At 54.5% G+C, this 67661-nt stretch overlaps 3 protein-coding genes and 1 long non-coding RNA gene across 8 annotated transcripts; 2 read left to right on the top strand and 2 right to left on the bottom strand.

The window, feature by feature from the left end:
* Positions 1–10474: 10474 nt before the first annotated feature.
* Positions 10475–19559, top strand: Sgca (sarcoglycan alpha). Of its 4 annotated transcripts, none has more exons than XM_021240175.2 (10): positions 10491–10587; positions 11517–11636; positions 11727–11881; positions 12050–12122; positions 12674–12872; positions 13162–13324; positions 14202–14317; positions 14584–14610; positions 19042–19234; positions 19430–19559. In XM_021240175.2, the coding sequence occupies exons 1-9, from the start codon at positions 10551–10553 to the stop codon at positions 19220–19222; spliced, it is 1071 nt and encodes a 356-aa protein (XP_021095834.2). In that variant the 5' UTR covers positions 10491–10550; the 3' UTR covers positions 19223–19234; positions 19430–19559. The 4 variants fall into 4 exon arrangements, with proteins under 4 accessions (XP_087058289.1, XP_021095834.2, XP_004859738.2 ...); XM_004859681.3 differs by having other exon boundaries at positions 14109–14317; XM_087202163.1 differs by having other exon boundaries at positions 10475–10587; positions 11517–11881; positions 14109–14317.
* Positions 15328–16023, bottom strand: LOC101702472 (histone H1.9-like). Its single transcript, XM_004859680.4, has one exon. The coding sequence runs from the start codon at positions 16021–16023 to the stop codon at positions 15481–15483; it is 543 nt and encodes a 180-aa protein (XP_004859737.1). The 3' UTR covers positions 15328–15480.
* A 6139-nt stretch (positions 19560–25698) lies between the features above and the next one.
* On the bottom strand, positions 25699–41390 carry Col1a1 (collagen type I alpha 1 chain). The gene is made up of 51 exons (XM_004859682.4): positions 41161–41390; positions 39612–39806; positions 39483–39517; positions 39349–39384; positions 39158–39259; positions 38422–38490; positions 38162–38206; positions 37948–38001; positions 37763–37816; positions 37237–37290; positions 37068–37121; positions 36726–36779; positions 36596–36640; positions 36434–36487; positions 36299–36343; positions 36123–36176; positions 35798–35896; positions 35673–35717; positions 35476–35574; positions 35287–35340; positions 35052–35159; positions 34898–34951; positions 34571–34669; positions 34405–34458; positions 34222–34320; positions 33650–33703; positions 33494–33547; positions 33363–33416; positions 33209–33262; positions 32743–32787; positions 32558–32656; positions 32248–32355; positions 31737–31844; positions 31508–31561; positions 31309–31362; positions 31078–31185; positions 30936–30989; positions 30767–30820; positions 30488–30649; positions 30297–30404; positions 30039–30146; positions 29887–29940; positions 29675–29782; positions 29342–29395; positions 29121–29228; positions 28706–28759; positions 28418–28525; positions 28043–28322; positions 27735–27925; positions 27248–27490; positions 25699–27138 (listed from the first exon to the last, which is right to left on the bottom strand). The coding sequence occupies exons 1-51, from the start codon at positions 41255–41257 to the stop codon at positions 26992–26994; spliced, it is 4383 nt and encodes a 1460-aa protein (XP_004859739.1). The 5' UTR covers positions 41258–41390; the 3' UTR covers positions 25699–26991.
* A 6228-nt stretch (positions 41391–47618) lies between these two features.
* Positions 47619–50590, top strand: LOC110344852 (uncharacterized). 2 transcript variants are annotated; one of them, XR_015447708.1, is made up of 3 exons: positions 47619–48758; positions 49910–50068; positions 50221–50590. It is a non-coding gene; the product is annotated as an uncharacterized LOC110344852 (long non-coding RNA). The 2 variants fall into 2 exon arrangements; XR_015447707.1 differs by lacking the exon at positions 47619–48758 and having other exon boundaries at positions 48765–50068.
* The last annotated feature ends 17071 nt before the right edge of the window (positions 50591–67661 follow it).

The raw sequence follows: 67661 nt of genomic DNA, 5'->3' as shown, positions 1-67661 counted from the left end.
CCATTGTGTGACGTTCTGGAGTACAAGCACTTCTGCCTGCCTGCACTTCCTTGGATCTTTTGGGATTATTTTTTCTTTTGTGGTCCTGGGGATGAAACCCAGGATGATACACACCCCATGCTAGACAAGCGCACAAAGCCATCCCCAGCCCTGGAGCCATTCTTGAAGTGAAGGTCACCTCCTTCTCTACTTCCAAAGGACTTTCACTCCCGCCCTGCGGTGAGTTGGGACCACTGTACCTGCGGGGAGAGGGGCCCTGAGGTGCTCTCACAGAGGGGAGACCGCCTGCTCCCCGTTCTTGCTGGTTTGTCCCCTTCCTTCCATCAGTCTCCCCACTGCACTCCAGGGCTCTGGGAAAGTTTGGATGCACCTTGGAGACCAGGCGGGTGACTGAGAGGGAGTCGGGGCCCGTGAACATGTGTGCATTCGTGCGTGCGTGCGTGTGTGTGTGTGTGTGTGTGTGCGCGCGCGCATGAGTGCGTGTGTGTTGGGGGTTGGGGGAAAGGGTGGGAGAGAGAAGAAATTTCTTCAAATCATCAGTTGCTGTAGAGGAAAGCCTATATTTAGCCGGGCTTAGAAGGCCTGTAAATATGTATTTTGCAGTGCAGACAGCCGTAGCCATGGGAGCTCCGGAGACGTGCAGGGAGGTCAAGGGAAAAGGAAAAAAGAACTGCAAAGATTAGGCAATGTGTTCTGCCATCAGCAAATTCAACGAACTCTTTCTACTGCCTGCTCCAACTGCTAATAATACACTTTTCAGTGTTTTGATAGTTTCTATTTTCATCTGCTCTCTGGATCTTATGTATTGGGTGCCCAAGAGGGGCTGGCTCCCAGTCATCTTTTTGTTTTTTGGATTTTGGCCTTTGCTTCTCTTTTCTTTTCTTTTCTTTTTTTTTTTTTTTTTTGATACAAGTAGTTCTTTTTTTTGAGACTGGCCTTGAATTCATCATGATCTTCCTATCTCAGCCTCCCAAGTGCTGGGATTTCAGGAGTGCACCACCACACCTGGCCTGTTGCCTTCTCCTATTCCACCCTCTCCCATTCTTCTTTCTTTCTTTCTTTCTTTCTTCCTTTCTTTCTTTCTTTCTTCTCTCTCTCTTTCTCTCTTCCTTTTTGTACTGCGGATTGAACCCAGCGCCTTAACACTGAGCTATATCCTCAGCCCTTTTTCCTTTTTAAAAAATCTCTTCTTCTTTCTTCTTCCTTTTTTTTTTCTTTTGGTACTAGGGTTTGAACCCAGAACCCTGCACACGGTAGGCAAATGCTCCACCACTGAGCTACATCCCTAGCCCTTTTTATTTTGGAGTAGGGTCTCCATAAATTGCCCAGGCTGGCCTCAAACTTGCAATCCTCCTGCCTCAGCCTCCCTCCCCAGTAGCTGGGATGACAGGCGTATGCCAACACAGGCGAGTCAGAGTCAGCATCTTCTGCCAGCCCTTGCCCATCTGACCTGTGTCATCAGAAGAGGATCCTGCCCGCTGTCTCCCATCCCAACTGGCTGCACCAGGCTCTGCTCCTCTACCCCAGTGTCCGCCACACGTGCAGCCTCCAGGCCATCTGCTCTTGGTTCTGCCATACTTGTCCTTTGCACTTCGGGTGACCTTGAGGGTGAAGAGTGGGATGAGAAATCCGACACTTCCAGGCAGTTTTTCTTCAGACCCATCTTCTTTCTAATAAAAAAAAGAAAAAGAATTAGTCCATAGGGCCGGGGATTTAGCTCAGTGGTTTCGCTGCCTGCTGCACAAGTGCAAGGACCTCAGTTCCATCCCCGGTACCAAAAAAAAAAAGAGAGAATTAGTCCATATTTTTACTTTTAGCTTGAAAGGCTTCTTGGGAAATAAGGACAGTTCAGAGAATCGCATCACCAGCAACCTTCACCCGTGGGACCATGGGTCATTCTTGCTCCAGCTGTTTCCTTATTCAAAAAAGTGAACGTTCAAGTTGGTGAAGCCCCCCCTCCCCATTCTGCTTCCGGTCCCCTCCATTCTCACAAGTTTACAATACATCCTTAGAAGCCCATCATTCTGTATTATTATTATTTTTTAAACTGTAGTAAACTATACAACAACTCTCCACATTAACCACATGTACATACGCAGGTGACATTCAGAGCATTCACACTGCTGTTCAGCCATCGACATCACCCACCTCCAACACTTTCTTCCCAAATTACAACCCCACGCGCCTCTAACAGTACCTCCGGCCCCTCTCCCTGCTGCCCCACGACCTCCTGTGCTTGTCGGGCTCCCTGTGCGTGACCATGGCAGGCGTCACATGTGAGTGCAGTCACACAGTTTGCTCTTCAGGAACTGGCTTACCTTGCTTCACATGATGTCTTCACAGTTCAGGTATGCAGTGGCATGTGTCCGGATGTTCCTCTTTTTAAAGTAGAGCCCATAATTTCTTATTTTTCCTGTACATTTAAATATTCATAAAGCAGCAGTGCTTTCTATATTTTTAGTTTATGTAACAAGCATCATACTATATGTACCATTCTGTACCTTTTCCCACTCTATTTTTATTTTGTTTTGTTTTGTTTTTTGGTGTTGCTATGTAGCCCAGGTTGGCCTCAAACTCAGGGCAATCCTTTTGCCTCAGCCTCCTGAGTGTTGATATGTTTTTTACAAGGGAGCCACGGTGACACTTATGGCTTTGGCTTGACCATTTTAATTTACTATTTTAGCATGTGAATCAGCCACAGTTTATGTATCAGTTCCTCTGCTGATGGGTGTTTAGGTTGTTCCTGTTTTGCTGTTTGCTATCGTGAGCAGAGCTGCATTGAGCACCCTCAGCCTGAGCTCTAGACTCATCTTTAGGGTGTCTGCCCAGGAGCAGAAATCTGGGGTAGCAGGGTAGGGTTCCTCCCTGCCTAGTACTGCCAAACTACTCACTTCAGCACTGAACCCATTTATCTTCCCACCACCACCATTTGAACAAGATTGCTTTGTTTAGAGGTGGGTATGGTGACGCACACCTATAATTCCAGCATGCAAGAGGCTGAGGCAGGAAGATCATGAGTTCAAGGCTAGTCTGGACTACATTGCAAGACCTGGTCTAAAAAAAAAAAAGAGGGAGGAGGGAGAGGGAGGGAAAGGGAGAAGGGGACAGAGAGGTCTGCTCTGGCCACACCGTTGCCAACACTTGCTCTTGCTAGACTTATTTTCACCAGCCCGATGCATGTGAAGCAGACTCATTGGAATCTGCCTCCCTACCTGTGATGTCAAGTGTCTTGACCTGCTCTCTGGTCACCCGGGCTTCCTCTGGATTCTCACTGATGTCCATACCCTTTGTTAGCCTGTGGTCACTTTAAGTAGAAGCTACAGAAAGCCCAAGTACAGTGGTACCTCGGTTCATGAACTTAATTCTTTCCACAATTCTGGTCATAAACCAAATAAGACAAGAAGCAAATCCAACTTTCCTGTAAGGTCAACATTGAACCTAACCATTGAATTCGATTCTGTTCTTGTCCAATTCAGTTTGTGACCAGAATCGTGGAAAGAATTAAATTTGTGAACCGAGGTGCCACTATAGAGGTGGTTTAAGCAAAATAGAGTACCTTACATGTCAGGAAGTCCTTGAGTTGCTCAATTCAGAGACTCAACTGTGATATCAAGAAGTGGATTCTCCCTCCTTTCTTTTCCATGTTCCTTTCATGAGGGTACTACCACCTTCATTGTGTTGGCTTGCTTCTTACAGTGGCCTCCACATGGCCCCAAGACGACTGTCATGTGCAGGTACAGGTGACCACAATCAGAGGCCACAGTCAAAGTGCCTTTCCCACTGGTACCAGAGAGTCTATCTCCCTTCCTGTCTTGGTGACTAGAATTGAATACATGTCTACACCTGGACCAATCATTGACCAGAGGAACAAACTGACTGCTATATTTAGACCAATCACAGTTCGATGATGGGGCTAAGGAAGACCCACCCTCCCTCAAAGCCCAAGCCCTTGAATTAGATCAGAAGCCTGGGATGGAGGAAGAAGGGGAGGGTTGCCATTCCGAATGGCACTCAAAAGGCCTGTCCTTTCCTTACTGATTTCCAACAGTTTCATAGATTCCAGATACCAATCCTTATGGCTGTCTCATGGATCTCAACACCACCATCCAGGTTGCTATGTGTCTTTTCGAGTTATTCCTAAGGCTGTTCTCATAGCTGAGAGATTTGGGGGGAAGTAATGTAATAAGATCACTCAATCTTGCCGAGTTAGGTCTCTTGTATAAGAACTGCTTTCCAACCCTGGATCTCCTACATTTTCTCTTAAAATTTTGTTTTTCACTTTCACATCTTTAGTCCATTTGGGATTAATATTAATGGATATGAAGTCTTTATATGAAAAGCCAAATGTCTCAACACTGTTTATTGAATAGTCTGTTCTCTCCCTTGGACTTGCAATGCCACCACCATCATAAATCAAATTCCCACACATGCTTGGAACCGTTTCTCTATTCTATTGATCTCTTTGTCTAGCCCGGCACCAATACCACATTGTTTTAATTACTATCGCTTTCAAAAGAGTCATGGTATCAGTTAGAATCATCAAAACCTTGCTTAGGCCGTCGCTTTTCCATATGAATTTTAGAACTAGTTTGCCAAGCTCTGTAAAATACCGTTAGGATATTTATGGAACATGCATCGCACTGACAGCGTAATGTGGACAGAACCGTCTTTGAGAATGACATCGAGGCTTTTCACCCCTAAATTGAACCCTTCTCTATACTGATTTATTCCTTTCATAGACTATAACCATATTTTTCTTCATACATTTTTTTTTTTGGTACCGAGGGTTGAACTCAGGACCTTGCACTTGCGAGGCAGGCATGGTGCCACTGAGCTAAATCCCCGCTTCTCTTTATACGTATTTTGAAATGACTTGTTCATTTTTTGAATTTCTTTTACAATTTTAATTGTATTGATTTATGATTTTTTAAATTTTTTGGTACCGAGGATCGAAGTTGGGACCTTGTGCTTGCTAGCCAGGCGGCGGAAGCACTGAGCTAAATCCCCAGCCCCCTATGATTTATGTATTTTATTTTTTTATTTTTTGGTACTGGGGATCGAACTCAGGTCCTTGGGCTTGCGCAGCAGGCAGCGAAACCACTGAGCTAAATCCCTGGCCCTATGATTTATTTTTTTAAAGTTTTTTTTAGTAAATTGTTGCTAGTGTATAGAAACACTGGAATTTTGTATTTTATTTATATCTGCGTGTTGATCTTTGTCCAGCCCCTGGCTGAGCTCTGTCACTAACAATATACCCGTAGAATCTTTTGCATTTTCTATATAAATAATCACCTACGAAAGATGTCAGAGATGTTGTCTTTTTCATGTTCCAAATTGAATCCTTTTATCGCTGAGTACTGACTTCTAAATCTGACCTCTCCCAGCCATCAGGCCTTGCGAGTGGGCTGTCCTCCGCAGCTCTTGCCTTCTACTATTGGTTATAAATAAATAAAAGGCCCTTTCCTTTCTTCGAGCTTTATGGTTTACAAAGCACTTCGTCTCCATTTTCGCCTTGATCCCTTTTACCCCCACTGTGGGGAGGGAGGGTCCCAGTGGAAATGGCTCTGCCACCCAGGACAGTCCCTCCCGGGCTCTGCTTCTCCCCTAAGCTACAAAGTCAGGCCAGGAAGCATCTCCGGCATCCTCCAGCTCGGGTTGTATGGCTCTGAGCCACAGGTTCAAGAAACCCCTTGAAGGCTAGAAGTCCGCTGATAAAAAGGAGAGGAAGATTCTGGGTAGACTTAGCTCTTTAGGCTGGCGCCCCAAAATGTCTGCGGGGTGAGGGAACACGGCGATGTCCTTGGAAGTCGGAGGACTGACACAGCGGATGGTGGGCGAGGGAGGGGACGAGCTCATTAGGTCCAATCCCTGTCTCCCTGCGGATCCCCTCCCCTAGGGAAGAGGACACTGGGGGCTTGAGGCCTCAGGTCCTCTTCCGTGTGCACCGCATCACGAACCCCCCAGCCCGGGAGTCCCAGCTCCGCTCCCCTCTCTGGGTTTGCAGCTACTGGTTCCGGGTTCCTTCCAGGTGGCCGGCTCCGCCCCAACATTGCGCAGGCGCAGGGCCGAGCTGGAACCAGCCAGCGCGCCCCCTCGTGGCGGACTAACCGAGTCGCACCCTTTGTTGTTGCGCAGGGGGCGGCGAAGAAGATCCGGGAGAAAGATGTGGGTGGAGTCTGGGAAACAGACGCGAGAATCAGATGACAAGGACGGGGAAGGTTTTTCTTTGTCCCGGACGACTACGCGTAACCCTCCGTTTTAGATCCAGATAAAGAAAATATGGCCCTGAGAGGTCAAGAGACTTAGGGAGACAGGTTCACAGAGAGAGGAGTGGATGAGGCAGAGCTGGGAGGTCATTCATTCATTCATTCAGCAAACCGTCCCTGGGATGGGCAGAGAAAGGGCAGAAAGCTGGGGAGATCGATGCAGATGACAGAGAAGAGAGGACAGAGAGCCAGCTGGGCTGAGGGCAGGGCTGGGGTCACAGGCGTGAGCCAGGCGAAGGGCGAGCCTGCACCTGGAAGGCTGAGACAGGCAGAGACACAGAGACCTGACCCCCAGTTCTCTCCACTGCTGTCCGAGAGGGGAGCACTAAACTGAGAGCTAAGGATGGGACCTCGTGAAGGCTGGCGGATGCTAGCTGTCGGCAATGGAATGAAGCGATCCATGTGTTCAAACCACAAATTCATAGTTAGCCTACTAGTGTGTGTGTGTTGGGGAGCTAATTGGTCAGTTTGGAGGACGCTGGGAAATCAACCAGTATTTTGTAGCTGGTAAATATAGGAAAAGGATCAAGCCTTTACTCTGGCTTTCTGTTGTGAACTGTGCCACTCCGTAGCCAAATCATGAAGTGTTCCAAGTGATTGAATTTGAATGTCACCAGCTTGCAGAACAGCAACACAACAGCTAAAAAAGCTGATGGCACACGATGTGCCTCCAGACGAAGAACACCGCCAACATGCAGGGGTCTCGCTGGAGACAACCCGACCCAAATCTGATCAGGGCTTCAGATCCAACTATGACCTTCAGGACTTCACCGTGTACATTTGCAGAAAGTGCAGGGGGCAGGAGAACGTGTTAGAGAAAACCGGAGAGACCCAGTCAGCAAAATCCAGGCTGTGGACAACTGCAGGACAATAGCCCAGGCTCAACAAGGAAAGAGAGAGAGCCAGAGAAAGGAAGGGAAAGAGGGAAGGAAGGTGGGAAGAGAAAAAGATGACTGAGGAACCCAGAGATGTGGGGATCCATCACTGTAATATGTCCATCTTATCCAGGCATGGGGACACATTCCTCTGATCTCAGTACTCTGGGAGGCTGAGGCAGAAGCACAAATGCCAGCCCAGCCTGAGCAACTTAGCAAGACCTTGATTCAAAAATTAAAAAGATCTGGGATCCACAGTACTACAGTCACCACCATCATCAACATATGTTCATCTTTTTTTTTTTTTTGGTACCAGGGATTGAACTTGGGTCCTTGCGCTTGCGCAGCAGGTGGCAAAACCACTGAACTAAATCCCCGGCCCCACCAATACTTGTTTTTAAAAAATGAAATTAGGAATTTTTTTTTTTTTTTTTTTTGGTACTGGGGATCGAACCTGGGTCCTTGCGCTTGTGAGGCAGGCAGCGGAACCACTGAGCTGAATCCCCGGCCCAAAAAAATGAAATTAGCTGAGTACTGAGGCTAATACCAGTATTCCCAGCTATTCAGGAGGCTGAGGCCGGAGGATTACTTGAACCCAGGATTTCAAGGCCACCAGTGAGACCTGATCTCCTATATTTATCAGCTGAGTGTGGTGCAGCACTTGAGAGGCAAGAACATCATGAGTCTGAGGCCAACTTGGGTTACATAACAAGTTCAAGGCCAGCCTAGACTGTATAGTGAGACTGTCTCAAAAAACCAACCAAGCAAACCAACAAGGACTTGAGATGTAGCTCAGTGGCAGAGCATCCGCCTAGCATACCCGAGGCCCTGTGTTCAATCCCCAGTAGTACCAAACACATAAACACGAGAAAAACAAACACCCTCCCCCAGGAAAGTGGTAAGAAATTAAGAATTTGAACACTAGAAGTTTGTAATAAGGAATTACTGAGCATGTTAATAATTGAATGTTTTGTGATGAGGTTAAAGTCATTAGCTTTTATTTTATTGGGTTTTTACTGTCTTCAGCTCTTAAAGATATACCCCGACATCCTGACAGGTGAAGTTAAGTGGGAGAGGGAAATCGGGAGGGGTATGAACGACTCCAGATTGGCCATGAGTTGGTAATTGTTGAAGCTGGGTAATCAATACATAGGAGCTCATTGTATTATTCTGTGTAAGTTTTGTTTTTGTTTGTCTGAGACAGGATCTTGCTATGCAGTTCAGGCTGGCCTCAAACTCAGGCAATCCTCCTGCTCCAGCCTCCTAAATGCTGGGATTACAGGCATGCACCACTATGCCCAGCTATTCTGTGTCCTTTAAAAATTTTTCTAAAATAATAAGTTGAAGGACCCCAGGAGCCCCCCTTCTAACCCTAGGCCCCCACAGACAGAAGAGGCTGTGTGTTCAGCAGCAGGTTCCCATCTGGTCAGCTGTGGTCATCTGGGACTCAGGTTCCAGCTGGCCCAGGGGACAGTCCCTGGGTCTTTGGGGCAGGATCAGAGGGGAAGTGACTGAAGCTCTTCTAAGGATGGCTGGCCTCCATGGACCTGGTGACTCCAGGGCGCAGGCACTACTCCCTGCGACAGCTGAGGATATGAGTAGGTGGCTCCAGAAATAGCAGGGAGGCGGCAGGGGGTGGCACGGAGTCACATGCGGGGTGCAGGGCTGGGCCGGGCAGCTGTGGGCTCTGCTCCGCCGTCCATGTCCTCTGTCCGACTCGCTCTGCCCTAAGTCTCTCTTCCTCTCTCCCTCCATCTCCGAGAAGGCAGAGAGATGCAAGGTGATTTGGGGACAAACCCCTGCCTGGGAGCCAGAGTGGATGCTGATTCCAGCATTGAGTGGCTCTCTGGGGACAAGTGGGGTGGTCAGGTGGACAGAAAGGAAGGGACAAGGACAAAGCCACTTCCCAGCCAGCCACCCGAGCTGCAGGGCCACACCCTTGGATTCTCAGGCCTGACCGGCAGGTCCCAGATGTCCTTGCCCCGATGTTTGGCTGAGGGGAGAAGGGGGCACCTTCATCTTGATGCCCCAAGGACTGGGATGCTGGGGGCTGTGGCAGCTGGGGAGGGCACCTTCTGCCTGTCCTGAGCAGGAGGCCCGGCGGTCAGGGGCGCCCCACCCTTCACACGCAGACCCAGGTCTTGTGTCTGATGCAGGGAGACAGGGGAGGTGGTGGCCACTGTCGCTGTCACGGGTGGAGTCAGGCACTGAGCTATGCGCTTTACGGGCATTCACCTCATCAGCAGCCTGGCTTCTGGGCCTCAGTGCCCCATGCCTCAGTGTTACCATCTATACAATGGGGACAGGAGTGGAGTCTGCTCATGCAGCCACTGTGGGTATGGAATAAGGGTGGATACTCCTACTCCATGAGAGCCCTTGGGCACCGGGGTGGACAGCCAGCCGTCCTCACCCGAGTGTGCAGGCCGCACGTGGGCAGTGTGGGCATCTCTACTTCTTTGTGTTCGGTACCTGCAGGTGCTGCGATCCCCAGAATTGTGATGCTGCACAATGACGCTGAGAGGCGGGAGCTATTCACGGAGCACAGAATTGTGGAAATCAAGGCCGAGAGAGGGCAAGTGACTGTTTCAAGTCACTTGGCCAGGGAATGGCAAGGAGGAACTCGTGCCCAGGTGCCACATGCTTGGGCCTCAGGGCCCTCTGTTCCGCTCCCCGGCCGTCTCTTCCTAGACTTAGGCCCTGAGGGTGCTTGGCCAGGCTGAGGCCAGGACAGCACACACCCTACTTGTTGAGAAGGCAGCAGTCACCCAGGCCCCTATACCTGCACTTTGCTGGGCCCTGTGCCAGTCATAGGAAGGTAATGGGGTTCTGGTCTCCAAGGACCCCTGTCACCTTTACCACCCTCAGGGCTGGAGTGTGTGTGTGTGTGTGTGTGCATGCAAGCGTGGTGTTGATGACCTTATGAGAAGGTCCTAGACAGGATGGCCCAGGACAAGAGGGGCCTGAAAGCTATCAACTAAGGATGGGCAGGGAGCTCAAGGACAATAAAGCCACCAGGGTTTGTTTCGTCGTTGTTTGGTTTTTTGAGACAGTCTTGCTATGTATTCCAGGCTGGCCTCGAATTCACTAGGTAGCCCAGGCTGGCCTCAGACTTGCATCGATCCTCCTGCCTCAGCCTCCACAGTGCTGGGATGACAGGCATGTGCCACTCCACCCCGTCCCACTCAGGTTTTACGGGAGGACCTGGGTAGTCAGGTAGACACATGCTGGGTCCATGGGGAGAGACGGCTGTGTGTATGTGAGGACGCAGAGCACCCTGGAAGGAATGGTCAGGGAGGGGAGGTTCCACCGGGCGAGGCTGGGCCCCAGCTGCTTCTCCCTCCCTCCCTCCCTCCTCTTCTCCTGCCCCTGCCTCTGTCACTCACAGGGGCTGGGCCAGGCCGGGGCAGCCATGGCAGCCGTGATCCTCTGGATTCCTCTCCTTGTGGGCAAGTTGGGGCTTTCCTGGGGTGGGGGGAGAGGCCAGCACCAGGGCCAGGATTCAGGAGCGAGGAGCTGGAGGACAGGGATCATCAGGGGGAGGCCTGGGGGTGGGGGGGCCTGCGGGGTCATGGGCCTTGAGTGCCCAGACAGGATGAGCTCGGGCTGCGAGCCCCGAGGCTGGGGGTGGCCTAGGCCTGGGCTGGGCCCCACAGCGAGGGCACAGAGGGTCGAGGGCCCTTTAATGGGTCGGCTGATTGCTGCTTTGGTCAGGCCCAGGCTAAATTTGGCCCAGGAGAGAGGGAGGGTGTCTGGGGCAGGTCCCCTTGGCCAGGCTCCTTGGGCCTGCTCCTCTGCCAATAGCAGGAGAGGAGGGTCAGATTCAGGTCCCACAGGGGCCACCCTTCGTGGGAGTGCTCTACCCCTCCCCACCCCTCTAGCCTCCCAGACATTTAGTGTGGGGCTCTTTCCCAAGTTTGCACATGCGCGCGCGCGCACACACACACACCCCGGACGGTCCCACACACCCCTACCAGCCAACACCAGCTTCTTTCCATCTGGAGGGGGCCCTCCCACAAATCCAAACCAAAGGAAAGTCTGGGCCTCATCACCTATTTAAATGGTAGCCCACAGCTGGGTGTGGTAGCACACACCTGTCATCCCAGCACTCAGGAGGCTGAGGCAGAAAGATCTCTGAGAGTTCAAAGCCAGCCTGGGCTACATAGTGAGTTGAAGGACAGCCTGAACTACATAGTGAGACCCTGGTTCCAACCCCCCCGAAAAGCACATCAGGGCCTACCCCCACCCCTCCTTTCCTGGAGCCTGCGAAGGGGCCCTTAGCTGTCATCTGTAGGAGCTGGGGGACCTGGTGGGGAAGAGTTCACCCCCTGCCCGGGCTGAGGCTGCCTCTGTGTGTGGGACTTGTGGGCTCCCACAGGTCTCTCGGTAGGGCTGGGGGGCACCCAGGCCCAGCAGAACCCCCTCCACCCACTTGTGGGCCGTGTCTTTGTGCACACCTTGGACCACGCGACCTTCTTGCGGCTCCCCGAGGACACTGGTGAGAGGGGCCTGGTGGGCACGGGGTGGGCGGGGTGTCCTTCCAGGCTGCTCCTGTCTGTCGGGCCTCCAATCCCGTCTCTTCCCTCAGCTGTCCAGCCCTCTACACGCATCACCTACCACGCCCACCTCCAGGGACACCCGGACCTGCCCCGGTGGCTCCGATACACCCAGCGCAGCCCCACCCAGCCTGGCTTCCTCTATGGCACGGCCACCTCGGAAGATCGCGGGCGCCAGGTCATCGAGGTGCCAGAGGGACCCTCAGAACCTCCCAGGGATGGGTCACTGTCCCTTCCCACCCGCTTGTGTACAATTTGCATACCATTTGCATATCATTTGCATACATTTGCATGTCCCTACTTGGTGGGGTACCAGTCGCCCCCCACCCACTGAGCTGTCCCTCCTTCCCCCCAGGTCACAGCCTACAATCGGGACACCTTCGCCACCACTCAGAAGAGGCTGGTGCTGTTGATTGGGGACCCTGAAGGTACTCCAGCTCCGCCCCACCTCTCCCCACCAAAGCCAGGCTGGGGGGTCTGGGGGGGAGGCTTGAAGAATAACAGGGGTGCTGGGGATGTAGCTCAGTGGTGCCCCGCCTGCCTCGCAAGCACAAGGACCCAAGTTCGATCCCCAGTACCAAAAAAAAGAATAGTGGGGAGCAGGGCACCCTAGAAACTGGGGAGTCAGGGAGGATGCGAAATTGGTAGCTGGGCCTGTTGGCGCATGTCTGTAATGCCAGGCAGCACTCTGGAGGCTGAGGCAAGAGGATTGCAGCCAGTTTGCTGGGCTGCATAGTGAGTTCAAGGTCAACTCGAACTGCAAAAATACCTCAAAAACACCAAAAAAAGAAGGAAAGATAGAAATTGATAGCTTTGGGGGTCAGGCGCTGGACTGGGGTCCTAGTCTGGGGCCGCTCTGAGGACAGACTTCGGACCTGGGTGCTGGGAAGGGCATTTGGGACCCATGATGTGCCGGGGAGGGGATTGGGAGGTACAGAGCTGGGGGCTGCGAGCAGCCTGACCTTCCCTGGCTTCCCAGGCCCCCGGCTGCCGTACCAAGCCGAGTTCCTGGTGCGAAGCCACGACGTGGAGGAGGTGCTGCCCTCCACGCCCACTAGCCGCTTCCTCACGGGCCTGGGGGGCCTCTGGGAGCCCGGGGAGCTTCAGGTGCTCAACGTCACTTCCGCCTTGGACTGTGGTGGCCGTGTCCCTCTTCCCATCGAGGGCCGCAAGGAAGGGTAGGTGTGCAGCCTGGGAGACGGAGAAGGCAGCTCGCTTTTTGTTTTGGGGGGTGGGTGGGCGTAAAGCAGAGGTCTCCCCAATTTCCAGGTGGGGCTTTACCACTGCACACCTGCTCTGCCTGTCTCTTCCTCCCAGCTTCACACCACTGTCCACTCCCTCCAGCCACACCATCGTCTTCTTCTTGAGCCTAAACCCTAGCGACCCGAGTTCTGCACTTCCCGGCGGATAAGGTTCCCAGTCCCCAGCCCCTGCTGACTTGGCCTCCCTTCCGTCTGCACCCACCAGGGTATACATCAAAGTGGGCTCTGCCACGCCCTTTTCCACCTGCCTGAAGATGGTGGCGTCCCCTGACAGCCACGCCCGCTGTGCCCAGGGCCAGCCCCCGCTCCTGTCCTGCTACGACACCTTGGCACCCCACTTCCGCGTTGACTGGTGCAACGTGTCCCTGGTGAGGAGGGATGCTGAACCCAGAGCTGGGTGGGGAGGCATCCCCAAGTCCCCTCCCTCCCTCTCCCTGCCTTCCCATTCCAGCCGGTGCTTTCTCCAGTCCGGTTTCTTCCTGATGGTGTCAGTCTCACCCCAGCCTTAGTCTGTGGTCTCAGTTTTGGACACACACACACACACACACACACACACACACACACACACGCGCACTGAAGTTCTACCTTCTCGCACAAGGGGGCGGCAGAGTCTACAACCCAGGCAAGGGGTTTCCAGATGCTAGTGCCCCAGACTTGCCCAGCCCACTGCTAAAATAGGGCAGACCCCAAACCCTTTCCCCACCCTGAGCTGCTGTGTGATATCTGTCTGCTTCCCACTGAGGCGTCGTCTAGCAAACCCACCTTCAGTGAGGAGCAGTCAGTTTCTGAGTTATACACCACATCATATCACTCCAGGAGGCAGGTACACAAGGATCACTAACTTTACAGCTGAGGAAACTGAGGCACGCAGAGGCAAACCATCCCAGGGAAGCACCCGGCTGAACCAGGAGTCAAACCCAGGCAGCAGGATGTGAGAGCCAGCGCTAACTATTGTGCAGTCTGAGCTCTGCTAGAATTGGCTCCTCCCCACAGTGCTTGTCCTGTTGAGTCACAGGAGCTGGGGCGCAGGGGCAGGAAACCCTCTCTGCACACAGGGATGTACCTCAAAGTGGGCTGGCCCCCACCCTCTTCCCTGTCCCTGGGCTCTGTGTCTGGCCAGCTGTTCCTGGGTCAGCCCTGGGCTCTGTGCAGGTGGATAAGTCAGTGCCGGCACCTGCAGACGAGGTGCCTACCATTGGGGATGGCATCCTGGAGTATGATCCATTCTTCTGCCCTCCGACCGAGGCCACAGCCCGAGACTTCCTCGAAGACGCCCTGGTCACCCTCCTGGTGCCTCTGCTGGTGGCTCTGCTGCTTACCCTGCTGCTGGCCTATGTCATGTGCTGTCGGCGAGAGGGACGGTGAGTGGGGACGGTGAGTGGGGACGAGCATCAGCTGGGGCTCCCATCACAGGACCCCCATGGCACTGGGCTGTGTGGTGGGGCATGGGGATCACAGCCAGAGGAGAGCAGAGTTCTGTCTAGGCAACTGGAGCCTCGGGTCCTGCCCAGATGGCACCGGGAGGAGGTTGTGATAAGAGCTCACCAAGTGCCACACACCAGAGCCCTGGGGACGCCTTGAGACAAAGCCCAGAGTGGAACTAACCTTCTCCTTCACTTTCCCTCAGGCTGAAGAGAGATCTGGCCACCTCTGAGTGAGTAAACACTGCAATGGGAGCCCCCCAGACTGGTAGCCTGGTTCCTCCCACCTTGGCAGCAGCAGGGACAAACATGACTTGGGTAACGGGGGCCATCTGACCTCAGAGCTCTGACCCTGAGCTGGCTGTTTGCTAGGCCTCTATCCTGACCTCATCTGATGGTCATAGAAGGGCCTACTGTGGCACAGGAGGAGGGACCTCCCTGGGGATAGGGCGTGTACACACACACACACGCACACATCACTCTGAGCCAGACCCCCAGGTCCTAGATTGGGCTCCACCCCCCTTTCTGGCCTCGGATTCTCCACATGCAACAGTGTGGTCAAGCCAGGTATGGTGGCGCCTGCCTGTAGTCCCAGCACTTGGGAGGCTGAAGCAGGAGATTCTCTGAGAGTTCAAGGCCAGCCTGAACTACATAGCAAGACCTTGTCTCAAAAAAAAAAAAAAAAGGGGCAGGGGATTTAGCTCAGTGGTTCCCCTGCCTGCCTTGCAAGTACAAGGTCCTAAGTTTGATCCCCAGTACCAAAAAAAATTAGATGTGGTTGGACCAGCTGAGGGCCATGGATGCTGTCCATTCTGCCCCTCCCTTCCCAAATCCATCTCCCTCTCATTTTGCCCCAGGCGCCCCCTCCCTAGGGCCTTAATCCCCCTCTTCTCCCCCAGCCCTCTTCCTCTCCCACTTCCCAAACCCCTAAAGATCCCAGGAGGCGAGTGTGCAGGAAGTCAGGCTCCTTTTATTCCCGCAGCACTGAGCCTGTGGCGGGCCTGGACCCCCTGCCAGCCAACCTGGCCGCCTTGTTACTTGCGGCGCTCCTTGGCCACTCTGCAAGGCCCCTTGAGAAGCCGCTTGTGGCCCTGTCTAGAGCCCTATAGTGATCGGTGCTGCCCAGGCCGACACTGCCCACCCCTGCGCTGTGCACGTCTCCGCTGTGACTGGCTTGGACTCTTGGCCTTGAGCTTGGGCTTGGAGGCCTGCTTCTTGCCTAGGCGGAAGGAGCCCAGGGCCCCCCTGCCAGTCACCTGCTGGAGCATGCCTTGGTCCACCAGCTTCTTAAGCGCACGCTTGAAGCGCCAGGCGTTACGGCTCACGTCGTAGCCCACGGTGGCCACAGCGCTCTTCAGGGCTGCTAGGGACACCAGGTGGCGCGGGCCCTTGTCTGCTGCGGCTCTCAGGATCACCTTGGATATGCTGGGCTTCGGGGACACTTTGGGGCAGGTGGCGCGTCCAGTCTCGTTCTTGCTGGTGGCGCCTGAGGCGATTGCTTGCCAGCCTCCACCCTCGGCGGCGCTGGCAGTGGTGTGCTCAGGTGGTGGCAGCAGTGCAGAGTCACTCTGTATTTCTTCCTGGAGGGCAAGGCAAGGGCAGCTGGGTGTGAGGACCTCCAGGGTGGTGGCTGGGTGGCTCTCCATGGAGGGTAAGCTGTGTCCTGCTCCTTCCCCTTAGTGACTTCCTGGAGGGAGGTCCAGGGACAGTCACCCACGGCTGGCCGCAGCGGACTTGTGCCGCAGGCCCAGCGGGTGGTGAAGTTATCTCTGCACTGACCTCAGGGGGACACTGTGAGGTCACCAGAATCCTGCTCAGGTCACAGTGGCCCCATTGTTCTTCCCTGGGAGGGCAGGCAGGGGGAGCCAGGGATGTGACTGTGTGAGCCTGTGTGTATGCCAAGGCCCATTTCAGGGTCTGAGCTCTCAGATTACTTCTTTGGTGGTACCAGGGATTGAACTCAGGACCTTCATACTGAGCTACACCTTTGGCCCCTTTTTATTTTTTAATTTTTTTTCTTTTTTTTTTCTGGTGCCGGGGATCAAACTCTGGTCCTTGGGCTTGCGCAGCAGGAGGCGAAATCACTGAGCTAAATCCCTGGCCAAATTTTTTTTTTTTGATACCGGGGATTGAACTTGGGACCTTGCACTTGCGAGGCAGGTGGGGGCACCACTGAGCTGAATCCGCAGTCCCCCTTTTTATTTTTTTACCTTGAGACTCAGTAAGCCATCGTGTTGCCCAGACTAGGCTGGAACTTGAGATCCTCCTGCCTCAGCCTCCCAGAGTGCTCGGGGCCCCCTCGCCTGGCTCCTTGAGAAAATTTGTATAGAAAGTAGTTAAAAGCTGTTGCTTTTATTTTTTTGATTTTTATTTTACAGATCACTGATTTTCCACATTAATTTCAGAGGATTTTATTCCTTGGGTCTGAGGGGCTGTACCAGGCTTGACCTATTGGTGCTTTTTCCCTGTGGCTGGTGTTCTCATCGCTTCCAACTTTCTAGGTCAATTCTGTAGGTCCGATGTTGGTCAGAAAAATCTGCTTCCTATGTCAGTTTGGAATCAATAGCCAGTTTTGGCAGGTGCCATATTAGCCTTTGTTGGTTTGGGCTTTGTGTTGATGTATTTCAACAAAATTCAGATTTCTCGTTGTGTTCAACGTTCGCCACTTTTCAAGCTGTCTTTCTATAGCCCATCTGCTCACAGAGCCCTTCTGGGCCTAAGGACCACTGACCTGCGGTCTGTGCCCGGAGGCAGAGCGTGCAGGGCTGGCGCCCATGCTGCAGTGGGTGTGGGTGAGGCGTGGCCATGCGGGTTTGTAAGAAGGCCTGGTTTGCTCGGGCCTACCCTGGCGCTGATGTGGAAGGCCTGTGCGGTGAAGCCCCCTGGGATCTGGTGTCTGCTCTCACTCTAGAAAAACAGCCCCAGGATATTTCTCCACCTGTGTGCCCGGAGCTGAGCCTGAGATAGGCTGTGGGCTTGGGGCGGAGGCGGAGGCAGAGGCGGGTCCTGACGGAGGGCCTCCTCCCAGTGGGGGAGCACCTGCAGGGCTGCCTCCGCCTCTGCGTCCACCCATCCTCTCCTTGCCAAGGAATGGAAAATTGATTTGGGAAACTGAGTTTGTGAATTCCAGGCTCCAGAGCTCATCCCGACCCTCCCCGGCCCCTGGATGGGCAGCACTGGGTTCTAATCTGAGAGAGAATGTGAGGCAGGCACATCGCTCTGTGCTCTAAGCCCTTAGGCTCTAACTGGGACCCAAGGCATTGACTGAGTCTCGGACCCCTTCCCCTCTGTGTCTGATCGGTGAACCCATGGCAAGTGGGGTCGCCCCTAAGAAAACCAATTCTTACTGCTCTAGCGAGAGGCCCCTGCTCTGTCTGACCTGGCCACCAGGTAAAAGTCATCAGGCTGGGTGGGTTCCTACCAGAGAGGCGAGCAAACACCTTCCCTGGAGGCCAAGTTTCAGCAGCTCATTCTAGTAAAATATCGTCCATGATGCCGTAGCAACCTGAAGCTTCCCATGAAAATAGCTGCCACTGCTGCCAGCTGGACCAAGAGATGTTCAAATGCTTTTCCTAGATTAATTCGCTCCATTCACAACTGCATTACAAATGAGGAAATCAAGGCACAGAGAGGTTAAGTAATGTGCCCAATGTGGCAGAGCAGTAAGCAGCAGACCCAGATTCTAATGCCCAGTGGGTCCTCAGCTTGAGCTCTGTATATGCTGCTTCTCAGGATGGGCTAAAGCTCGCCCCTACACAGGAAGTAGTCCGGGAGGATAAGGAGGACTGGACTGGGCTTCCAAAGGACTTGGAGCTAGGGCTCAGGAAGGACTCGCCACTGGGAATGGTGCTCAGTGCTGCTGGGATTTCCAGCTCATTCGGAATAGGGCCTCAAGAGCCTTGGTGTGAAACAGAGACAGCAGGCAGGAGAGTGCTGGGAGCCGGTCAGCACTGGTACAGGCTGGAGAGGGCTGGGGGCTCGGGTGCAGGAGGGAGCGAAGGACGGGCCCCACAGTGGGTGGAATTTGTATTTTCTTTTTTTGAGACAAGGTCTCTCTATGTAGTCCAGGGTGGCCTTGAACTCACTATATAGCCCAGGCTGGCCTCGAACTCTCGGCAGTTCTCCTCAGCCTCCCGAGTGCTGAGATGATGTGCACCATTATGCCTGGCTTGGAATTTGTATTGAAGGAGGGTGTAAACTTAGTGGGACTCTGTCTCAAAGTAAAAAATAAAAAATGGGCTGGGGATGGAGCTCAGTGCAAAGGCCCTAGGTTCAATCTCCAAAACCCACACACGGATACAGAGATTATTAACCTGGCAGACTCCGGCCTCTGCAAATATACATCCACAAATCTATCAGTGTCTTAGTGTCTAATGAGCACTTGCCCCGTGCTGGCTACTCTGCTAAACACCAAGCCGCATTTTTTCGTGTAATTGTCCCAACAATCTAGGAGGTAGGGAAAACTGAGACACAACATTGCTAACAGTGGCCAGGAACATACAGCTTTGAAGCCCGGCTGTCTGGACCCAAAGCTTGTGCCTCCATGGTGAGGTACAGCAGGCACCATAAAACTTCCTGTTTGCTCCCTGTTCCCACTTCCTGTGTGGGCATCCGGCCCCCTCCGGCCAGGCTGGACCTGGGGCTGACTCCCACCCTTCCCCCAGCATCCAGATGGTCCACCACAGCACCATTCTCCAGAACACGGAGGAGCTGCGGCAGATGGCGGCCACCCGCGAGGTGCCCCGGCCTCTCTCCACCCTGCCCATGTTCAATGTGCGCACAGGCGAGGGGCTGCCACCCCGTGTGGACAGCGCCCAGGTGCCCCTCATCCTGGACCAGCACTGAGGGCCCCGCGAGGTGGGTCTGGCTGGGCAGTGCCAGGATCATTTCTGGAAGCAAGGCTGGGGCAGTGGTGGGTTGGGAGAGGTCAGGGGAAGGGGCCCATAGACCTGCCTGTGCCTGCAGGGAAGCTGCAGGGTACCAGCATGGCTCCCAGGCCGTTCCTCTTCCAGTTTCAGCCCTGACCTCCTCCCCCCTTCTCTCTCCACTCAGAGAGCTGCTGATCCTTGGCAAGGGCTGATTCTAGCTCCTGGCCCTGTTGGACCCCACGCTCAGAGGAAGCAGAGTGTTGGGAGGTGTTTGGAGTCTGGATTCCCGGAATAAATGCCTGCTGCTTACTGTCTACTGCCGCCAGAGCCTTCCTCTCTGCAGCCTCCCGAGGTCCTCACTGCCCGCATTGCTCTTTCTGCCTTCTGGGGTCCCCCGGGGCTGCCAGCCTGCCCTTTGGACTCTTGGCATTTGCTGTCTTTTCAAATCCCCCGGAAGAGGGAAGGCTCTTCTATGTGCAGCTGTCACACAAACTGGACAACGACAGATGAGTGGATCATCATCCCCATTTTATAGATAGGGAAACTGAGGCCTAGGGAGAGTGACAGACCCAAGCTCACAGAACAAGCTGGTGTCAGAGCTTGGTTTAGAACCTGGCCTGTCTGCTCACACACTGCCTTCTGGAGGGTCGGCAAAGGAGGAGGTCCAGGCCCCTACCTGGAGCTTTAGTTGGGTTCTTGCTGCGCTGAGTGTCACCAGCGTGGTGTCCGCACAGTCCTGGAGAGCTCAGCTGGCCATGCAGAGACCCGAGGCTGCTTTCCCAGGTGGCCACTCTGCCCTCCCACTGTCATCAGCGCTGTCTCCGGGGCAATGTGTTATAGCTTCCTCCTGAGGACAGCCTGAGAGAGGAGCAGCTAAATGACAGCAGAGGAGCAGGGAACATGCCAGGCCTTCTCCAGGTGGCAGGTGCAAGAGGGTCCACACAAGGCCCGGCAGCCACCTCCTATCCCTTCCCTTCTCCGCGGCTGGGAGCCCCCAGTCCACACAACTCCCACCCAGGGCCTCCTTCCTAGCACCCCCAGCTCTGTGAGAGGAGAGGCTGTCGGGGCTCACTGTTTCCATCTGCTTCCTGCACTAGAACGCCGTCTTTGGCCACCGGCTCCGAGGGCCCCACGTGCACACTTGAAGGGCTGGGGGAGCCGCAGGAAGGGACTAAACCCTGAGCGGGGGGGGGGGGGCACTGTGGTCTGGGTTTGCACTCAGTTCTTTTTCTGTTTTGTTTTGTTTTTTCATTTTTAATTTTATTGGTAGAATTTAGATTCACATGATGATTATATTCATCATAGGGAATTTATACCTTTACATGATGTATCTTGATTCCTTTTCTCGTGCTCAGTTCTCTTTGTTTGCTTTGTTATTTTTGTTTTTTGAGACAGGATCTCACTGTGTAGTCCAGGGTGGCCTTGAACTGGCAGCAGAGCCTTCCGCCTCAGCCTCCTGAGTGCTGGGATTGCAGGCATGTTCTATGGCCCCTGGCTGCTCACAGTTCTGGGCGAAGGGCTGAGCAAGGCCATTGCTGAAGCCTCTACAGCTCTCTGCCCCACCTTCGCTGGGCACCGGTGCCCATTAACTGTTAATGGGTACACGGAGTCCCTAAGGGGTACTGAGGCCTTGTTGAAGGGGTAGCTCTGGGCACCCAGCCCCAAACCAAACAGGCTCTTGGACTGCGACTTCCCCTCCGCCATTTCCTCCTCCCTCCTGGGCCAGTATCCGACGGAAAGCACATGCATCGCATCACAGGCATCACACAGAATCTGCTGGGGTGGAGGAGCGGGCTACCCGCCTGCTGTCTGGCTGGCTCCTCCTGTGCCCCCGCCCAGTCCGTCCGGGCCAACCTGAGGCCGGTGAGGGAGTGAAGTGTGCAAAGCCAGCTCCTCCCTCCCTCTCCTCCGGGCCTGGCCTCGGGTCTTGGCTGCCACTCCTTCCCTGCTGGGCTCCCAGGCGCGCTCGCTCACGGGAGCCTGGCTGCCGGCCAGCCGGAGAGGAAATGGCTCAGACAAATAGCTGGGAAGGTGTGGGGAGTGGAGGACAAGGATCAGCGGCTGGGCACACACAGCCACCCAGGTGCCAGTAGCGGGGGGGGGGGCACAGGCACATTCAGTGCCCCTCTTCTCACTGGGGAGTGACCAAACTGCCATCATTCCCTGCACAGGGAGTGGAGGTGCCCCGCCTCTCTCTGCCCTGCCCACGTTCAATGTGTGCACAGGTGAGCGCCTGCCACACCCCAGCCCAACCTGGTGACTTCCATGCACACACCCAGGAGGGGCCATGGGGACACAGCCTCCGCCAGCACCAGGGACAAGGGTAAGATTCCACCCAGCAGTCACCCCCGTAGTCACTGACCAGGATCCCCCCAGCCCCTCAAGACTCAGCCCTGTACTCTCCCACACCCCACCTCCTCCAGTCCCACCGAGGGCCCTGCCCATGGCGTCCCGTGTGTGGTGTGTGAACTTCCAAGGGGGTGGTCACGCCTGCCTTGGCCGCTGTGGGAGCTCTTCCCAAGGACCAGCACGCTGGGAGCTCCAGGAAAGGAACGTTATTGCGTGCAAGCCAGAGGTCCTGGGGAGTCTCCTCACCCCTAGGATCCAGACTAAAGGGGCTCCAGTTCCACGTGTGCCTGGTGGAAAGTTCCATTTCTCCCTGCGAGTTTAGGGTGCAGGCCTTTGATGGGCTGCCCTGTGGCCACCAAAGACTTGCGGTGCAACCGGGCTAAACTGTGGCGTGTCAGAAATGGAGGGAGGGTGCTGTGGTATCTGGGGATGTGTCAGGTTAAGTAAAAGGCATTATTAAATGAGTTTTACTTGTTTCTTTTTACACTTGACCTGAGCCAAAAGGCCGAGAAGCGATCTTGTCTCTTTTTTTAAACATGGCTGCTAGAAAATGAAGTTGCACATGGCACCCGTTCTATTTCTGTGCTGATTTCATGGCTGTCTTTGTCTGTACTCCGAGTTGTCTCAGCACCAGACTCCGGCCTCTCCTTGCTTTCTGCAGAACACCTGCTCATCCGGGCTTCTGCATGCATCCGCCGAGCTCTGGACCGCACAGCCAGACTCCCCCAGGTTTTGGCCTGTGGCCTCCTTGCTCCATGTACTCCTGGGTCCCCACTTCGGCTCTCCGCAGCCTTCCTTCCTCACCCTCCCGGAGAACCCCACTTTGCCCACACCTCGAGTCCCTCCGATACCTCCCTCCCGGCCTGGCCTAGCCCAGCCTGCACGGGTCTCACCTCCTGAGCCATCAACATGTGCCCAGCCCAATCTGTTGCCTTCCATGCACACACCCAGGAGGGGACCAGGGAACACAGCTTCTCACCAGCACCGGGGACTTTGGTGGCAGTGCTTTCCCACACCCACCCTTTGCTGATCTTCCCACACCCCTCGATGCCTGCTCCTATCCACCCGAGTTCACACAGACAGAAACACATTTGTCCCAAATGCTGTCACCCATGCCTTCTCCGACTCACATGGCGTCTCCTCTACCGCCTCCCCTTGAGGATCCTGCCCTCACTGTGTGCAGATCTGGCTACTGCTTCCCTCCTTTGCCATCTCTGGCCTCTCCTCATGGAGGCCCCACATCTCCACCTGCACCCCCAGCTCACACAGGCACCTCCTCCACCTCCCCCCTCTACTTCGCCCAGCTCTGCCTATGAAGGGAGATCTTGGAGGTGCCAGGGAAGCAAGGGTTAAGAAGCTGAAAGAAAAGGAAGGAAAACCCACCATATTCTGGTCATAGAAAATTCTGCCAGGAGATGGTCTAGTCCAGCTCCCCGAAGGGACCCAGGATTCCAAGGAAGCAGCAAGAGTGAAAAATCCAGATGAAGCTGGGCCGGGGATTTAGCTCAGTGGCACCGTGCCTGCATCACAAGTGCAAGACCATGAGTTTGATCCCTGGTGCCAAAATAAAAACAAAAAAACCCCAAAAAACAAAAAACAAAAAATCCAAATGAAGCTTCTTTTCTTTCTAGAATTTTCCATCTGGATTTGACTGAAAATTATCCACAGGAACTTAGTCTTCTCCCTATAGAGGAGACAAAGGTAAGTCCGAATGCAGAGCAGCCCTGGGAGCCGCAGGCACTGTGCCTCTGCACGGGGACAGCGAGGGTCCCGGGGATGAGGCCTGGCAGCTATATTTAGGGCAGCTGTGATGTCAGCAGAAAGGAGGGTTTGAGTTGGGAGCCTGGTACAATGGTCCCTTTGTCCCCTTCTCCTCCTATCCCGCACTGCACTCAAACCGTATTCTGGCCCTCACCAGGTGACACGGACACGGAACCACACGAGACCTGCCACCTCCACACCCCTGACATGGAGTGCAAAAGCCCACATACATGCACATGTGTGTACACACCACACCCGCGGACCCACGTGTGTAGTGAGAGGCTCTTTTGCTCCTCCGCCACAAAGCCATGCTATGCTGGACCCAAATTCATCGAAATTAGTGAAAGTAAGAATTTTGTCCCTCGGCGCTAGCCACATTTGAAGTGCTCAGAACTGAAGGCTGGCTTTCACTTACTGCCCTTCATGTGGGCCTCACCGGTGCACAGGTGAGCCTAAGGGACACCTACCTCTCCAGCTCACATGCCTGCCTGCTTGCTCCTCTCTCCCGTGTCTACACCAACTCCATGCTCCGCCCTGCATGGCATCATCTGGCCTCTGGCTGGAGAGAAGATCAGATGGGAGCAGAATAATAGGCCTGCAGTGACAGTGTCCAGTCTCTGGGGTGGATGGCAGAGAGCTCTGGGAACTCGGAGGGCCCAGCTGAGCCTGGGCTGGGCAGGAGAAGGGATGTCCTGACCCACGGGAGCCTGGCCTAGAGGCCGGGTCTCAAGCAGGCAGAGAGAAGGGACATCACGTCCAGGGTGGGAAGAGGCATAATGTGGGAAGTGGGTGTGTGTTGGAAACTGCAGTCACCCTCTTTGACTGGTGTGACAGGTGTGGGCCATGGAGGGGCAGCGGCCCTGGACAGGTAGAGTCTTGGAATCTCAGCTCAGGATGCCTCTAGCTCTGTAAGGGGCCAGAGTCCCAAGGGCCAGAGGTTCAGGTAGATGGTGATTACCAGGGCCGAGTGGCAGGCAGGCAGGTGTCACCAAGAAATCAATGCGCCAATCCATTGTTCACACAACTTCGGATAATCTGCATTCGACTAAGTCTTTGCTTTCTGTACCATAATTTCTAGACTAATTCCCACTTTACACTGTCCTAACATGGTACAGGCTCTAATGATGAATTATTAAAGACCCAAATTAATAACCACAAGTACTCGATGACAGCCACAACAGTGGCACTAAGCATGCATTTAAGGATGAATGGCTGCACAGACTCATCCTGCTCTCTGCAGACCCAGGGAGGGACATAGGACACAGGCTTCCCCTTCCCCTGCAGTTTGGGCCTTGAGGCCCTGGGTGAGAGGGAGAGACAGCTGTCATCTCTGTCTCCCTGTCCACTCCAGGTTCCCAACAATCTGGGTTCTCTGTCCCCCACTGACCACACACACCACTGTCCCTGTTCCCTGAGATGGGGACCCAACCAGTCCCCTCCCCTCTGGGGCCCTCAGGTTCTCAGCTAGGCAAGGAGAGCCAAGCAGAAGAGGAGGGAAAAGAAGGAGGAAGGGGAAGCAAGAATTTGGGGAAAGAAAAGAACAGGAAAGAAGCAAGCAGGAAGTAGCTGCTGGGCAGAATGGCTCGAGCGAGGGGACCCTTGCATTCTCTGCTGGCTGAGCAAGGGCCCTGTCCTTCCAGGGAGCTCCCTACAGGTGCTTTCTCGAAGCTCCTCGAGGCCTCAAGGAGATGCTCCCAGGGGCTGGGCCACCTCCTCCCTCCCATGAGCAAACAGGAGCTTTCCTTGTTCCTGGCCTCCTCCTAGGCACTCCCCCACCCCAGCGGGCCCAGGAGGCCCCCTCTCTTGCTGGACTGCTTGCTCCCCAGGGTAAAGGCCAGGTGCCCACCATGTTTGTCTGGGGAAGAGGATGGGGTCCGTCCGAGGTCCTCCTTACCAATAGCACGTCTCCCCTCCTCCCAGGACCCTGGGCAACACTTCCCTTAGACCCCAACCCTGCAGGGTGCCCACAGCCTGGAAAGTTGCTGGCACTGTTGGGAGAGAGGGCAAGAGGTTTGCCAAGCTGAGATCCGAAGGGAAATGTGCGTGTGCATGCATGTGTGTATGCACGTGTATTGCCATGTAGTAGGGGCTGCCTGAGTGGCACTACAGGGTACAAGAGGGCTTGGAAAAACACAAGGAGAATTGCAAGAGAAAGAGAAATGAAAGAGAGAAAAAGGTTTAAGGTACAAGAAAGGCAAGAGGAAGTGGGGGGATCCAGTCTAGAAGGGGTACAGGGAAAGGGCAGCAGATGGAAGATGAACCCACCCACCCCAACCCCCCACCCCCTAGATCTCTCCCTCCCCGAAAGCCCAGGAAGGAAATGAAGAGGCCACTGCAGAAGTGTCTGGGTCATTTCCACATGCTTTATTCCAGCAATCAAAATAATTAAAAACATCTCAAATTATTATTATACACATACAAAATAGGTACAGAGTCTCTTGCTTCCTCCCACCCTGGGGCAAAAACTGCTTTGTGCTTTGGGAAGCTGTTATCTGAAAACCACGGAGTACAGAGGTGCAGGAGGGAGGGCTTCAGAGGAGAAGTCAGAGAGGCAGGGTGGGGAGAGGGAGGAGAGGGGCAGGCTGGAGCCAGCCCTTTCCCCCCACATTAAATAGCACCGTTAGAAAAAAAATTCACGAGTCCCCATCTGCAAGGAAGACCGAAAGAAGGAAAGAAAGAGCTGAAGAGCAGAAGACTTTGAACAAAAAGGAACATTTGTTGGCCTGGGGGCACCCCAACTTTTTTAGCACCAGAAATTCCTCCTCCACCCCCCCCCACATTGATGTAGCACCTTTGGTATCAAATGGGGTGGTCGCTGCCCCCGCCCCTCACAGTCGCTGGTGACACACAAGACAAGAACGAGGTAGTCAGTCTTTAGCAACACAGTTACACAAGGAACAGAACATCTCTCCCACCCAGCCGGGCGCACAAGGGGCTCCAGGCGCTCCCCCAAGTCCGACGTCTCTGCTCTGCGGTGCCGTGGCCCTGCCCCTCTCTCGAGACCCCCGGGAAGGGCCCTCTCAAAAACAAAGTGGGGTGTGTTGCAGAGGCCTTGGGGATGCCAGATGGGTGGGCTCCTTTGGCAGTCTGGGAACCCCGGATCTCCCCAGCACTGGGTGTATCAGGCAGCCGGAGTGGGCTGGGAGTTGGAGGCCACTTAGATGTTTCAGCATTGCCTTTGGTTGCTGAGCAGACAATGCACTGTTTCTTGTGCCTTTGCGGGCGACTTGGATTTGGGGAACAGTGGAAGAGAGGCCCCAAGAAGGGGTGGAAAAAAGAGCAGAAAGGGCAGCATTGGGGTATCATAAGCCCAACGGGCAGAAAAAGACTTACCCCCACAGGGTCTTCAAGCAAGTGGACCAAGCTTCCTTTTTTAAAAACTTATTTATTTATTCTTTTTTTTTTTTTCCCGTAAGGTTCAATGCATTTTTGGTTTTTGGTCATGTTCAGTTGGTCAAAGAAAAAAAACTAAGTTCGAGAGATGAATGTAAAGGAAAAAAAAAATGTTTTCCAAAGTCCATGTGAAATTGTCTCCCATTTTTTTGGCTTTTGGGGGGATTCAGTTTGGGTTGTTTTTCTGTTTCCGGGAAGGGGAGTGGGCTGGGTGGGAGTGAGCCAGGGTGGAGTGGAGGGGGTTTACACGAAGCAGACAGGGCTAACGTCAAAGCCGAATTCCTGGTCTGGGGAGCCAATGTCCAAGGGGGCCACGTCGATGATGGGGAGGCGGGAGGTCTTGGTGGTTCTGTATTCGATGACTGTCTTGCCCCAGGCTCCTGTGTGACTCTGGGGTAAGGGAGGCAAGGGACGGGTCATTACCAAGGGCAGAGATGGAGCCAGCAAGCCGGGTCACCCTGAGAGCCAAAACCTAGAGCCAAGGGTCCCGGGGACTCACCGTGCAGCCGTCCTCCAGGGCCACGTAAGTGAAGCGGCTGTTGCCCTCGCCCCGGAGCTCGATGTCATTGGAGCCCTGGAGGAGCAGAGACTTCTTGAGGTTTCCGGTCTGCTGATCCAGGTAGGCCACGCTGTTCTTGCAGTGGTAGGTGATGTTCTGGGAGGCCTCGGTGGACATCAGGCGCAGGAAGGTCAGCTGGATGGCCACGTCAGCAGGTTCGGAGTCTGGGCTGCCATACTTGAACTGCAGGGGAGGTGACAGAGCCGGGGGTGAGTGAAACTTCGGGGCCTCTGCCCTGGCCTCCGTCCTCAAGTCCGCTGACAGCACTGTGCCCGGCTAACTCAGCTCAAGAGAGCTCTCGCTGCCCATGGGCACCTGCGTCTGAGCCGGCAGCAAGGACCCAGGCTCCCTCCCCAGCCTGGCTCTGTCCCTCCTGGGCACTGGGCTAGCATCTCCCAAACATGGGCCTAGGGTCCAGCTCATGCACCTGGAATCCACCGTCCATGCTCTCGCCGAACCAGACGTGGTTCCTCTCCTTGAGGTTCTTGCTGATGTACCAGGCCTTCAGAGCCACGGTGGGCTGAACTGGGTACACGCAGCTCTCTCCCGTCTCCATGTTGCAGAACACCTTGATGGCGTCCAGGTTGCAGCCTTGGTTGGGGTCGATCCAGTACTCTCCTGCGGCGGGGCAGGACGAGGGGAGTCAGGGGAGCAGGAGAGGTAGCCCCTGAGAGCGCAGGGAGGCCGGCACGGCAGGAGGAGGAGGAGGAAGGGGCAGCCAGGGCAGGCCCTCACCGCTCTTCCAGTCGGGGTGGCACATCTTGAGGTCACGGCAGGTGCGGGCGGGGTTCTTGCGGGTGCCTTCAGGGCTGCGGATGTTCTCGATCTGCTGGCTCAGGGTCTTGAGTGTGGTGTCCACCTCGAGGTCACGGTCACGGACCACGTTGGCGTCATCAGCCCGGTAGTAGCGGCCATCGCCAGCCTTCTCCTGAGATGGCTGGGGCAGGAAGCTTAAGTCGTAACCGCCGCTGGGAGGACCAGGGGGACCAGGGGGTCCAGGAGGGCCGGCGGGACCCTGTGCAGAAAGGGAGGAGATCGGGGGTTACCAGTGTCCGAGCGAGGCCTCTTGGGGCTGGAGGGACATGAGGCGAAGGGGGTGGGGCTACGTACAACAGGACCAGCATCACCAGTGCGACCCCGAGGACCAGGGGGACCGATGGGGCCAGGCAGGCCATTGAGCCCATCCTTGCCGGGAGAACCAGCAGACCCGGGAGGACCCTGGAGGAGAGACGGAGGGAGAAATCCTCCTGGAAACGATCCCAATTCCAACGGAGACACCCATCGCCTTGCCTGCCGGACCAGGCACTGGACAAGACTGTCCAGGAGCCTTCTTCCTGGGTCCCTGGGGAAGGTCCCCAAGGCAAGCCTGGCCGGGGGACCTGGGAAGACCCAACTTACTCGGGGACCAGCAGGACCAGAAGCTCCAGAAGGACCTTGTTCACCAGGAGAGCCCTGACGCACAGAGACAAAGACAGTTCAGGCCCAGTGCGGGTCCAGTGCAGGCTTGGGACAGGCAGGGGACCCAGAGGGCAGGGTGGGCAGCCCACCCCTCTCCCTACTGGGGAAATCTTGCCCCAGCCTCCTCATAGGCTGAGCCTCTCTTCCAATCCCTCTCAGAAGCTACTCGGAAATGGCCATAAACCTTTAGTCCCCAGTCCCCATGACGGAGGATCCAGAGTGGCTCTTCAGAGGGGAAACTGAGGCAGGTGTCTACTGTCCACCGCCCCTGCCCCCCCACCGTCACCCAGCACAGCATGGGGAGATGACAAAGAAGGTGCAGTGGCAGAGGACCTGAGAGCCCGAGCATACTCACAGGAGGACCGGGGGGACCCTGGAGACCAGAGAAGCCGCGGTGACCCTTGATGCCTCTGTCACCCTGTTCGCCTGTCTCACCCTTGTCACCACGGGGGCCTTGGGGTCCCTGGAAGAGAGTGGGGGACAGGCTGTCAGGTGGAAGCCCCTTTGGGACTGAGTGGAGTGTGATCCACACTGGGTGAGGGTTTTGAGGTCAGGGGGTTGGTGTGGGCCACTTACAGCAGGGCCACGGGCACCAGCAGGGCCGATGGGACCAGCAGGACCAGCAGGACCCTGGGGAGAGCAGAGAGAGTAGTTGGACCCTGGCCGAGGCAGCCCACCGTGTCCATGTCCCCCCATGTGGCCGCTTCTCCTGACCCCCTATAAACTTCCCACGGGCCGGTTCCTGTCACCAGGAGAGGGGCTCTGGATGAGGGTCCTGAGGCCGAGCTCTGATTTTCCAAGGAGGCCGAGGATGCAGATGTCTCACAAACTTGCCTCTCCTCTCCCTGCCTGGCCGATGTCGCCATCTGTCCCCAGAATCCCTGGCCTGAGCCGAGCCCGCCTACTTACGGTCTCACCACGATCGCCACTCTTGCCAGCAGGGCCGACGGGGCCAGGGGCGCCAGGGGCACCAGGAGCACCAGGGGGTCCAGCAGGGCCGGTTTCACCACGCTCACCCTGGGGGGCAAGGGCAGGGACAATGGGTCAGCACCCGAGGACGGGCCCAGGCTGGGTGGGCACGGGGCTGGTAGTGCTGCAGTGCTGGGGTCCAGCCCTCTTACCTTGGGGCCGGGAGAGCCGTCTCGTCCGGGAGAGCCTTCAGCACCGGGGGAGCCCTGCAGAGGGAAGAGCGTCACAGAGAGGGACTCAGGACAGGCCCTGTGGCCTTGCTGTGGGCATGCACTCTAGGGCCTGGGGTCTGAGGACTGCTCACCTCTCGTCCAGATTCACCAGGGGGTCCAGCCAGACCAGGGGGGCCCATGGGGCCGGGGGGACCACGTTCGCCACTTGATCCAGAAGGACCTTGTTTGCCAGGCTCACCCTAAGCGGGGAGAAAGAGTCAGTGCAGGGGTAGGTTGGGGGTGGCTGGGGCCCCTGAGAGCGTCTCTGTCCCATCTGTCCTCCTCCGGTCCACCCTGCACCCTCCCAGTCTGGGGACAGTTCCTGGGGACCCCAAGGTGAAGGGACTCACAGAGGGGCCGGGAAGGCCAGGGAAGCCTCTTTCTCCTCTCTGTCCGGGCAGGCCGACCACGCCACGCTGTCCAGCAATACCCTGAGGTCCGGGGGTTCCGGGGGCACCCTGTGGGGGGCAGATGGGGGTGAGGTGCTGCACAGTGACTCAGGGGCCACTCCGGAGTGGTGGGGAGCTGAACTGGCACTTACAGCAGGTCCGTCAGCACCAGGGGATCCTTTCTCGCCAGCAGGGCCAGGGGGACCGGGGGGACCAGCTTCACCGGGGCGTCCAGCGGGGCCAGTCTCACCGCGGACACCTTTGGCACCTTCTTTGCCACCAGGTCCAGGAGGGCCAGGGGGTCCAGCATTTCCCTGCAGGGGGACAAGAGGGGCTGTCAGACTCCAGTGGCTTCTGGAGCATTAGGGGGGCCTGGGTGGGGTCCCCGTCCTCCTGGCAGCACAGCCGTGGGTGCCATTACAGATACTCACGGAGGGGCCAGGGGGACCGACTCGGCCAGCAGCACCAGGGAAACCAGTAGCACCCTGGCAGGAGAGAAGGGAGGACAGGATGGTCAGGACAGGGACAGCCGCTGGCCTGGCCCGGCCCCTCCCACTGCCAGCTGCTGACAGGCTCTCCGGAGAGGCGGGCAGTACTCACAGGGGGACCAGCACTGCCACGAGCACCTTTGGGTCCAGGAGCACCAACATTACCCTGCGGGAGAGCACAGAGGACAGGCTCAGGCCGGCCCGGTCCAAGTCAGGGTCTTTGCAGTGGAGGGCGCAGGGGCAGGGGTACTCACAATGGGGCCGGGGGGTCCAGCAGGGCCAGCAGGGCCAGGAGGACCAGCGTCGCCTTTAGCACCAGCATCACCAGGTTCGCCTTTAGCACCAGGTTGGCCGTCAGCACCCTGGGGCAGGAGGGAGGGCAGTGAGTGGTGGAGAGCCTGGGACCTCTGTCCTCACTCAGTGGCCGAGGCCCCACACCCCATGTGGCCAGCGGGGTGACAACATGGAGAGGCCTTGGTACTCACAGGGGGGCCAGCAAAGCCAGCAGGGCCGGGGGGACCAGGCTCACCACGGTCTCCCTGGAAGAGAAAGAGGCAAATTGGGGGGACACCTTGACTTCAGGCAAGGAGGGGAGAGGGGTGGCTGGGAGGGAGGAGGAGGGACAGGAAGGAGGCCGGGAGAGAGGGGCTGAGCACAAGTTCTACCAGGGTCTTCTGTACTTACGGGGGCACCTCGGGCTCCGGTGGGACCAGCAGGGCCACTGGGACCAGATTCACCCTGACAAGGAGGGACAAGAGGCTCAGGGTGAGAGGGCCACCCTGAGCATCCCGGCCAGCGACCCCTGGAGAGCCTCCCTCTGGTCCCTCCAGCTTCCTGGTCGCAAGCTGGGCGTGGCAGGACCTGGCTGGGGAGGCCGTGAGTTGGGGAAGAAAGTGGGAAGGTGGTCACTCACCTTGTCACCAGAGGCACCAGCAGGGCCAGGAGGACCAATGGGGCCAGTCAGGCCACGAGGACCATCTTTGCCAGGAGTACCATCGGCACCTTTGGGACCAGCATCACCCTGAAGAGAAGGAAAAGCCTGAGACTTCCAGTGTGGGGCCAGGAGGTGACCTGCAGGGTTCTGCTTGTGTCTGGAAGCCCCGGCGAGGCCCTGCCCACTGCGCCTGTGTCAGGGTGCAGGAGCCTAGGGATTTGGGGGCCATCTAGGCTGAGAGCCCCTGACTTGTGAAAGAGGATGAATACAGCATCCTCCATCAAGGAGATGCCCCACATCTCATCACCATGGTAACTCGCATGGAGCAGGGCCTGGACCACAGGCAGAGATTCAGCAGCAAGGGGCCAGAGTCGGGAAGAAAGAAGGATGAAGAAGAGGAGGGAAAGATCTCAGGGCAATGGCAAGGGACCCAAAGCAGAAAACAGACGGAAGCCGTGGAGAGCTCAGGAGAGGAAAGTATCAAACTTACTCGGTCACCCTTAGGACCTGGAAGACCAGCTGCGCCCCGTTCACCAGGCATTCCCTGAAGACCAGGGGCACCCTGGCTACCGGGAGCTCCGGGGGCACCAGCATCACCCTAGGTGACAACCAAGAAGGCTGGGGTGAGGCCTGGGGTCCAGAAGTGGGCGCAAGCCCTGAGCCCCCATCTGGAGGCTCCCAGGTCTGCTTCCGAGGCCAAGGACACAGCCCGGCCCTCCCCTCACTGGCCCCGACCCTCCCCCAGCTCCGAAGCCTTGGCCACAGCCAGTCACCCCTGTCCTGGCGGGGGGACTTCTCACCTTGGCACCATCGTTGCCAGGAGCACCATTGGATCCGCGTGGACCAGCAGGACCGGGGGGACCTTGCACACCACGCTCGCCAGGGAAACCTCTCTCGCCCTAGGAGGGAAAGACGGCGTGTGGCGGCAAAGGCAAGGCCGGGCATTGAGCGGGGAGCGGAGCGAGGAGAGGAAGAATCCACTTACTCTCGCTCCGGAGGGGCCGGGGGCGCCAAGGTCGCCAGGAAGACCCTGGTGGGGGTTGAGAGAGCAACAGTGAGCAAACCTGTGGGGTCCTCTGCATGAGAAAGAGCTCCTGTCCCTCTTCCCGGGGCCCAGGCTTGGGGGCCGTGATGAGAGGAACCCCCTGTCAGCATGGAACTGGGATTTTACCTTATGGCCCCTCTACTCCTCCTGCTGAGTCAAATGCCTCCCTCCTCCCCATACCTGCAACAAGAAAGCTGCAGGGAAAGCCAGAGTATCCCAGCAGTTGGTAAAAGGAGCGGCCTGGTCTAGCAGTCCTGCAGATCCCATCTACAGCTTCCTGTTTCCCTCCACATGGCTCCCTCATCACAGGACGTCCTTCCTGAGGTCTAGCCTCAGTCCCCAGGCAGTGGCCTGTCCCGCTTCGTTTCCTGCCTTCCCCCCACCCCTGGGCGCTGCTTCCTCTTACCTGTTCACCAGGTTTGCCTGCTTCACCGGGAGGACCAGCGGGGCCAGGGAGACCCTGCAGGTGGGAAGTGGCGGGGAGAAGAAGGGGTCAGAATGTGGAGGGGAACAGAAGCACCTGCTCCTCTCCACACAGCCTGGCAGCCAGAAGGCCTCACCTGGAACCCGGGGGAGCCGGCGGGGCCTTGTTCGCCTCTCTCTCCAGCGGGACCCTGTCAAGGGGAGAATGCCGAGGTCATGGGCAGTCTGGGGAGAGAAGGGCAGGGCGCTCCCCGGGAGGGACACTTACAGCAGGACCAGGGGCTCCCTGAGCTCCAGCTTCGCCATCTTTGCCAGCGGGACCCTATGGGCAGAAAGGGAAGAGCTCAGGGGGGTGGGGCTGATGGCTGGGGTCACAGGGACACAGCAGATGGCAGCAGAGTGGGGGAAGGAAGGAGACACTTACGACAGCGCCAGGGGGTCCAGGCACACCCCGTTCTCCAGCTTTGCCGGGCTCTCCCTGTGCAGAAAGGGGGTCAGAGTTGAGGGCCGAGGAGAAACCTGAGTCTTCCTGTCTACGTTGTCGGGCACAGGCACGATGCAGTCTTTGTTCAGGGGCTTTGTTTTTTGCCCCAAAACACCGCAGGCTCTGTCTACAACCCTTGGGGACGCCTGTGGCTTTTGTAGTTAGTTCCTTAGCCTCCCTAAAACCTCATGCCCAGCAGCCTGAGCTACAAAAGGCTTTTGCCTCCTCCTCTCGAACCTCAAAGAACCCACCAAATTTGGGGGTGACTCTCCTGTAAAAGGCCCACCTAGCCCTGTGTGGGAGGGGAGGGCCACCAACAATACTTATTTCCAGGTACAGAGCAGTGACCCTAGAGCCAGGAGAAGGCTTTCATTTTACAGTCTAAGGCCCAGAAAGGGGCAGTGAGCAGCCTGAGGTCACACAGAAAGTTCACAGAGCTGGGACAGAGCCCAGAACTCTGGCCTCCGAGGTGTCCTATGCCCGGCTCCACGTCGCTTCCACTGAATACTCACAGCAGCACCTTTAGGTCCCGGGAATCCCATCACACCAGCCTGACCACGGGCACCAGGGGGCCCGGGGGGGCCGGGGCGACCATCTTGACCAGCGGGACCCTGGGGAAGGGAAGCCGAAAGGTAGTGGTGAGGACAGAGGGAGCACAAGGAGGGCGAGAGGGGTCCACGGGGAGCCATACTTACAGGGGGGCCAGTTTTGCCATCAGGACCGGGGCTGCCAGGGCTTCCAGTGAGACCCTGAGGGATGCAGAGGCAGGCGTGAGCACTGCGGGCCCAGAATGCCTCATCCCAAACTCCACACAAGACATGCAGGGCCCGGGCCGAGCTGGGCTGATGGGCCCGCTCTCACCTTGGCACCAGGCAGACCAGCTTCGCCAGGGCGTCCGGCTTCACCAGGGGAACCTTTGGGGCCAGCAGGGCCGGGAGCACCACGTTCACCAGAGGGACCCTGGTTGGGGGAGGAAGTCACAGGAGGTCAGGGTCTCTGCCCTGGGCCTGAGGGGTGGGGAGGCTGGTCCAGGTGGGCATTGAGGGACACTGGTGGGCACTGGAGATGAGAAAGAGGGGGTACAGCCGTGCTAGTGGCTGGGCAGCGGGCACTGGGAGGGGCAGGGCCACACCACCAGCAGAAGGGCCACCCATGGGCCAACCTCTGCCATGAAGAGAGCTTGCTCACCTTGGGACCAGCCACACCATCTGCACCGGGGAAGCCGCGGCTGCCAGGTCCACCCTGTGGGAGGAGAGGAGGCGGGTGAGCTCAGGGACACCTACCTGGGAGGGACACCAGGTAGGCTCTGGGCGTGGGAAGGAGAAGGGGGCAGGGGACGTACACGCTCGCCAGGGGGTCCGGGCAGGCCAGCAGGTCCTGGTTCACCTCGGGCTCCACGCTTTCCTTCTTCCCCAGCAGGGCCGGGGGGACCTTGAACACCAACGGGGCCCTGGGGCGGGCAGAAGAGGGGGCAGGCTTGGTGAGCTTCCAGCCTCCAGCAGACAAGGGCCTCCCCTCCTTCCCCGAGTCTCCCTTCCTTCAGAGGCTCCAGGCCAGGAGGGGTGTCAGAGACTCACGGGCTCTCCTTTGGCACCAGTGTCTCCTTTGTTGCCGGGAGCGCCGGGTTCGCCCTGCATCAGGGGAGGAAGAGAAGGAAAGTGAGCCAAGAGTTGGGGTGCACAGTTGGCCTGCATCTTCATCCCCCCCGCCATGGGGCCGCGAGAGCCAGGGCATGGGGTGGGGCAGAATGAGAGGTCTGCACTTACGCTGTTACCCTTGGGACCGGGAGCGCCGCTGGGGCCCTGGGGTCCAGAGGGGCCGCGGGCACCAGGGAAGCCAGGAGCGCCAGCAATACCAGGAGCTCCCTGTGGGAAGGCAGCAGATGGGTGAGAGGGGTGGAGGGCACAGGGCAGGTGGGAGGAGGGCAGGGGAGGCGTGGGGCGAGACTGGGCAGGAGACTTACATTGGCACCTTTAGCACCAGGTTGTCCATCAGCACCAGGGTTTCCCTGTGGCACAGAAGAGAGTGAGTGACAGGTAAGGACTGTGGGGGTGGGAAGCAGCACAGGGGACATGGGGGGGCACTTACAGCAGGACCAGCAGCACCAGCAGGGCCAGGGGGACCAGGCTCACCACGAGCACCCTGGGGACCTTCAGAGCCTCGGGCTCCTTGGGGACCAGATTCACCCTGGACCAGAGGAAAGGACACATCAGAATGCACCCTGCAGGGTGGGGGGAGAGAGACAGGCGCAGGAAACCAAGAATGCGGGGTCTAAATCAGGGAAGGGGCCCCCGGGACGCAGGTGTTGGGGGATGAGCTTCTCTCAGGCCTCGCTGGGTCCCTCTGGTTGGGGAGCAGGGGGGCGAGGCCCTGTGGCCTGTGAGAGTTGTGCAGGAGGAGGACAGGGCCTCACCTTAGCACCAACGGCACCGGGGAAGCCAGGAGGGCCAGCGGGGCCAGTGGGGCCCTGTGAACGAGACAGAGATGTCAGCGGGCAGGAAGGCGGCAGCAGCAAGGCACGGCCTGGGACAGGAGAGCTCCTGGGTTTCTGTCCCCGCTCCCAGGCCCCGGGGACAGAGCCATACTCACAGGGGGGCCCGCAGCACCAGTAGCACCATCATTTCCGCGAGAACCCTGTAGAGAAGGGAGGCCCAGTTAGGTTTCCTGAGCACTGGCCGGTCCCTGTGGCTCCTGGGGATCCCTCAAGGGGCCAGAGATACTTACAGCGGGCCCAGGGGGTCCAGGGCGGCCTCTCTCACCAGGCAGACCACGGGGGCCCTGACAAGCGAACCAAGAGATGCCAGGTGAGATGGGAGACAATCACGTGCCTCCACGCCTCCGTCGGATCCCCGCAGCCCACGCCCCCGTTAGACACGGCACGCTCACCATCTGGCCAGGAGCTCCATTCTCACCAGGGCTGCCGGGCTCCCCCTGCAGGACAGAGGACAGAGTGAGGACGTCGTGCATCTTTGGCACTGTAGGAAGGGGAGGACCAGGACATTCAGGCGGCTCTTACCTTGGGACCAGCAGGACCAGCATCTCCCTTGGCACCGTCCAGACCACTGAAACCCTGGGAGGGGAGAGAGGCACAAAGTGAGACCCTGTGAAGGAGCCCCGGGAGGTCGCCCTGCTATGCCCCTGTGTCTGAGCCACACTGACTCCCAATTGGTCCGAGAGCCCCCATCTGCTTAGCAGGACTTTTTCCCATGGAGGGACTTTTTCAGGTGTCCACTCTGCGTCTCCTGGGACTTCTGTAGCTGCCCCCACCACGAAGCACATCAGGACCTTGTAGGGGTAGGGGTCGCCATGGTGGGAGGCCAGGACTTTGGGGCCTTAGAGGACTAAAAGGGGGACTCACTCTGTGTCCCTTCATTCCAGGAAGGCCAGCTGTTCCGGGCAATCCCCGAGCACCCTGGGGAGCAAGGCAGAGAAGGACAGGGAAGGCCGTTAGGATGCAGTGGGTGCTCACAGCTCCTGGCTGAGGCCCCAGTGTGGTGAAGCCGGGATCCAGCCTCCCGCCAGCTCACCTGAGGCCCAGGAGGTCCACGCTCACCGGGACGGCCAGGCTTGCCAGCTTCTCCCTAGGGGGAGAGAAAAGGCCATGACACCCATGTCCCTGGGCTGGGGACGTGGGGAAGGTCTCAGTCGTCTTGGGATTGTTGAAAGTCAGGTTTAGGGGCTTAGGATCTTACACTGCACCTGTAGTTCAGTTTAAATCTACCATGAAATCCTTTTTGGCTGAAATCCAAGTCCCTCCAAAGAGAGTTCTGTGGCTTTCTGTCTCCAACATTTTAATCTCCCCACCTGTACACCAGAGCACTTCTAGCTAAGGTCACCTACTCTGTGGGGTGGACCTGGGGATTGCTTCACCCCTGCTTGGGAAACAAAAACATCCCACTAGTAAAGATCATTGGTCAAGGACAGTCACGTGGGTCAGGGAGAACTCGCCCTACTTCCTCTGGGAATCAGTACCAAAGCTGGTGGGGGCATCACAGTGGGGATTAAAGGCCAAAGCCAGGGATCAGATGGGACCTTCTTGAAGGGGCTACTTACGTCATCACCGTTCTTGCCAGGAGGGCCAGGAGGACCTCGGGGACCCATGGGACCCTAGAGGAGATAGGAGAAGGGGCAGTGAGAATCAGGCTGAGGAAAAGAGAAGAGGAAAGGAATAGGAAGAGGAAGTCCCCGGGTGTGGGGCGTCTTTCCATGGAAGAAGTGTTTGCATAGAGACTACTTACTGAAGCCCCAGGCTCGCCGGGCTCACCAGGGGGGCCTTGGAAACCTTGGGGACCCTGGAGAACAAGGACAGAGTGGGGAGTCAGAAGGGCAGGTCTCTGCCAAGCTGTGCCCATCTCACCAAGAGATCTCTGAACACCTTCCTGCTCTCGCCCCAACCTCCCCTCCAACAGTCCCGAGCCCCGGGGCCCATGTGAACACCTGCTAGATACTCACAGGTGAGCCAGGAGGGCCAGGGAGACCACGAGGACCGGAGGGGCCCTGCAGAAAGAAGGGAAAGAGGGGACATGGTGGCACGTGTGGGAGACCACAAGGTGGGGGCCGTCCTGCTACTGCCCAGTGCCTCCTGCTGGAGCCGCAGTGGTCATGTGTCCTTTCTAGGCTCTAAGGTCCAAAGGTGGCTGGTATCTCTGCAGCCGTCTATGCCACCCCGAATGCCCACCCGCGTCTGTCATCTGTTACCCCTGGTGGCTCACCATGGGGCCAGGCACGGCAGCTCCAACTGATTTCTCATCATAACCGTAAGACATCTGGGGAGCGAAGTTCTAGAAAAACAAGAGAGAGTGCGGCAGAAAAATCAGGGTCAGGACAGTCCCACAGAAAGGCAGAAGACATCAGCAATAAGGGGCCAAATGACACGATGTGCTTCTTGATGGGATGTGCTGGGACCAGTGAAAAAGATTGTGAAATATGCCTGACCAAACGCCTCACCCGGATCTAATTATTCCGACAATCCTCAACAGAGGGGGAGAAGAACTGGCCTCTAAGGAGTAACTGGGCTCTTCAGAAACTTCCGGTGTTGGGAAGGACAAGCAGAGTCTCAGAAATGGCCCACATTCGTGGGGACTAAAGAGACAGGACCACTAAAGGCAACTAAGGATCCTGGATTAGGAAAACAAAATGCCGGAAGGATATTACTAGGACATTGGCGAAATGTGAAGGTGGACTGCATATTAGATCATAGTTTTAGATGAGGGGAAAAATGCTGTGTACATAGACAGAGATCCCGAGCAGATGTGATCAACTGGGAAGGGTATGTGGAAGTTCTCTGCATCATTCTTGCAACTTTTCCGTATGTTTGAGATTATTTAAAAATAGTTATGTTACCTGACCCCCTCCAAATAAAAAAAAAGAAAGAGAAGAAAAAGAAAACCAAAGCTAACCCGGGAGAAGGGGCGCACACACAGGCCCGCCCACCCTCTCTCTACTTACTCCACCAAGGCCAGGAGGGCCGGGAGGTCCAGGAGGTCCGGTGGGCCCAGGAAGTCCGGGCTGCCCAGGGATGCCATCTCGTCCTGGGGGGCCGGCGGGTCCCTGCAGGGGCGGAGGGCGGGGCCGCGGTGAGCGCAGGCCGGAGCCACGCCCACCCCAGCGGGGAGGGGGGCAGCCAGGACGACGCTTACCCTAGGGCCTCGGGGGCCGGTGTCTCCCTTGGGTCCCTATAGGGTTGGGCGAGAAGAAACGAGACATTGGTCAGAGAAGGGAGGGAGAACAGAGAAGGGGCGCATGCGATGGCACAATCAGGGCAGAGGGTTACCTGGACTCCGGAGTCTCCCGCGTCCTGATCTGCTTCTGAGGGGAGAGGACGCGCAGTTACAGGCGGGTTTGCCAAGGGTGCGGAATGGCCCTGACTCCCCCAGGCCACCAGCCCGGCTCGGAAGCCTACCTGGGCCATCGGGGCATCTGGGACAGCACTCGCCGGCGGGAATTTGGGCGCCGGGACAGTTGGCCGCGTCCTCACAGGTCATCTCGTCGCACAGTGCCGTGCCGTTGGCGCAGATGCAGAGCTGGCAGGGGTCGGGTTTCCACGTTTCTCCACTGGCGATCCTGCGGCCATCGTGGACGCACTCGATGCCCGGGACTGGGCGAGAAGGACGAGACGGGGTGGGGGGGCTGTCGGCGGCCCCCAAGACACGCACTCGGGGGCGCCTCCAGCGTCTACCGCTCAGACTTCACATTTTCCAACTCCGCCCCATTTTTCCTGTCCTCCCAATCCTTAAAAGCTAATCTGCTCCCCATAAGCGCCAATGACCCCTCCCGCCCCGCGCCTAGCCAGGGAGCCTGCGACTCTTCCCAGTTCCCAGGAATTTAAACAAACCTCCAGGCCGGGGTTGTTTCCAACTCCAACAGGCGCAGAGGCCAAGGGAAATAAAAAGCCAAGTTGGGGGAGTGGTAGGAGGGGCCCCATCCTAAAGCACGCTCTCGGGGCGTGGCCTGCGTGGAGAACCCAAGAGAAGCTCCGCCCCCAGCCCCTAGGCAGGTGGGATGGCGTGAGCGTGGCTAGAAGGGGGGGCGGGGAGAGCTGATGGGGTCCCACCCAGAGACTTGAAGTGCACCCCTAAAATTGGGTACATCCTAATCGCCGGCGCCTAGACAACTTAAAAGCTTGCTTTGGGACTACCCCCAACCCCTCAAAGCCAGCCACTGCTTCTGGGTCGCTCCTCAGCCAAAGAACCCAGAAGTGAACTTAATTAACCACGCCCTTCACGCATTATCTACTCAGACCACCACTAGGTGGCGGGCAACGCTAAGCAATGGGGACAAGGAGGGGCCAATGTCCTTGGATTGGCTACTCTTTTAGAGGCAGGGGTTACCCCATGCCTGGTTCTACTTTGTAGATCTACAAGTGGGGTCCACACCCAGCAATAACTCGGATCTTCCCCCTCCGGCTTCTGCGCCGGAAAGCGCTGGACCAGGATGCGCAATGCTCATGGTAGTCAGCAGGGGGCGCAAGGACCTCACGCGGCCAAGCCCGCGCCAAACTTTCTCAGCCTCGCGCCCGCCCACTCTGCGCGTCCCCTCCCCCCGCCGCCCGGCACCCCCGCGGGCCCGGGAACACAGTCTAGCCTGCAGAGAGTGCAAACAATCTTTCCTTATGAATCATCCCACAGCCCTCCTGATCGCTTTTACATCCTGGGCTCCAGATCCCCAGCTCGGCGCCCCGGTCCCATCTTCGACGTGCTCTGCCTGCAGACCCCGCCGGCCCGGGTACATTTGACGGCGCATGCTCAGGATTTCCTCCCGCGCAGTCTCGCGCAGTGCACCAGCCTCACTGCCCACTCCCCGGAGTATTCATCCCCATGCCCGGCCCACGGTGCATTCGCTCCTCTGCATCTCCTTTGCGTCCATCCCCAAGCGAATCTCCGGAAACGCCAGAGGACCAAGCGCAGGGCTTGCTACCGAGTACCCGTGTACTCCGAAAAGTTGGGACTTACTGTCTCTCTCTTGGTCCACAACTTCCTCTTGGCCATGCGTCAGGAGGGCGGTGGCCGCTAAGAGGAGCAGGAGCCGGAGGTCCACAAAGCTGAACATGTCTAGACCCTAGACATGTAGACTCTTTGCGGCTGGGGTGGGGGGTTAGCGTCGGCTCATGCGTGGCCTCACACTCCGCGTGCCTCCTGTTCCGACCCCGGGGAGAGACTCCGGTCTGCTCCCCACGGCTGGCCCGGGCCCCTTTTATATCATCCTGGCAGAGCACTGGGAGGAACCCTGGCCGGTGGAGAGGGGGAGCAGGCCGCCCGGCCCCCAGCCAATCAGAGCTGCCTGGCCCGGCCCCCAATTTGGACCGGAGAGGGGGAGGAGGAGGGAAGGAAGGAAAGGGAGTCCACCCGAGTTCTCCCCCCTTTGCCACTCAGCTCCCCAGCCCCCAGCCCAGCCTGGGCCAGAGATGCTGCCGCTGGGGTTTCACGGGGTGGGCAGGGGTGCCCTTGGTGCTTTCTTGCTGGGACCTCCAATCTGAGAGCATGGAATTGGGGAAGGGTTAGGAGTAAGTGGAAGAGGCCCCCCCCCCCCCCACGCCACTCACCCTCCTGACCTCCTTGGGAAGCGCCAAGGAACGATCCTAAAGAGGCCAGGTGTGGGGCTCTCCAAAACAGAAAAACCAGGAAATTAAAAAGATGTGTTTGTTTGGGGATGTCTTCTGGTGTGGCTGGAGGTTAGGAATATTTGGGGAACAAATTAGAGATTCCTTTAGAAGCATAAGAATCAGATGCTTGGAGGGGGGATAGATTTAGGAGATCGAGTCTATTGCCAGGGTTGTGGCTCCCAGAGAGACCCAGAAGCCCTCCTTTAACTCCTGGCTGAATGGAGAGGGGAGATGGGGAGACTGGGGTTCTCCAGGAGGAAGCTTGGGTGTCCATGGGACACCGGGCTGGGGAGAGGGATTGCTGAGGCCTCGGAGGTGCAGACTGGGGTCTGCAGTGGTCTGCAGTTCGCTCCCCGAGCTCCTCCAGCCGTAGTTGCAGAGGACTGAGTTTGTAGGGGAAGCCTGTGATCCCTGATGACTTGAAAAGGGTCCTGAGTCAGCCATGGCTGCTGAGGCAGGCTCGAGACCCTCCTACCCAGCAGTCAGCAGGAGAGAGCTTGGGTGGCGGACCCTGGACCAGGCAGGGTGTCCGTAGAGCTGCTTAAAGCCCCTTCTCTGGCTGTATGTGGACTTGGGCTGGGGACACATAAGAGAATTGGGGGGTCTGGGGGAACCTGTCCTCAGAGTTGGGATGGAATGGCAGGAAAGGCAGGTGACCCTCTTCTAGAGGCTGTTTCCCACTGCCTCGTGCTTTCCTGAAAATGTTGGGCTTTGCTCTCTCTCTGCCCTGGAATAAGGAGAGGATCATCGGTACCCAAAAGGGAGTGGGGACCCCAAGAATACCAGGCTATATTTGAAGAAGATGCTTCTAGAAGTCACTTTACGTTGTTCCTCTCCCATATCTCAAGCCTCAACATCGCTCTGGCTCAACCTTGATCCATCCAGGGCCCCATCCTGCCAAGATCTGTGGGTCCCAGTAGAAGGCCTGGGGTCTCCTCCAGGGGTCCCCCAGCTTCCCCTACCCCTATTGCTCTAGAGATGCAAACGTGGAAGCAAGGAGTCCCGCCTCCCCTGAACCATCCAAGATTCCATTTCTCCCCCTGCCCGCCCCTCTCCACGCCCTCCCCCAGCTGCTTTTGTGCAACAAAGGCAAAGGAAAAAAAAAAAGACCAAGGGAACAGAAGGGGAGGGAGCCACGTTGGCCGGCCGTGGGCAGCTGGGGTGAGTGGCGCGGGTGGGGTTGTGCAGGGAGCTGGTGGGGGCTATAATTAAAGGGAAAATATAGTTTCCAGAGAGACAGGGCTAGAGACGGCCATGGAAGGATGGGCCTTCATCAATTACCTCAACCATGTGGCAGTGACTTGTGGCCCAGGATCTGTCCCCGCCCAGTGCCAGTGACGGCAGGGCAGGACTGGGGGTTGAGGTGCTGAGATGGCAGTTCCTGGACCCACCAAAGTCCTACCCTCCACTGCGAGTGGGTTCCAAGGGGAACCATGTCCCCAACAGGGGGCAAGGGTCCTGACCCCCGAGGAACACATATTGGGAGTGGTTCTCCAGGCTGGTGTGACCTGCCTGCATGTACAGTGTTCCCATCGGGCCGGCTGGCCTGCAGCCCCCTCCCACATCTCTCTGTCTGGCCTCTCCCTGGCCCACCTTAAGGAAGAGCTGAAGCCTCGCAGGTGTGGATGGCTGCTGCAGTTGTGACATCACAGGCCTGGGACTCTGATGGACATTCAGACTCCCTGGGATGAGGGTGTTGTACGCACGGTGTGTGACAGCTACCACCCCAGTATCCAGCCCCAGGCCCTGCTCAGGGACTACAGGCAGATGTTCTGCAAGCATCCTTTCCACGTGGCATGGAGCTGAGGCCCAGGGCTGCTTCTGCCACTTCTTGACTTGAAACACTTGGCCGACGCCCAGTGTGAAGATGTGTCTTTAATTTCTGCAGCATGACAGCGAGGGGAAGAATGTGTTTGGGGTCTCCTCCCAGCCTGGCCGGGGCCTCGCTGGGCTGGCCGGGGTTGAGGGCTGGAGGCTGGGGGAGGGGAGCCTGGGCTGAGAGGGGAGGAGACGCCACCTCATCTTTAGGAAAGTCTGAAGCTCTGGCTTCGTGAGGAATGTAGGATTTTGCCCGGCACTTGGAGCGGGGCGGGGGGGGGGGCACTAAATCTCCACCTCCCACCCCCAAGAATGGTAAAGTCATCAGCAGTTGGGGAAAAAAATTCCTCAAGAAGAAAAACAGAAAGGGGAAAGTGCTGAGCTCTGAGTTCTCTCCCCTCTCCAAACTTTCTCCAGTGGCCCCCCAAAGAGGAAGGGGAGTCCTCCCAGCTCTTCAGGCCCTGACATCTGGACTCTGTGGTGCCGGACAGGGAGGGGAGCAGGTCTGAGAGAGGCGGCAGGGCTCCTGGTTGGGGGTTCACCCTGCCCTGTACAGCAGCTCACCCCAGTAGCTGCTGAGGCCCCCACTGGAGGCTCCAGTACCTTTCCTCCCACCGGACCCCCAATGTTCTGGGTCCCAGACTAGTGAGGAAGAGAGGGTCCTGGGGGAAGTCACTGAGGAGAGAGAAAGGCAGGGGTCTGAGGCTGCCCGAGCCCCCCCACAACCCTGTACGTTCCAGTGGAGGGGCCGGGGCACAGTGAGGGGCCCTGGGTGTGTGTGCCCCTTATTCCTCCTCTCCCCTGACAGTGCCCACTCTGTGCCCTCTGTCAGGTCCCTGGAGCCCCAGTGCTCTCTGCCCTCCTGCGCCTCGGCCTGCAGCCCAAGGCCTTCGGTGTCCGAGCTCTCCCTCCATTCCTCCCTGGTCCCCTTCTCCACAGGGCTGAGGGAAGCCCATGACGAGGCTTTGCCGGCCTTGACCACGCGATGCTGTGAGACCTCCAGAAGTGTGCAGGCCATACAGGGCACCAAGGCCTGGGCGTGAGAGGCAAACGTGGGGCCCCCGGGATGACAGTGATGAAGCGGTGGGTGTGGATAGAGCCATGGCCCCAGAGAGTGCCAGGATGCTGAGGCTGAAGGGTTGGGGAAAAGGGAGCCCGCCAGGGACAGGGAAGGGCAGCCAGAGAAGGAGATGAGGAGCAGAGGGGTCAGGGGTCCTAGAAGGAGGGGAGCTGGGCACTGCAGACAGGGCCGTGTGACCAGGAGTAGAGCTACGTGGGACCCTGCCTTGTGGCGTGGTGGGCGAGAAGTCAGACTGCAGCGGGCTGAGGCCCGGGAGGCTGGGAAATGGGGTGCCGCTTTTCTTTTCTTTCTTTGCACTCCTGTCTTCCCTTTCAGTCCCTGCCTCTCCCTCTCTCTTCCGTGTGACTTTGTCCTTCTCCATCCTGCTCCTCTCTGGAGCTCTTTTTTCTGGATCGCTTTGTCTTTTTGCTCGCTGCCCCCCTTTCCTGTCTCCCCAGGGGACCTGAGCCACTAGATGTCCACAACCAGGCTGGGCGCCCACCTGTCTTCCAGAGCAAGTCCTCAGCCCAGCCTCCTGAGGGGGAAGCTTGATTTCCAGTCCTGGCCAGATCCTGCCCCATTCTCTGGGACGCCTCAGCCCAAGGGGGACAACTTGGGGCAGAGGAAACAGGGAATAGGCTGGCACGGGAAGGGCTGGAGTGTGGCCCGCAGGTGACACCAGGATCAAGGTGGCCCCGGGCTCCTGTGCCAACACTGCCCATCCCCCAAGGTGAGAACACGCTGGGGCAGGAGTTGTTGGGCTTGGGGACCTCAGTCCTCGCTGCTGCTCTGTGGCCATCACACCTGAGGGTCAGTCCCCACCCATCCTCCAAGTCCCCAGGCGAGGCTCTGTGAGCTGCAGCCGCAGCCCTAGCCCCTCACAGTCAGAGGGCAGAGAAAGTTCTGCTTGAGGCTTGGATGAGTGGGCAATTGGATTTTTATTTACTCCTTTCTGGTTTGGTTCAGCTCTGGGCTTATTTGATCTCATTTCCGGTCCTCAATTCCTTGCTCCCTTCCTATTTTCTATGCGTTTGCCTCTTCCCGTCCCTCTTCATCTCTCCCTCTCTCCCTCAGCCTTTTCCCTCTTCATGGACTTTGCTTCCTTCTCTTAGTTTTCTCTTCCCATCCCTCTGCCCCTGAGCATTGTCCCACCCCTCCACCCACGCACTCCTTTCTCCTCCTCCTTTCTCTCTCTCTCCCTGTTCTCTTCCGGTGTGGTGTCTGCTTCTGCAGGCTCTGGATTTCTGGTGCCTCCATCCCATCCTGGGGGGCGGCACTCTGCCCCTGCCAGAGGCAAAGGTGGCTGCAGCTGAGGAGAAGGAGGAGGAGGGGGAGGAGGAGGAGGAGGGGGGGGAGGGGGAGGAGCGCACCCAGCAGTGGGCTTGCATCACAACCAGGCTTCTGGTTCATGTGTGGGGAGACAAACACAAAGACTCCTCTTGGCCCCAGTCTCCTGGGCTTTCTCCAGGCAACCCTGGGATTCCGGAGTTTTGGGGGCAGGACCTAGTAGGGGACAGGAAGTGGGGGGATCTTGATCTGCTCACTTGCACCAGCCCTGGGCCAAGGACCTCTTTGGACAGTTTGGCTCAAATGTAGAAAGAAGCCAGTCTGGATAAGATGGCCCGTCCTCTCCTCCAAGGCTACTGCCCCTGCATTTTGCATCATCTGCTGATGTAGTCACTAAACCACACTAGGTGCCATGCCCTTTGCTGGGCATTTGGTGGGCAATATAGACCCTGTGTCTTCCCTTATGAATCTTATGTCTGAGAAAGAGACAGACATGAGCAAAATCCATGAATAAGCAAAGAGCTGCATCTGTAAGGCTATGAAGTGGCTCCAGTCTAGTCCTGGGGACTCTGGACAGGTTGATGGCTGAGTGGAGATGACTTAGGGGAGTGGTAGGGCAGGGCAGGGAGATGAACTAGCTGGCTGGTTCCGAATGCGCAAAGGCCCTGGGGCAGGAGGAGCCCAGCAGGTTCTAAACACTGGAGGAATCGTGAGACAGCCAGTGTGACTGCAGCTCACAGAGCAAAGGCTGGCAGGCCAGAGAGGCCAAATGAGAGGATTCATTCTCTATCCTTCCTGCTCTGGACCCCCGGGGAGGTCATAGTCAGGTCTGCACTGGGGGAGCCCACAGTGCTGCCTGAAAGGAGGAAGTGCTGCAGGGGATGGAGGAGCAGCAGAGAGGCTCCTGGGGTAGCCCAGGTGACTATTCTTGGACCAGACTAATAGGAGTGGAAGAGGTGGGGAGGGACAGGCTCAAAGGCCCTGGGGAAGAGAATTCGCAGGTGTGGGGCTGGATTGGGTGGGGTGGGGTGAGGGGCAGAGCACCCTGAGTCTGTGCATCTCTAGTTGATGCAATTAGGGCACAGCTTCTGCCCGCCTCCGGGGGACCAGCCTGGGGACCTGGGACCCACAGCGCCTGCCCTCAGAGCGGGGAGCTGGAAGTGTCTTTCGGCTGAAGTAGCCCTGGCTGTGGAGTTTTCGCAGGTTCCTTCATCTCTCTGATCCTCTTTTCCCTAATCTGTGAAGTGGGGACCGAGAAGCCCATCTTGCAGTTCTGGGTCCTGCTCAGTAAAGTGGAAGCTTCCAGAGACGCCCAGGTGTTGAAACGGCTTTGCAGGGGGGCTTTGCAGCTGCACCCGGGCTGGGCAGGTGACAGGGCCCCATGCAGAATCCGAATGTCAGGGAAGACCACACCGCGCCTGGAAGCCCAACACAGCCGAGAGAGAAACAGACAATCAAGGCATTGAAAAAGTGGAGGAGAAGCCTGGAAAAACTGGCTGGGGCCAATGTCTAGAGGTATGGGACTCCGGATTCTCATTCTGAAGGCCACAGGGAGCCAGTAACAGCTCTTGAGCAGGGCATGGTTTGATCCTTTTGCCAAGGATTTGTCACCTTGGAGACAGCAGACGGACTCAGGTAAAAATCTGGGGCTCTGCGGGGAGGGGAAGGTGGTGGGATTTGCAGTTCTGGGATTGACAAGAAAACAGGACATGAGGCCAGGTAAATAGGTAGACCAGATGGCCCCTCCAAAGTTCACGTTCTGTCTCTCCTGCAATCCAGTGTTCTAGTTTCCAGGTAGGAATTTCGTGGCATAGGCGAAGCCACTGAGGCACAGAGAAGGCCAATCACCGCCCCAGGTCACGCAGCTAGGGTTGAGGCCTTGGATGTAAGATCCCTGCTGCACTCATTTCAAGACTCCGGGTAGCATGGGCTCCAGCTGCCTGGCCAGGCCTGCAGATGGGGATGAGGGCCAGCTGATGGGGGACAGTCTTCTGGAGCCCCTCTCTGTAGAGCCATGTGGCCCGAGGGGGAAGGGAGCCTGGTGGGCAGGGAGGAGCTGCCACATGGAAGAGGCTTGATGGGAACCATCTGGCCTGCGCTGGGAGTGTGGGCTGCAGGAGGAGGGCGGGGCAGGAGGTGGGCAGGAGGCCATGGTGGGCTGGGCCGGCCCGCTGGTGGATGGCGGCCGGGGCTGGGAGCGGTGGCCCAGAGGCCCCTGCCTTCCAGACGGCTGTAGCCCAGATGCCTTTGCAGCCGGCCTGGCCCCGTCCAACCCGCTGACCTCATTCCCAGCGCCTCCTCCCTCCTCGCAGGCTCCTCGCCTGCCTGCCACGTAGACTCGGCCACAGGGGGAAGGAGAGTGGGACCCAGGTGCCCTGAGCCCAGAGCCCTGCCAGGACCTACAGAGCTGTGGGCAGCCGCTGTGACCACTTGGGGCCTCAGTTTCCTCTCCCCAAACATGAGGTCCGGTAAATGAGGGGGACTGGGGTGATGGGAGAAGCCAGATGAGAAGCAGGGTGGAGTGAGGAGCGGGGAACCAAGGGGGCTTCCTGGACTCGTGAGAGCCTTCCCCGCCTTCTGGGCTCCCGGGTGCTGTCCTCACATCTCAGCATCGCACTGGCTGTCGGGTGCAGAGAGCAGCACGCTGTCCCCTGTCGGGCTCCTCAGAGCCCCCCATCCTGCCCCCCGGCCCGGCGTATCTGCCTCCCTGCCCCCCAGGTCCTGGTGTTACTGTCCTGAGGAGCTGGGGCTGTCCCTGCCGTCTGCCCAGGCGTTCCCGGCCGGTGAGTCATCGGGAATGTCTGCTCTGGCTGCAGTTTCCCCCCTGGCCAGGGACCCTCTCCCTCCTCGCCGGAACTCAGAGTAGAGGGTGCTGCTCCCAGGCAGGGGCTGGGGTGGGAGGAACCCAAGCCCAAGGCTGCCCTGAGGCCCCGGTCCCCCACAGGCAGGAAAGGCAGAAGGGGACTGGGGCCTCCAGAGGCCATGTCCCCATCACAGATAGACAGCCTGTCCTGGTGCCTGCTTCCCAGGCAGGGACACCAAGGAAAGCAGCTCGGTGAGGCCCAGACAGAGTTTGATGTGCTCAGGCTCCCAACACCACACTGTTCGGGGCTCAGCTTTGCAGAACTGGGAGTCTGCTCAAGCCTCTTTTGGAAGGGCCCTCCCCAGTCAGCTGGGCCTGGCAGGAAAGCTGGAGAGGCCGCCCCTCCACGGATGAGGCATCCTGGCTGGGGTGCGGTGTCCACGTCCACAGGAGAGGGGGGCCCTGGATCAGTTTTTGTTTGTTTGTTTGTTTTTGAGACAGGGTCTCACTATGTAGCCCATGCTGGCCTTGAAATCACTGCATAGTCCAGGCTGGCCTCAATATCACAGCAATCATCCTGCCTCAGCCTCCTAAGTGCTGGGATTACAGGTGTGGAGCACCATACCCAGCTGGATTTGTTGTTTAGAGAGCTAGGTTCAGTGCCTGAGTCGTCTACTGACTGTGAGCATTCACATCCCAGTACTGTGCCTCAGTTTCCCCATCGGTAAAACAAGGGGGCTGGACAGAAAGAGTTTCCACTCTCGGATTAATCTATGATTCTGCGTCTTCCCACTGAGACCGACCCTTGCACTCACATACACACTCACAGATACACTCTTCACTCCTACATTTGGGCACAATTTTTGTTCCCTTCTGCCTGAGGGCTCCCACACCCCACATTGTCACCATTGCTTCTCCTCCTGAGGTCACAGGCAGGACAAAGGTGAGCCACAGCAGAAGCTGAGAGGTTTGTGCTCCAGAGTGTCAGACCTTCAGCTCCCTCAAGGGTCCCACCTCTGCGGTTTGGGGTGGGAGGGGCCGGGGACGGAGCAGAGAAAGTCTCGCTTGTTCCCACCCAGCTGGGCACCTGCACAAGGGTGGCCCTCGCTTTTCCTTCCCGGACATCACTAGCTCTCCCTTCCAAAAACTCCGGTCCCCCGGACACCCAGGGACCTCCTCCACCCTCAGGCCATCTTTGCAGCTTGGCCTGGCTCTGGCCCCAGGCTGCACCCTTCGAGGAACTTCTGCTGAGGAGCTGCTCAGAGCTCGGAAGGACCTTCCCGAGAGGAGGTAGCTGCTGGCCGGGAGAGATGTGGGTGGGAACTGAGCAGCAGATGCTGGAGGAGCAGCAGATATCCGTACTGGGCTCTGCCGCAAGCTCCTGGCACCTCTGACCTATACCCTAGTCCCTGAGGTGGGTGCTGTTGTTGCCTGCATTTCAGAGGAGGAGAGAGAGACACAGAGAGAGAGGTGGAGCCAGTTTCCTGGAGTCACAGAGCTGGGAAGTAGCTGCACTGAGATGAAAACCCAGAAAGTCTCATGCTTCACTCAGAGACCCAGGACGGATGCCAAGTGGACCACCCCACCCCACTGCAGAAGTGGCTGTTTGCAGGAATGCGCTGTCTCCTCTTGGGCTCATGCACGGGAAGGACCACAGCATAACGTGGCTGAAACTGACCACAGGCACTAGCCGAGTGGCCAGTCCCAGCTACCCCGCCCTGCCTCCCATCTGCCCAGGGCCTACTGTGAGCTGACCACACCACGACACACACAGCATCTCATTTATTTCATTAAAAAAAAACTCTCCCTCCATTTATTTTCCTTTTCTTTTTTCTCTATTTTTCATTAGTGTATATTTGTGACATAAGAAATGCATTCATCATGGGGAATCGGCACCTATACAAACTCTGGTCTTAATCCTTTTTACTCCCTTTCTCTCCCCACTCTCCTATCTCCACCACCCTCAGACTCCCCCTCCCCTCCTTTGCTTTGATTTATTGATCCTTTGTATTGGGTTTTTTGGTACCGGGGATCGAACTCGGGTCCTTGTGCTTGAGCAGCAGGCAACGAAACCACTAAGCTAAATCCCAGGCCCTGTATTGGTTTTTAATCTCAATTCATTAATTTCCATTCTGATCATTACAATCTCTTTCCTTCTATTAGTTTCAGAGTTGGGTTGCTCTTGTCTTTCTAGGACCTTAAGATGCATCCTCAGATTATTTATTTGGGATCACTCTATTAGGCCCTAACCTTCCCTCTCAGAACTGCTTTCATTGAGTTCCACAGGTCTTGATATGTTGTGCTTTCATTGTCCTTTGATTCTAGGAACTTGTAAATGTCTTCTGTGATCCGTGGATTATTCAATAGCATATTCTTTAATCTCCCTGTATTTGAGTAAAATAGTTTCTGTGGCTTCTTTTCCTGTTGATTTCTACCTTCACTCCAATATGGCCCCATGGTATGCAGGGGATTATTTCAGTTCTTTTGTACTTATTTAAGCAGATTTTGTGGCCTGAGATAATGTCTATTTTGGAAAAATCTCTGTGTACAATGTCTCATTTACTCTTCAGAATGGCTCTGGGAGATCAGCTAATACCTCTACTTTACAAAAGGAGACCCTGTGGCCCAGAAGGGCCAAGGCATTGCCCAAGGACTCCTTCTTAGAGCTGAGAGAACCCAGCAGCCCCAAAGCTGGAACAGCCTGTGAGTCCCCTAGTGCAGATCCACACTGCACATGCATGGACCATGCACACCCCCCACCCCCTAGCGAGACCCTGCCTACCAAGTTCCACGCAGTGCTTCATTCCTTCTTGTGGACAGTGCCCTGAGGAAGGACATTCTGTAAGTGAGGGGACCCTAGCCCAGCCCAGAAGCACCCTGCACATACCACAACCCATGATTACGCATGCATGGAGCTGTTACACGACAACCAAACCACTATAAGAGCCCCACGGTAAAAGCTAAAGGTTCTAGGTGTTTTCTGGGTGTTGGCTCCTGTTCACTGAATGGCCTATGCACAGTGGATGGGGCAATGCCTCTGTTACCCCTTCTTCCTGAGGAGCCTCCTCCCTAGCACGCTGGGGCCTGTGGGTCCTGGCTCCAGGGGTGTTTGGAAAATACTCACCTGGTGCTTGAGTGAGGAGACAGACCCAAAGGGGATGGGCTCTGGGGGGCAGGGCTGGGGGGCATGATGTCTCCCTGTGCTTTTGCATCGTCTTTGGCTTTGTGCACCCACCTGACTGTCTATCTCCTGCCCTTCCACGTCCCTTCCCTGGTGTCAGCCCCCGTGGGGACAATGGATTGGGGGCTTGTTTGCCCACAACCAGAGTGGACCCACATCTGAGCAGGGCCCACTCCCAGGCCTGTCAGCTCCACTGAGAACCTTTTGCCCTGGGCTTCTCTCTGCCCAAGACAGGGCACCTCCTCCTGCTCCAGCCTTTCCACACTGTCCGTGTCGCTGACAGCTACAGGTCAGCCTGGTGGCCCAGTCTGTGAGTCTAGGACGAGCTTCCGAAGCCTGATCTAGTTCAATGCTTTGATGTCTGCCCTTGCAGTGAGCCTGCCTCCTCCAGGTCCTTCTTCAGACCTGTCTCCTCTTTCCCAAGGAGTCCTTACTTCCCTGGGGCAGCTGACAATAAGGAAACAGGAATCTGACAGCTCAGCATTCACAGAGAAATCTAGGGGCAAGAGTACCAGTGGCCTGACTGCCAGCTTCCTCACATCTGGATCCTACCTGACTCCCAGATTGGCCTCCTCCAGGAAGTCCTCCTGGACCAGCCCACCTGTCTGTCTCAACTCTGGAAATATTTAGGGCTTACTGGTCTGATGTTTTCCTAATGATATTTTTTAAAAATAATCTTTCTATATTTTGTCTTTTGTGTCTTTTTCAAGTGGCAGCATCACTGAGCTAAATCCCCTGCCCCTGTGTCTTTTTTTTTTTTTTTTTTTTTTTGAAATAGTCTCACCATACAGTTCAGGCTGGCCTTGAACTCACTATGTGGCCCATGCTGGCCTCAAACTTGCAGCGATCCTCCTGCCTCTGCCTCTGAAGTGCTGGGATCACAGGTATGTGCTACCACACGTGGCCCAACCTTTCTATTTTGAAATCATTTTAGATTTGCACAAAAGCTACAGAGTACAGAAAGGTCCCATATCTCCCTTGTCTGGTTCTCCTAACATTAACTTCCTGTGCCACCACATTGTATTGGCCAAACCTGAGACACTGAGCCTGTGACATTACTATGAACAAAATTCCAGGCTTTATTCCAATTTCTCTGGTTTTCTACCAACATCCTTTTCCTGTCCCAGGACCGATCCAGGAGCTACATTGCACTTGGTGTTCGGGTCTCCTTCATTTCCCCTGGCTTGTGACCATTTTAGGTCTTTGCTGGACATTGATTTGTTAGTTAGCATACTTATTTATTTAATGGTAATGGGGATTGAACCCAAAGAGTGCTGAGCTACATCCTCACCCTTTGTTCTTATTTTGAGAAAGAATCTTGCAATCTTCCTGCCTCACCCTCCTGAGTAGCTGGGACTACAGGTGTGTACCACTCCGCCCAGCTAACTTTGATGGTTTTGACCGCTGGCCAAGTCTTTGGTAGAATGTCTTACTGTCATTTTGCAACAGTAAAAGTTTTCCTTAAACTAAATCTTCTGCAGAGTCTGATGATACAAGCAGATAGGAGTGGAGTTGGCCTGGTCCCAGCAATGATGGGAGAAGGTTTGACACCAGTAAGGTCACCTGAGAGTCACCTCCATGGGACCTCCTGAGAACTCCAGGAACCCCCTTAGGGTGCCATGGAACCCAGTTTGAAAACTATTAATCTACACCAAGCTCTGCTTGGTGCGTGCTTTTGTGCTCTAAAAGCTAGGGAGAGTGGTCATAAACCAAACTTCCAACCTTCAGGGACAGGGCCATCACTCCTTTCTGGGGAAGCTCCAGTGGTTAGAAAGGCCTTTGAGCTCTGCTTTCCCCAGGCTCTGTTGCAGGTGCCCCTGTGTATGCTCCCCTGCAGGACCCACAAGCCTATTGCCCCAGGTCAAAGAAAGGCTGGAGGCTGGTGGCCTCCTCCCCACCGTGACTCTCAGCACCCCAGTCACACTTTCTCCTCAGAGGCTGCCATCCTGTGCTTGATGGTGGGAAGGGACAGGAGCTCTGACCAGCAGCCTCAAGCAGGGACAACTCCAAGGGGCTGTCCCAGCTCCAGAGTTCCTGGTAGGACCCTCAGAGGCCTGGACTGTGACACCACCGCATTGACTGTCTCCCTCAGTCCAGTCCACTGCATTTGCACACAGGTCTCTATCTCCTGGGGCTCCAACCCAAGAGTGGCCCAAAGAAGCAGACTTTGCAGTAGGATTTGGGGCCTGGATCAGCCAGCCAGCTTCACACTAAGTAAACTAAGGAAACTGCTTCACACTAAGGAAACTGCAGCACTATCTTTGCAGACAATAGACAGGACCTGAGGCTCAAAGGAGCATGTGCGCTAGAGTGGATCCATTCTGCAAAGCCGCCAGACAGCTTCTAGAAGACAAACACAGCCAAGTGCCAGCCCTGGCAGCAGCTGCAGAGCCAGGTGTGATGTTACCAAGCCAAGTGTGGGCTGTTGATCTGGAAAAGGGGCTGTCTTCTATCTCTACCTGGGCAGTGTGGAAACAGCTCAGTGTGTCTTTGGGATGGACAGTGGGGTGCATTTAAGGCTCTTCCTGGAGGGTACCGACCTCCCCTCCTCATCATAGCACAGTGTGAGGGACCTGGCTCTCCCGAGCACTTTGCAGAAGGTACCCTGACCTGCCCTTTTGATGACATCGTCTTAATTGGGCCAGATCGACAAGAAGTGGCAGGTGCCTTGGTAAGACACATGCATTCTAGAGGATGGGAAGAAAAAAAATGTGCAAAGTTCTAGAAGCTCATAGGGTCTATAAAATGTTTAGTGGTTTAGTAGTCTCCAGATCCCCTCCAAATAAAAGAAGAAATAAATGCATCTCATCAGTCTTGGCACAAATGAAGAAATACCGCTAGCAGCCTCCTCTAACTCGAGAGAAAGTATCCTGTACCCTGGGAAGATAGTGACTCGTGACAGGAAAGAGCTTTGCAACAATTCCAAGTGTGGTGTACCTGGCCCTGACACTTGGACCCTGAGACCTGCAGACCCTGTGTTATTGGAGGTATGGGTGGCATCCATAAAGATTTTGTTACCTCAGCGGGAGAATCACAGTGTAGAGTGCTAGGGTTTTGGAGAAAGGTTGTCTCAGTGGAGGATCACGCACTAGTCACAAAACAGCTTCTTGTGTGCTACAGGACATCATAGAGCCAAAATACCTAACTGGAAGCCATCAGATGACCACATGGCTAAAGATGCCCACCGTGAGCTGGGTTCTAAAAGACTCTGCATATGTCCGTGAGTCTCCTCCAAACTTCACTGCCCATTATAATTGGTCGTTATAATTGTCCCAGATTTCTCTTGGATGCCTCCTTATGTGTCCATCCACGTTCTTTCCACTTACCCAGGATCTTGACCAAGAACATGAGCTTCTAGCTGTAGATGGCCAGAGACCAGGGTAACAGGACATCACCTCCCACTGTCTCCTGAGCCACGCAGCGGACTTAATAGCTGTAGAAGTCTCCTCAAATGTGTTACCGCTCTGGGTCCTCAAGGTCTACACCCATAGGTGTTAGATATTTCCAAGGAAAATAAAAATGTAGATTTACTTCACTCATAAATTTGAAATGCAGAATTTATTAAGATTTTTTACAGCAGCCAGGGATTTAGCTCAGTGATGCCGCCGCCTGCCTTACAAGCACAAGGTCCTGAGTTGGATCCCCAGTACAAAAAAAAAAAAAGAAAGTTTTTTACAGCAATCCCATTATGTTCTTAATAACTGTCACATCCGTTGACATTGTGCATACACACACTTGAGTGTGGCCCATCTAGCTTGGCAGTTTGTCTCAGGAGACATATTTTCACATCGCTTAAGGCTTTTGGGGTTATTATTTTTGTGATGTGTAATATCCTCAATCTGAACAGTAAGTCAGTTCATTAAGGATTAAGACGAGTGATGAAAATACCAACCCCCTTTCGCTGCCTGCTGCGCAAGCTCAAGGACCCGAGTTCCATCCCCGGTACCAAAAAATTAAAAAAAAAAAAAAATACCAACCCCCAAACTGTGACGGAGAAGACAGTTATAAAAGGAAACAGTGAATCGGAGTCTAGTTCCAAAATAAAAATTGTAAATTGCTAAGAACTGGAACATGTCGGATGATTTTACCCAAGCATTGGAAATCAAAATGTAAATCGTGAGGGCAGTGTTAGATATCTGAAACTGGACTCCTTGGGGGGTTTTTGTTGGTTTGTTTTTTGTTTTTGTTTCTTTGAGACAGGGAATAAAAATTTACAATTTTACAGAGGATTATAAGACAGCAGTTGAGTTATTAAAGTCAAACTATTTTTTCCTAATATGTGCAATTGACATTATGTCATGATGTCCAATGCTGTCTTTTGGAAAAGGCGAACAGCCAGAGCAGGTTCTTCTTTCTCCGAGAGCACTGGGTGTCATGAATAACACAGCTGCGCTTCACGTTCCTCAGATAACATTACTCTGGATCGTTGTTTAACTAAGAGGAATGCAATTTCAAATGCTGCCTCTGTAGTTTGTTTTTCTTCCTGCTTTTAGTGGGAGAAAAAAAATCCATCACTTTAGTCCTGGAAAGCTTTCTTGCTCTTGTTCTGAGGCAGAAAAAGCGCTCTGATGATTTCCCAGAAAGGTCACTGTGCTCTGTTTGAAAATGATGTAAAAATCTTAATGGCTCTGTGCCACTATCTGAAAAAGTTTTATCACATACAACACACAGGGCCGGGGATTTAGCTCAGTGGTTCCACCGCCTGGCTTGCAAGCGCAAGGACCCGAGTTCAATTCCCGGTACTAAACAAAACAAAACATACAACACACAGGGGAGTAAAGTGGAATGGATTATCAATCCAAAGAAGTCCAGTGTGGGTGAGGTGGTGCATCCTTATAATCCTAGCATTCAGGAGGCTGAAGCTTTGAGTTGGAGGCCAGCCTAGCTACACAGTGAGTGTGCAAGGCAAGCCTGAACTACATAGGGAGATCCTGTCTCAAAAATAAAACAAAACAAAACAAAACAAAATTCATGTGGGTCCATGTGTGTGAAGTTGGTTAAAAGTCAGTGGAATTTCAGCTCTTTAGAGGCTGAGGCAGGAGGATCTCAAGTTTGAGGCCAACCTGAGCAACTCAGCGAGACCCTGTCTCAAAACAAAAAAAAACCAACAAAAAAATAAACAGAGCTGGGAATGTAGTCCAGTATAAGGCCTTGGGTTCAATCTCCAGTACTAGGGAAACAAGAGCCAATGTGTGGTTCATATATGAGAGACAAATATGTGATAACTTAATTCTATCACTAAAAACCATAGGCTTCCAGAAAAGATTCTTTGCTCAGTGATTATTTTATGACTCAAGAAATGAATTGAGAAGATGTTTCGGTGATCGTGGCCCAGGGAGCACCAGCTACATTTGCAGCTGGGAGTCTACTCCTCCAGGAACAAGAGACGTTGGGCCTGAAAGCCAGTTCACATCTGCTTCCTGATCTCTCTTCAGCATTTTGGCAATGTCAGCCAGCATTCCCCAAGACCCATTATCCCCTTCTCTCTCGTAGTAATAGTAGTCCTAAGTTTAGCTGGCCTGATTACCACCTAGAATAAAGGCCACACTCCCAGCCTTACTTAAGGCTAGATGTGGTTATGTGACTGTCATGGCCAGCAGGGCATGAGCTGAAGTGTGACATCCAGGCCCTTATGGAAAGAAGGCAAAGCTGTGCGGCTGTCCCCGACTGTGGCATAGTGGCGAGCCTCCTTGGAAGAGGAGGATGAGCAGGAGCCCCACAGGTAGCAGAATAAGATCAAAAGAGCCTGAGCCTCAGGCAAAGAACTGGAGAATTACTTTTCCAGTCTTGGACCATCTGTCTCTGGGCTACTGGACAAGAGAGAAATAAACTGCTGTCTCTTTGAATCCACTTTATTTTGGATTTCTGTAGTGAAGGGCCAAGCCTAATCCCGAAATCCTGAAAAGCATGCTGTGATCTAATCCCATTCACTGAGCACACATCTACTCAGTATGCCCCTCAAAAGCGTGGGCAGAAAGTTCCAGGTCTGACACTTCCACCCTGAGATATTCTAGCTATAGAGGCAAAAGTTTCCCACAAAGAGTTTTGAAAAGAATGATGAAATGCAACCATTTCTTTATGTCATCGATGAGGTGACCAAGGCCACTTCTGCAATCAGGTGTTGTCTGATCTTCAATATCTCAATGGCTAGACATCGCCAAACTATTACATTGTCTACTGTTGAGCATCTGGTTGGCAGGTTTGGGTTTTCCCCCCTTTCACGCTGGGTTTCGAACCCAGGACCTCATGCATGCTTAATCCAGCTCTACTACCTAGCTGTAAGCATTCCTGTCCCCAGCAGAAACTGAAAACCAAACCACATTACGAATGCCCCATTATGAGAGTTTGATTTTGTCTTTAACACACAGAGATTTTGTTTTGGTGCAGGAGAAAGGAATCAATGACATATTATTAAGACTATTTAAAAAAAAAAAAAAACACATCCAAACATTACATCAGAACTTAAAGAATTCTTTCCAGAGTCAAATTCCACCAAAGAACAGGTCATGATTCTGTTTGCCCCGCTCTCGGAGGTGAAATACAGAATCTTCTAGCTTTGGGGAGCCCTGGTCACACTGCCCTCCTGACAAGGTCCTTCAGGGAGAAATAGCCCCAGGATTTCTGGATTCTTGTTCAGCCTGAAGCCAGAACATTTGACAGACCCACCAAACATTTGCTGCCATTTCTAATGGCCTGTAATTGTGGCTTAGGGTTTTTAAATTTAGTACAAAGAAAAGAAATAGGATGTGAAAACTTCTTCAGGGTCCTTATTTCAGAATATAATGTGGCCCTGATAGGAAACTATTACCCTGCATTTTACCTTTGACAAAATCGCCATTTTTAATATTTTAGAAATATGTTCTTTTAACATCGACTTAAAGTTGGCGGTTGATGTTCACACATGAAGGGGTTGGCAGTGTTAAGCAGATGGAGAGAACACTTCTTACTGCCAGGCTGCATTTCACAACAGATAGGACAATCCTGCAGGGAATCCAGGAGGCCCGAGGATCCTGCAGCCCTGCTCCAACACGCAGCTGGGCTGACCTTCCTCACAGCCTCCCATGGGCCACTGCGGTCTTGCTCACACACGGTCCCAACAGCACCATCCCAAGCCTAGAGAGAGATGTGCAGTGCTACTGCTCCTGCCTTCCAGGTGAGCACCGGATGCCTCTACCAGGCCGGTAGAGGAGGGCTATGAAACGAACCCAAGACTCTTTGTTTCCATACTGAAGATTGTATCCAGAGCAAGCGCTCCACCACAGAGCTCCACTCCCCGCCCAGCCCTTTACGTTTTTTGTTTTATTTATTTATTTTTTGGTACTAAGGATCAAACTCAGGTCCTTGTACTCGCGCAGCAGGCGGCGAAACCCCTGAGCTAAATCCCCAGCCCTTTTTCAAAAAATTTTGAGACAGTCTCACTAAGATGTTGAACAGGCTGGCCTCAAATTTGTGACCCTCCTGCCTCAGCCTCCGGAATATCTGGGATTGCAGGCATGTGGGGCCTCACCCAGCAGCTGAGACTTTTATGTGCACCCAAAGACTCTTCCTCCTTCCTTCACATTAGGAGGTCTGCAAAACAACCCAAACTACAAAATAATAATAATGACCGTAGTTTACTGAGGACTTAGTATGAGGTGCTGGGCCTGCACGCTTTCAGTCTTCAGAATGAAAGCATCTGAGTCATATGGATCCTTAGCTCCACACTATAGATGAGGAAACTGCCGAACTGCTGGTGGCTGGCAACATAGACATCAAATGGAGATCTGACAGCCAAAGAGCCATTAGATAGGCTTTGGAGTTCTCACCTTACAGTTTCTCAGGCTCCTACCCAAGCTGCAAGTCTCCTGCAGTTTCTCCTGCCTCACAGTCTCCGCAAATCCCACCACAGCCCTCTCCTCTCCCAGCCCTGGCTCCTGTCCTGCTCTTTCTCCAAAAGGCAGCAGCCTGGGTGGTCTTCCTTACTTGTGTGCCTCTACTCTCTGGCCTGGGCAGGACCCTGTCCCCAAGGCCCCTCCAGGAGCTGTCCCAGCTCAAGGCTGGTGATAGTGGCAGGGGTAGGAGTCAGGCCATGCATGCACTGGTGGCCTGGGCCCTTCAGCCACCTGCCACCTTTGCCCCCACCTGTCCCTCCACCCACTCCCTTTCCTGCCCGAGGCTCTGTGGGTGCCACCCAGCCTGGACCTTGCACCCCATAGCCAGTGTTAGGAGGCCCCTTCTCCTCCTACTGTCCCCAGTGCAGTGCAGCTCTGCCTCCTCTCGTCTCTCAGAGCATTGTGGGGGCCCCCCCTTCCTTCCAGAGCCCACACTCTTCTGGCTGCCTGACCACCCCACCCTGCAACAGATCAGCCTGGGAGCCCTGGGCCAGGTCTGTCCTGTGCATGGGCCCACACTTGGGTACAAATCCCAGCTCTTCTCCCATGGTGGGCCTGATGTTCAGTTGCCGACTGGAACAAGGTGGGCAAACATGAGGCCTGGTCACCGTAGAACTGGCAGGGAGGATGGGGCTGGGCCTGCAAGCATCTCTGGTCAGGGCTGTGCCAAGGGTGTATGTAGCTGCCGGGCAACAAGCTGTTAGAGGTGGGGCTGACAGAATAAGATGAGCCCAAGCTTTGTCCACAGCCACTCAAGGACTTCTGCTTGGTCCTTGTCTCCCTGCCACCTGCTCTCAACACTCTCCCAGAAGTGACCTGAGCGCCCCAGAACCCAAGCAGAATCCTGATGCCCGGAGGCCTGGCCAAGTCTGGCTGTGGCTACAACTCTCCCCACCCCATCCCCATCCTCTGAACTCCAGCCCAGCAGAATTAGGAATTTCCTACTATTACTTGTGATTCCTTCAGCCGAAAGTGCCAACAGCCTCGCTCAAAGTGGCTCAAACAGAAAATTAAAGGTATCGGGCTTATTTAACCAGAAAGGCCAGTGCAGCTGGATCTATGGGCTGCTGAAACGATATCAAGGTGATTTCATGTTTCTATTCCTTGTTTTTGCTTTTCTCCAAGATGGCTTTTTGCCTGCACAGTTTGGCTCCATGCAGTGGTTGCTGGCAGCCACGCTGACCTATTTTCTGAAAGCTAAACAATCCCAGGAGAAAAACAGAAACTCTTTCACAATCATTTCAGAAATGAAAAAAAAAATCCCAAGATTGACCCATATGGAGCTGACTTCAGTCAGGTGCCCTGCCCTAAACCAGGGCCCACGGCCAGGGAGATGAGGTGGGCAGGATGCCTTGGCACCAGCAGCATGGGCACCAACAGCAGGGAGAGAAGGGTCTCCAAAATAGCACCTGAATGCTGATTCTGCAAAGAATGTCCATCCACAACATCTATCCCTTGGCTTCTAGAATACACACACACACACACACACACACACACACGCACACTTTTCCCTTGCACATAATTTTTATAGGCTTTTTTTTGTACTGGAGATTGAACCCAGGGCTTGCTCACTGAGCTGCATCCCAAGCCTATGCTTTACTTTTTATTTCTGAGACAAGGTCTCAGTAAGTTACTAAATTGCCCAGGCAAGGCTCAAACTTGCAATCTTCCTGCCTCAGCCTCCCAAAGTGCTGGGATTACAGGCACGTGCCACCAAGCCTGGCTTCCATTTTTTTCTTTTATTTGGAAATAATTTCACAAGTTAGAAGAGTTTCGAGGATAGTGCGTGCACGCGCACACACACACACACACACACACAATCTGGGAGTGGTGGTGCATGCCTATAATCCTAGCATTCAGGAGGCTGAGGCAGGAGGATTGTTGTGCTTCAAGGTCAGCCTAGGCTACATAGTGAGATCAAGGTCAGTCTGAACTACATACCTTGTCTCAAAAACAACAACAACAAAATAGTGCAAAGAACATTATTTTTTTCTGAAGCAGTTGAGAGTATATTGTCACCATGTTTTATCACTGCTGCATTACTGGGATGGGCTACCCCTACAATGACATTCTCCTAAATAACCACAAAGCAACCATAGAAAATAGATACAGAACTCTAATTTATACATGCTTTGCCATTTGTAGCAAAAAGACCTAATCTAGTGTGTTGCCCTGGTCCTCAGTCTCTTGTTGATGCTCCTGAACCTGGGAACTTGGAAGATCAGAGGCCAAGACTGTGCAGTGCCCTCCTTTGGGTTTGTCTGATATCTTGCCATTAGCTGTAAGTTATGACTTCGGGGTAGGAACATCACAGAACTGACCTATGTTCCTCTTCCTGCATCTTACTGGTCTAGGGCTCAGACACCCCAAACCTGGCCACCCTACATGTGAGGTGCTTCTCAGTGCCACTTTGGGTTCTGATCTCCCATGCTGGCCAACCCCGGGTTGAGATTCATTCCCTTCACTACTGGGGACTGAAAGAACCTCGTGGGGGCTTTTGCGATACACGAACCCCCTAACCCCGTCCCCCTCCCCCTCCCCCAGGGTGGGTGTCCTCGTCACTCCACCTGGCCCTGTCAGCTTGCTCTGATGCTGTGGCTCCCACCGCCACCACTGTGAGTGCCCATCTTGCTCTGGTCAACCCAATGGCTGGAGGGATGAATTGGTCAGGTAAGGGGGAAATAGAAAGCCAAAAAAAGGAAGAGAAGGGAAGAGAGAAGGGGGAAAGAGAGGAAGAGAAATTAAAAAAAAAAATTTCTAAAATAAAAAAATTACCACATTGTTTATTTTTTAAATATTTATAATACTTGAAATTTAAAAGAAACCCACGAAACCTACTCTTCACCCAATACATTCACTGAATGCAGGTTAAAGTGAGCACATTCATTTTGATTGTGCCCTTTATTTGTGTACTTTAAAATGACTACAATATAGTGCGTTTATATTTTCAAGTGGTATCAAAATTAAGATGAATGATCTATGCAAATCCATCAGCCTGTACTTCTAGTAACAGTTGTCAAATGCAAAAAAAGAAAAAAAGAAAAGCCCTGAGTCAGTATTTTGTTGCAAAAGTAATGAAAAAGGATGCAGTGAAGTCATTTAAATAACTTATAAAACGGTTAAGGCTGTCCAGCATTCATTTGTTTCCATTTTGATTGAAGAGAGGTATAGCTTCTGTTTAGTTCATCCAATTTAGATCATTTCTTAATAGTCAATTTCATTTAAATTCTCAGAATATCCTGATGATTGTTGAGCTGTATCTTCCATTTCTGCACAGGGTCTGGCCTGAAATTTAACATCATCAATGGCAATATCACTTCTCATCGACACTTCCCGAGTGGCTTCAAAAATTATCTGGTGTGGCTGGGGGCAGCTGTACTCAATGGGTACTCCCAGCCAGGAAATGCTCTGCTCACCTCTTCTTCTCCATAACAGAGATTCTTCGCTGTCTTCTTCCTTTTTCAAATAAACATTCAGCAGACCAGTCCCTGCTCCGTACATGTGGTAGAAAAAGTCAAGCAGTGTTTTCCAGGGACACTTCGCAGAGGCCTGGACAGGGGCGTGGTTTCTGTCCATAAACCATGTGCGATGCCTCGATGTACATGTAGTAGCAAGAGAGCCTGGAGACTCCCTTGTCTGTTCTTTTTTTTTTTTTTGGTACTGGGGATCGAACTTAGGAGCTTGCACTTTCAAGGCAGGCGACAGTTCCTAGTCTCTTCTGCCATGTGAAGGCATAAGGATAAGATGACCATCTTTCTGCATGCTCCATGTTGCTTGGCCACACCTGACTCTGCTTTCCTTGGATGTGCCACCTCGGGTCATTTCCATGTGCTGATCCTGGCTGAGAGGAAGAGAAATTTAAAGACATCAGGCACTGGTTAGCATGCTGACTCTAAAATTCACAAATCTTCTCTGCTTTTAGGATGTGAGCACACTCGTGTGACAGCCAAGCAGATGACATAGGGCATTATCAGCACCATCGATATGTCTGTCACCCCCTCCAACTATTGCCTTCTCTATCTCCATGGAATAATTTGCTCATTTTAAACTTTATGTACATGGAACATATAGCACATGCCTTTGTTTGTGACTGTTTTTATTTACTCAATGTTATATGTGTGAGCTTTGTCTATGTTACTGCATGGAGCAGCAGTTTGTCCTTTGACACAGATGTATCATATTTCACTGGGTGAATATACTGCAATTTATTAACCCATTATCTAGCTGATGGTCTGTTTAGATTATTCTTCCACATTTTTTACTATGAGGAATAACTTGGAACTGCTGTTATAGTAAAAGCTCTAGCAATTACCGCTAGAAGTGGGTGTATGTGTGCGTGCATGTGTGTGTGTGTGTGTGTGTGTGTGTGTGTGTGCGTGTTTTATAGGTCTTGCTATGTAGTCCAGGCTGACCTTGAACTCACTATGCAGCCCAGGCTGGTCTTGAACTTGTGGCGATTGTCCTGCCTCAGCCTCCCGATTGCTGGGACTATAGGTGCCTGCCACCATGCCTGGCATTGCTAGAATGTTTAAAAACTGGTTGTACAAACTTACATTCTTCCTTCCAGCACGAGAGTTCCAATGACTATATCCTCGTCATCACTTATGGTTATTTGAACCACAACATTCTGCTCCTGGACCCTAAAGGCTCACGTCCATTTCTTAATGCACACTGCATTTAGTCCACCTCCAGGAGTTCCCCCAATCTCAGCAGTTCCAGTATGACTCAAAAGTTCAAATCCAGTCTCCCCTGAGAATCTTAGCTATAATCTTCTGTGAAAATTCAAAAACCAAATTACATGCTTCCAATATCCAATGGTGGGATAGACGCAGGGTAAATATTTTTATGCCAAATGTCAGGAATAGGAAAATAGCAAGGAAGAATTGGACCAAAGCAAGACCAAACCCAGGAGGGCAAACACTAAATCCTATAGCTCCCTGGCCAGCATCTGGGGCACACAGTGATCAGATGTGAGCTCCAATGGGCTGTGGCAACCCCACCCTTACGGCTTTGCCAACAGCAGCCCATGTGGCCGCTCTCTTGGGCTGGCTCTGCTCACTGCCTGCAGCTTTTCTCAACAGACAATCCACATTCCTGGCATCTCTAATTTCCTGGAGTCTCTACTGCAACTTCAATTTCACTCTCACAGCCTCATGCATCACCCTCTCAGGGGGTGCTTGGAGGGATTCTGACCGTGTCACATGTGGTCCGGGCTCCCTCCCAGGCCTTCCTTTGAAATCTGAATGAAAGAACTGGTGACCTCACAAGTCTTGCATTCTGCGGACTCCAAACCCAGCATTACATGGGAGAAATCGAGGCCTGCCACCAGTGCAAACAGCAGCCAGGTCCACTTGGATCATGGCTGCAGCAGTCCCTTAGGGCTTGGATACTGAGCATGCTGCACTGAATCCTGAGGAACCCCTGCTTAAACATGGGTTCCAGGGGCTCTCTTCTCAGATGAAAGGGTTACACTTTTATATCCTGGACTCTGCCATGGGTACAGTCTTGTTGATTCCTGAGATGCCCTCAAGGCATCTTTCTTCTTTTCCCAGTGCAAAGTCCTTGGTTTCTTTTTAGTGGTGCCAATCTCTTCAGAAACCACACCCTCCTTGTCTGCAATATTAAACTTGCCTCTTTTCTGGTCAAATTACACCTTTTCAAAATCTTTCTGCTCTACTTTTTGTTCCCAATCTGGCTAAAAGATCCCAACTGTATCCATGCCACATCCTGAATGCTGTGTTGCCTTGAAATTTCCACCTCCAGATTAGCCTGTCATTAAAACTCAACCTCCTATTATAGTCTCAGGGTATGGACAAAATATAGACAAGATCTTTGCACACATGTAACAAGAATGGATCTAGCCTGATTTCCAGTAGTCTTCATTCCTACCTGAAACCTCACAAATACAGTCTTTACTGTCAACTTCCTGACAGTTTTCTGGTCTTCTGAGCTCACACCAGAATTGTTCACCAAGCTCCACTTACAACATTTTAGGGCTTCTCTAGCCAACATCTCCACACCTTTCCAAATTCCTCCTGCAAACCAGCTCTGGAGGCTTCTGAACCACACTGCTAGGTATAGTCACAGAAATAGCTCTACTCTTCATTCACCAGTTTTTCCATTGCTGTGACAAAATACTTGAGAATAACAACTTAGACAAAGAAAGATTTATTTTGGCTCATGGTCTCAGAGGTTTCAGCCCATGATCATTTTGTGGCCGCTAGGAAGCAAAATAGAGAGAGGGGAGAGGATGTATTTTGGGTTTCCTCCTTTCATTTTCTTCCTTCTGCCATTTTGTTCCATCTCAGCTCCAACCTATTGGATGGTGCTGCTCACATTCAGGTTGTACCTCTTCCATCAGTTTGCTGCCCCACATGCCAATCATGTCTGGAAACACCCTCACGGACACATCCATCCACACCCAGAAACATACATTAGTAATATCCTAGGCTGTTCTCAAACCATATCAAGCTGAGAACAGGATGAACCAATCACAATCAATCTTTTAAATGTTGGCTATTCTTGTGAATGTGTAGTGATATCTCACTGTGGCATTAATTTGCATTTCTCATGTTCAATGGGAAGGGAAACTAGGGAGAACGGAGGGAGAAAGGAAGGAAAGAAACAAAAAAAGTGAAAATAGGACAAAATGGAAACAAAGCTTTTGTACCTAGGGAGGGGAGGGGTGTACGGGGAGGGGTGATGGAATAAAATAAAATTTATTCTAAAAGATTTGCATTTCATGGGCCAGGGATTTAGCTCAGTGGCTCCGCCGCCTGCCTCGCAAGTGCAAGGTCCCAAGTTCGAACCCCGGTACCAAAAAAAAAAAAATTGCATTTCTCTGCTAACTGTGTTGCATAGCTTCTCATATAGTTCATTACCCATTTAAATATCTTCTTTTATGAGAAGCATATTAAATCACTGGCCTATTTTGGGGGGGGTACCGGGGATCTAACTCGGGTCCTTGCGCTTGCACAGCAGGCTGCGAAACCACTGAGCTAAATCCCTGCCCCTCACTTGCCTATTTTTAAAAAATTCATTGTCCATCTTTTTCGCTTATTTTGTCAGATATTTTTAATATGTCTGGATATGAGTTAATGGTCCATAAATATATTGAAAATATTTCTCTCCATAGCTTGTCTGTTTTGCTCTATGATTTTTTTTTTTATTTTTTGTTACTAACAATTCAACCCAGGGCTTTACACATGACAGGTAAGTACACCTCCACTGAGCTACATCCCAGCCATTTTTGTTTTGAGACAAGGTTTCTCTAAGTTTCCCAGGCTAGATTCTAACTCTTTTTTGTTTTGTTTTGTTTTTTGGGTACTGGGGATTGAACTCGGGTCCTTAGTTTGCCAGGCAGGCAGTGGAACCACTGAGCTAAATCCCCGGCCCCTAGATTCTAACTCTTGATTCCGCTGCCTCAGCCTCCTAAGCAGCTGAGATTACAGGATTGAGCCAATACTCTTGGTTTCATCGATGTCTTTTAATGAATAGAAAACCTTAATTTTTTCAAAATCAAATTTATTAATCTTTTCCTTGTAGTCAGTTCTGTTTGTGTACGTCTGTGTTTTGCTTAAGAATTGTTTAATGCCAAATCATAAATCTATTCTCTTTTGTTAGTCTCCATTGTTTTCTTCAAAATCTTTTTTTTTTTTTTTTTGCTATTTGCATTTGATTTTTACAAATGTACTTTTAAGCTGGGTGTAGTGGTACAGCTACTTGGTATGCTGAGAGGCAGGAAGACCACATCAGTCAAAGAATTCAAGGCCAGGGCCGGGGATTTAGCTCATAGAGACCCTTTTTATTTATTTATTTATTTATTTATTGA

Source organism: Heterocephalus glaber, unplaced genomic scaffold, assembly GCF_053883595.1.
Source record: "Heterocephalus glaber isolate CG9 unplaced genomic scaffold, H.glaber_assembly_v1.0 deba00001773, whole genome shotgun sequence".
Lineage (NCBI taxonomy): Eukaryota > Metazoa > Chordata > Mammalia > Rodentia > Bathyergidae > Heterocephalus > Heterocephalus glaber.
The sequence above is the reverse complement of the archived record's forward strand: the minus strand, read 5'-3'. Positions and strand labels throughout refer to the sequence as shown.

What these genes read in the sequence shown, in the direction of transcription:
- Sgca (XM_087202163.1), top strand. Translation starts at nt 10,551, where the DNA reads ATGGCAGCCGTGATCCTCTGGATTCCTCTCCTTGTGG. An exon ending in GCGGGCGCCAGGTCATCGAG is followed by an intron (nt 11,882 to 12,049) that starts GTGCCAGAGGGA and finishes CCTTCCCCCCAG; the next exon opens with GTCACAGCCTACAATCGGGA. An exon ending in GTTGATTGGGGACCCTGAAG is followed by an intron (nt 12,123 to 12,673) that starts GTACTCCAGCTC and finishes CTGGCTTCCCAG; the next exon opens with GCCCCCGGCTGCCGTACCAA.
- LOC101702472 (XM_004859680.4), bottom strand. Translation starts at nt 16,023, where the DNA reads ATGGAGAGCCACCCAGCCACCACCCTGGAGGTCCTCACACCCAGCTGC.
- Col1a1 (XM_004859682.4), bottom strand. Translation starts at nt 41,257, where the DNA reads ATGTTCAGCTTTGTGGACCTCCGGCTCCTGCTCCTCTTAGCGGCCACC. An exon ending in AGGGAGCCCCTGGTCCTGCT is followed by an intron (nt 33,417 to 33,493) that starts GTAAGTGTCCCT and finishes TCCCCTTGACAG; the next exon opens with GGTCCCGCTGGAGAGAGAGG. An exon ending in CTGGTGCTGACGGACCTGCT is followed by an intron (nt 30,405 to 30,487) that starts GTAAGTGCCAGT and finishes TGCCCCCCACAG; the next exon opens with GGTGCCCCCGGAACCCCCGG.